This window comes from Staurois parvus, unplaced genomic scaffold (assembly GCF_062004578.1).
Source record: "Staurois parvus isolate SC_StPar_1 unplaced genomic scaffold, SC_StPar_1.0 ptg000392l, whole genome shotgun sequence".
Lineage (NCBI taxonomy): Eukaryota > Metazoa > Chordata > Amphibia > Anura > Ranidae > Staurois > Staurois parvus.
The window spans coordinates 6,674,173-6,739,217 of record NW_028318188.1 but is presented as its reverse complement, the minus strand read 5'-3'; the positions used below and the strand labels follow the sequence as shown (position 1 = coordinate 6,739,217).

Below are 65,045 nucleotides of genomic sequence, written 5' to 3'. Positions count from 1 at the left end.
GCCGGGCAACCTAAACAGAGTAACCAATAGCCGAAAATTGTAAACCATAACATCCTAAAAAAGGATGAACCTATTAGTGGGATGGTAACCTCAGAGAGAGTGGGGAGATCTCCCTCCCTGCAAGGAGGCCAACCCTTTTGTAAAATTGCAGAGATCAAGTTCTGCAGTGGACCGTTCTACTTGGAAGGTAGTGATTGACCACATGTAGGCCAAGATGCCCAGTATGCCCTGGGCAATAACAGCAATCAGAAAAACATTAACAACAAAATTATGAAGCAGCAGCAATAAAAAAGGGTAACAACATCAGAAAATGTCCCTGGAATGAGAGCAATATAGGAAATACTGTAGCTCAAAAGGGACACTGGCTTACAGACTTCACACCCTCCATACTGGGAGCAGGATGGGGGCTTAGTGGACGTCCAGCAGAACCTTCAGGTGTTGAGTGAAGAGGTAGGATCTCGGACCCTGCGATCCTCTTGTGGGAGCTCGTGGAGGCCTGTTGCCAGCGTTCCGGACATTACGGCAGGGGGACATCACTGTGGAGCCTCTAGTCTGGGAAAACAGTGGGAGATTCAATGTGTCAATAAAATGAGGCAAGTCATCTTTAGTGTGCAGCATGGTGGTTTTTCCATTTCGAGTGGCCGTGAGGAAACGTTTAACCCATGCAGGACATCCAACAGAGGGCGGACTGCGTGTCTCTGCATGAGGGTGTTAGCACCATCAAAGTAAATTTTTGGTTTATCACGGGCCGTTCTCATAATCGCCTCCTTCACCAAATATTTATGTAGCCTGCAGATGACATCTCATGGCCTGTCAGTATCCTGGGACACTGGTAGTAAGGCTCTGTGGACCCTATCAAGCTCAATGGTTGCTATTGCCGAATCGCTCAGGAGTTGCCAAAATATACCTTGAACCATGTGCAATAGGTCAGGGGCCTGGGTGGCTTCAGATAGCCCTGAAATGTGAATATTTTTCCTCCTGTTCCTGTTTTGATAGTCATCAAGTTGGTCTAGTAGGGAGTTTAACACATCCTCATGGCGTTTGGCATTCTCATGCACAGACGTAATAGTATACAGAGAGTCAGCTTGTCCTGTTTCCAGAACCTCCGCTCTGTTCTCCAGTTCCACTGTGTTTGCATGGAGCCCCTCAATTGCTTGTTTGAAAGAGTGTTCAACTGCAGATATAAGTTGTTGTATATCACCCCTGGTGGGGAGAGCCCTAATATGTTCCCTTATGTCCCAGTCCTGGTCCACCTCATCATTCTCTGATTGTGGAGAGAATTTGCCAGCTGAGCATGTGGAGAGTGAGGGGCTTTGGCACTGTACCTGAGGGGTGGCAAGCAGTATGGGAGAGCTACTGCTGCTAGCTGATGGAGAGCGCTGGGACTCCTCGTTGCCGGCCGCCATCATGGTGGGAGGTCCAGAGATATCAGTGAGTGGGATGAAGAAGGAATGCAGCCCCCTCAAGCAAGATGTACCACTGCCAGGCAGCTGGGAGGATGGACAGCACTTAGGAGGCATGCCCAAGTATAGTAGGTGAGGGTGGAGAGCGGTGCTGCTGCTAATCCAGGCCCAGGGGTAGTGGGAGCTGTGAAAAGAGCGTCTTCACACCATGCTGGCCAGGACACGCGGATAATTTCAGTAGGTTTTTTTTTTATTGTATTTGTTGTTACAGTTTATATATTTTTTTTTTTTTTGGTTTACAATTTTTTTTGCCAATATTTACTACAATTCTTTTTTTTTTATCAGCCCTGTTGGGGGGCTTTGGTGTGAAATAAGGGGTCTAGACAGACCCATGACAACTCCCCTTTGAGACACAGAAAGGGACGGAGGACAGAGATTCCCCAATCCCGTTCTCAGCAGCCTCAGCTGCACTAAAGATGAATGAACAGGAAACAGAAGCTCCTGTTCATTCATAAACTGAATGCTTCAGTTACGATGCTTCAGTTATGAATGGTAAGAGTCAATGATCAGTACCGATCACTGACTCTGCTCATTCAGAAAAGGAAGGGGACGGTAAATGATATGTTTACTGGCCCCTTCCTCTCCATCCTGCCAGATCCCCTGCAGCAGCCGGAAGGAGAGGTGGGAAGCTGGCAGCGCTGCGGAGGGGTGAGGGGCCCACATGAAGCAAACAAGGGAGGCCTGAGGAGCACATAGGGGAGCCCAGGAAAAAAGATAAATCTGATGGACAGTCAGTGGTAGGGGCAGTTACAAGCACTGATCTCCCTGTATGCCTTTCAATGAAGCAGCTGAAATCTGTAGCAGAGAGAGGAGGAGAAGCAGCTTTCAGCAGGTTCTTAGAAAGCCATACAGAGAGATCAGTGCTTGTAACTGCCCCCAGTGCCACACTGATCACCACCAACTGTTGAAATTCACACCACACTTTTCAGATAGTTATTTGTAAAAATTTTGATAACTATTTATCATTTTCCTTCCACTTCACGATTATGAGCCCCTTTGCGTTGGTCTATCACATAAAATCCCAATAATATACATTTACGTTTTTGGTTGTAACATGACAAAATGTGCAAAATTTCAAGGGGTATGAACATTTTTTCAAGGCACTGTATCTCCTGCAGCAGGCAACAGATCATCCATGGGCGCAGTGTGGTCAGAGCACATTGGGCACCCCCCCCCCTCGGAGCCCATGTGCAGTGACCACCTTGCTCCCATGGATGATACGCCACTGTCTTCAAGGCTTTCTGATATCGTATGTCTCTCTGCTATCACAGACTGTGCTGGCTGGATACCCCCAAAGCTTTAGCTAGTGGTCAGAATTGCCCTACCTACCACTACAGGAAAAGTGGACATTCTCCTATAACCTCGGCTGCTTGTATCTCTATAGGATCTGTTGATATTTCAACCTAAGATCATTTAAAGTCTTAGAATTGTTCCTTGTTTTCATACATAGAGGATTTCCCATGCATCATCCTGCAATCTTGAACTGTTTATCTATGACGCTAACAAAGTATAATTCCTCAATGACTTTGAAATATGCCTGGTATTTACAGTGCAAATCATAATAAAATAAACCCTGGACCAGGCTCATAAACAGGAATGGTGTTGGCTGCTCCTATAAGCATTAGAGGTCAAAAGATAAATTAAGTAAATGCTCTAAAGGAATATGTGACATTTATAGATGAACAAAGTTCCATACATAGGAAAGCACATGACAAAACAGTTCCGCGACTTACATTGTTTCTACTTTATTAAGTTTTGTAAACTTTGAACTGATTTTGCAAAGTTTACATAAAATATAAAAATGACACCAGCATTGCAGATTTAGCAGGAAAAAAATAAAAAATCATTAAGTCTGATGGCAGGACCAGATTACAAACGTGGCAGCTTTGACAGCTCTCGGTGAGCCACTCTATCTCAGTGTTGTTCAGCCTTTCTTTCAGTCACGGCACCCTTTAAAATCTGCACAATCTCAAGGCACCCCATTCTAAAATGTAAAAAACTAAACTACTAGTTTTACATAATGCAGCAACATTCACACACATAGGGCACCCAAATTTAGAGGTGATTTATTCTTTCAAAGCAAATACACCTTTGCACACTGACTAGTGTTCCAGTGTTTCTCCTCTCTGTCAGTTTCTGTCCCTCACTAAACCAATGTGACCCCAATGCTGGTGGAGCAGGGCAGGGGTAAACAAGGATGCCGTGGAGGTGCCCAACATCCTCCTTATCAACTGATGTCTTTGGTTGTTAAGATGCTGGCGGCTGGAAGGTTGTAATGGTGTACAATGAAAATGTAATGGAAGGTTGTAATGGCTTTGTGTAACTAAAAAGCAAGCCTGATCCACCTGCTGGCTTGTATACAATTTTTGGGCAATTTTTAGGCATTTTGCCAATGCATCCCTGAAGAAGCCTGAAGGCACCCTGGTGAAAAAGGCTGCTTTATCTTACCGTAGGTTCACACTTATGTGGATTTCAGTGCATTTTCTAGTTTGCAGAAATGCACTACAGTCCATTTAACATACAAAAAAATATGGAAGTAAACCTGCGTTACATGCTAATCAATGTGATGAAAAAGCTGCTGACATCAAAATGCAGGCAACACATAAAACAATAACCAAAAATGTAGCGCTGACTCATAATATAATTACACAAATTATGATGAACAAATAATAAAAAGTCCACAAAAAAGTCCAATGAAATGTGACTAGGTGCCAAAATGAAACAAAATCTTCAAAAAGTGATCTGCCATGAACGAGAAGACAAAAGAAAAAAAACCCTCCACCATCACCATACACAGCCTCTTACTGGAACGGATGACTACCAAACATGCGGTGAAAAACAGCATATGAGAAATAGCAATGGACGTATGGGATACATTATCTTCTCCCCCAAAAAAGGCAGTTCCACCACTATTGGCTCGATGTGAAAGATCCAGTATATGCCTCAAAGATAATAGGATGTATGGAGAGAACAAAAGCTCTTCATAGTGTACTTCATAGTGTAATAGTTTTAAAATAATTTGAAATTTAATTGAGGTAATGCACATACACACATAAGATAGAATCAGCACATGAAAGTGAAAAAGTTTCCAACCAACAAAATGGCCATGGTGCGTGATGCGATGACCTGGAGCTATGGCCTATGACATCATTACATCACGCACCGCAGCCATTTTGTTGGTTGGAAACTTTTTGAAGATTATATTTCATTTTGGCACCTAGTCACATTTCATTGGACTTTTTATTAATTTTTCATCATATTTGGTGTAATTATATTATGAATTAGCGCTACATTTTTTGTTAGTCCATTTAACCTGATTTTCTATGGATCTAGATCACATCTGTGCATTTTTTTTTTTTTAGAGGGTCAGGGGCTTTTTTCCGACAGCATTTTTTGTGCAGTAGACCTCAATGGAACTGTACCAAAAACCTAAGTGTTGCATTTTGAATGCATTTTGCTTTATTTTTTGCCAATAGGAAAGTGTTGACTTTGATGAGACTGGATGGATTCGACTTCAATGTGTCTTTGTTGCAACTTTGGATTGGTGCGACTTTCATGCAAATTTTTTTTAGCTAATATGAAAGTATGACAGTTCTGTTCATGTAGTGTGACTTTGATGGGACTTAACACTCACTGGCACTCAAGTAGCATCAAATTCTAATCCAAGCCACACGCATTACAGTTTCACCCATCGAAAGATACAAAGTTAATACCCCCCAAAAAAAGTAAAACGCATAAAAAAAATGCATGTTCAAAAATGCAAAACGCACTTTGAAATCGCACAATCTGCATAGATGTTAACCTAGCCTCATTGAACATCTGTAAGTAAACCTGCAGTAAATGAGCATTCTTTCACACTGATCCCTTTTTCTTCCGCTTTTACAAAAAGTGGAAGAAAAACGTGTGGCAAAAATGCACCTGACTGCAATTTTGGTGTGGTTAGAGACACACATCCTGTGAAAAAAATTGTAAAAAGGCATATGCGTTTTTGCCATGGATCAGTGTGCAAGTAGCCTTAAGGCATAGTCCACCTATCACAGCATGTTTCATGTTACAGCCATATTCATGGTGTCACATTCCCTCACCGTCTACTTCAAAACTGCCTCTTCCACCACACCTGAATTGTGGGATCTTCTCCCTGCAGGCTTTGGTTTAGTTTTGAGTTTGGTCAGTTTTAATACTTTGCAGACATGGGTGCATTTATTATATTAAGTGAAATATACCTTCAAAACAAGATCTCACTGACCTCTCTAGCTGCTTTAAGGGTTGTTCACAATACAACCAGCTTGTCGGGTTTTTTGCGTAAGATCAGTGCTGCCGGCTATAGCCTCCAGCAGTGATCATATTCTGGTGATGGGAATCCTCCCTCTATCAGAATACAATAGCACAGCAGGAGGGAAAGAAAATTGCATAATGTATGGCCAGCCTAGCTCTATCCAAAATGAAAAGGTTTTGCTTTTATTATTATTATACAGGATTTATATAGCGCCAACAGTTTGCTCAGCGCTTTACAATATAAAGGGAGACAGTACAGCAACAATACAGTTCAATACAAGAGGGTTAGGACGGCGTGTCTAGTTCCAGTTTACAGCCTAGTGTAGCTAAAATGAAAAAAACAAAACAAAAACTGATAAATCAGCACAAGTGACATAACTTACAATCAGTAGGATATGTCCCTTTTGCTGATTTCTCTTCTTTTTAGTAGAAATCTTCCTCTGTCCATAACCCCACGGAACACTCAAAAAGTACAGTGGTACCATGTGATTTTGTAGCTACAAACACACTGTTTCCAATCTGCCTTTGGAGTGCCCTTAGACATATTGACATTTTCATGTAGATTGTAAAGGCAGTGCAGGAAACGCACAAGGAACGCACATGGACCGCACCTTTCCTGCACCACATTCTGGCGTGACCCGGCCCTTAGGCTAGGGTCAGACTTGACTGTACTTGAGTAGGTGGTTGTGGGTGCAGGAATCGCAGCTGTTCCCACAGCCAAATCTCCAGGGCTGTTATTAATTCTTAATGGCATCCCCACACATCTCAACCGGGAGTACATTTGTGGGAAGTGCAGGTAAATCCTATGGTGCAAAAGCAATTTCCCTGCGCCTGGGTTTTTAGAAAAGGTGCAAGCTGCCTTATTTTGCATGAAACAAAAGAACAGCACCCCATTCAAATGAATGGATGGCCGTGTCCATGCAAAGCTGCCTGCACAGTTGTAAACCAAGGGTTAACCACTTACCTACCAAGCACTTATACCCCCTTCCTTACCTGGCCAATTTTCAGCTTTCAGCGCTGTTGCACTTTGAATGACAATTACACGGTCATTCAAGATTGGACCCATGTGACATATTTATCATGTTTTTCTCACAAATAGAGCTTTCTTTTGGTGGTAATTACTTGCCGCTGGGCGCTTTACTTTTTGCACTATAAACAAAAAAAAATGCAAGAAATTTAAAAAAAAACGTTTATTTGTTTCTATTATAAAATTTAGCAAACAGGTAATTTTTCTCCTTCACTGATGTGCGTTGAGGCAGCACTGATGGGCACTGAGTGGCGGCACTGATAGGCAGCACTGAAGGGTACTGATAGTCAGCACTAATAGGTGGCACTGCTGGGCACTGACGGGCTGCACTGACGAGCTGCACTGGTGGGCACAGGTGGATGTCACTGCTGGGCACAGGTGGGTGGCACTGATGGGCGGAGCTAGTGGGTGGCACTGCTGGGCACCGATCATCAGGGCTTTGATCATTAGTGCACTGATGATCGGTGCCGATCCCCGCTCTGACAACTGCCGGTTCTCTGCAGTACTTTCCTCACGATCTGACAGTGTGAGGAAAGTGCAGCCAAGAACCGGCAATTGCATTTCCCTGTGATCAGCGTGTCATTGGACATGGCTGATCACGTGGTAAAAAGCCGCTGTGGATGGCCTTCTACCACATCCCATGATCAGCTGTGTCCGTAGGACACAGCAATCATGGAGATTGCCGGGGGTGCGCAGGAGAGTGCATTCTGGAAGGACGTCATATGACATCCTCCCAGAACTAGAGGGCCGCAGTGCAGTCGTCACTCGGCTATCTGCAGTCGGCAACTGGTTAAACTAGACCTAAAAGCAGAACTTTTTTCATTTTGAATAGAGTAAGGGAGGGTTATAACCCGACAGGAGTTTGTTGCTCTTTGTGGAGATTTCCCTTCACTTCCTGTACCATAGCTAAACAGGAAGTGAGAGGAAATCCCTCCAAAATGGGGGAATCCTGGGGTGTCACCAGAACCAGTGTCCCCATTGGAAGATTTACCCTCTATTCCAGTTCTGGTGACAACTCACAATTTGGAGTCCCTTTCCACTTTGGTAAATCTCCCTAAGGGGGGACACAAACAGCAATAAAAACTAACAGATATCCCAAACCCTCTTCACTCTAAAGAGAAAAAAAGTTGTGCCTGTAACTGTAATGTAAACGTTTTACAACCGGCCCCGTCAGAGGGGTCACAGCGCTCAGTGATTGAAAACCCGCCTCAGCTCAAGGTCAAGGCGGGAGCCAGTCACGTGCTCCCTCTTCCGCCGGGAGAGATACATTGTATCAACACGCATCTTGCAGCCAATCAGCGGCCTCCCGCTCGCCCCGTGAAGGAGTTCTGCGGCCACATAACGTTCTCCGTACACAGCGCTGAGTGCAGGTGCCCCGTATGAGGATACAAATGTATGTCTATGGTCTTCCCGCACAACTGTCCGATATTCCAATGATTCCTCTAAGAAGTAAAACGACAGCCGCCCTGTCCTCTCTATGATGCCGACACCTGAGCTAGTCCCCGCGGCCCCGCCCCATGCGTTCACACACACCTGGCTCTGTCATTGGGGAGGGGTGATCGGGTGGTACACACCCTGATCGGATCGCCTGGGATCAGGTACTGAGTAGAGGGAGCGGAGCTCACAGGGGATCGGATCCTGTGTGATCATCCATGGAGTCTGGACACTTCCTACTGGGATCCACTCAGTGTGCTGGGAGCGGGTGAGAGGCTGATTCCTGCGGGCAGGAGAGGAGAGTCTGGGCACCACTCTGTGTGCTTTGTTCAGCTTTACTTCGGGACAGACCAGTGTATTCAGGAGGATGAAGAGAGCCAGAGAGTCCATGTGATCTTCCCTGATCAGATGGGGCATTCTACTCTAATAACCAAGACCTTCTGAGGAATCCTATACAGCCAGGATACTTCTATAGGGTCGGGTTATGGCCACGTTAGAGGAGACCTGGTCGTATGCTTCCGTAGGGTCGGGTTATGGCCACGTTAGAGGAGATCTGGTCGTATGCTTCCCTAGGGTCGGGTTATGGCCACGTTAGAGGAGATCTGGTCGTATGCTTCCGTAGGGTCGGGTTATGGCCACGTTAGAGGAGACCTGGTCGTATGCTTCCGTAGGGTCGGGTTATGGCCACGTTAGAGGAGACCTGGTCGTATGCTTCCGTAGGGTCGGGTTATGGCCACGTTAGAGGATATCTGGTCGTATGCTTCCGTAGGGTCGGGTTATGGCCACGTTAGAGGAGACCTGGTCGTATGCTTCCGTAGGGTCGGGTTATGGCCACGTTAGAGGAGACCTGGTCGTATGCTTCCGTAGGGTCGGGTTATGGCCACGTTAGAGGAGACCTGGTCGTATGCTTCCGTAGGGTCGGGTTATGGCCACGTTAGAGGAGACCTGGTCGTATGCTTCCGTAGGGTCGGGTTATGGCCACGTTAGAGGAGACCTGGTCGTATGCTTCCGTAGGGTCGGGTTATGGCCACGTTAGAGGAGACCTGGTCGTATGCTTCCGTAGGGTCGGGTTATGGCCACGTTAGAGGAGACCTGGTCGTATGCTTCCGTAGGGTCGGGTTATGGCCACGTTAGAGGAGACCTGGTCGTATGCTTCCGTAGGGTCGGGTTATGGCCACGTTAGAGGATATCTGGTCGTATGCTTCCGTAGGGTCGGGTTATGGCCACGTTAGAGGAGACCTGGTCGTATGCTTCCGTAGGGTCGGGTTATGGCCACGTTAGAGGAGACCTGGTCGTATGCTTCCGTAGGGTCGGGTTATGGCCACGTTAGAGGAGACCTGGTCGTATGCTTCTGTAGGGTCAGGCTGTGTCATATTGCTTAGAGAGGATAAAACCATATATCTTTATAAGATCAGGTTATGTCTTAGGTATTCTTCCCACTGGCCGCCAACGTAGGGGGCATTCTTCCCACTGGCCGCCAACGTAGGGGGCATTCTTCCCACTGGCCGCCAACGTAGGGGGCATTCTTCCCACTGGCCGCCAACGTAGGGGGCATTCTTCCCACTGGCCGCCAACGTAGGGGGCATTCTTCCCACTGGCCGCCAACGTAGGGGGCATTCTTCCCACTGGCCACCAATGTAAGGGGCATTCTTTGTAATGACGGCCACCATAATGTACTGTGGGCTGTAGTTCTCTTTTAAATACGAAGTTTAAACGGCAGTGGGTTGCCATGCAATCCACCGTATAGGAAAGCCACAACAGTGAATAGAACTTTATTACGCAGTGCACACTGCCTGGGACATCACATATATCTCTCCAGAGCGTCCTTTACAATCTGTGTCTTTGCTCAGCTGAGATTTGGTGCTGCTTTTGGCTCAGTTCACACTGTTTTACTGCAGTAACATTCACCGAAACTTGTGAAGGTGAATGGTTTGTGTGTTGTTGTGCAATTCACCCTTTATGGTACTCCAACACACCTTGCTAACGGACATGCACTGCAGGTCATCACAATGCAGAGCAAACCACTACTTAGAACAATGGCATTAATAAGCCCTAATGTTATTGGATGTGGCAGTTGTCAGTGATGATTCAAGAAGGAGCCGCTGTAGTTGATAGCTGCAGCTTGCAGACTGGGATTTCACTTGTCACGGCTGATAGAGGTTCCTGGCAAGGACACAGAAGTTGACACAATAAGAAAGCAGGAGGAGGAGTGAGTACATTTATTTATCTTAGTATTTAAAGAGGAACTACAGTCATTGTTAGAAAAATTAAGTCCGCAGCTACAAATGCTGTAACATCTGATTTTTTTAATAAACAGACACTTGCAGCCCACGAGTCCAGTGCTGTCTTCCCCAGAGTCAATTCTTCAGCAGTCTTCAGATCCATGGCACTTACATCTTGACAATGAGAGGCTGCCTGTGACTTCTGATGTTTCAACTGGCTCCCCACTGCGCATGCACAAGATGCGCTGTGCTTTCCTACTCGTTCTGTGGAATCCTGGAATATGTAGCATGTTCCAGGAGGTTGCGGTTGTGGAGGGGGAGCCGAACGTCTGCAGTTCTCATTCAGATGAGAAATGCAGAAGTTGGAGCGCATAAATATCAAAATAAAGTACCCTCTTACAGGAATAAACTTCCACTAGAGTAGGAGGGGTGGAACTTTCACTTTTAAATGAAGTTCTGCTTTAATTTATTATTACCCCTCAGGTCCCTCAGTGAGTAAAACATGCATTGTTGACTCTTAGTCCTCGGGTGACAACATTCACTCGCTGCACTGTATGTCGAGCATTGGCACCCTTGGACAGGAAATGTTACTACAGAACACCTCCCTCTCTCATTTTCATAATTGAGGTAGGGGGGAGAGTGTTCTGTAGTCCACACAGGTGAATTGGACAGAAAGTTAGGAATTGCCTGGAATTCTGTTGGGATCAACAAACCTTTTATTTTTTTAACATAATGAGCAGTTCTAACAAAGCACTTTCAACTGTGTATATATACCAGACTAAGTGGCGAGTAAGAGGAGTCCTTGGTAAGGGCTACATACACTTTCCAGATTGTTATCTTATGTACAACTAAGGAAACCTTCTATGTAGGCCATCATTGTTGACTTCTCTTTTTCACAAACCCTAATTGCATGACTGTTGTGCCGACTTATTAGCTTCAATGCTAATTGAGGTTGGCGTGCATTAATGTACATCTTCAATGACTTGGAATACAAAGAAACCATAGAATGTCAGACAGCTAGCATTTTCTTTAGGAAATTTGCAATGAAAGATCACATATTCTTTCATTGCGAACTTCCTAATGAATATGCTAGCTGCCTACCAGGTTCTTTGCTTTTTCAAGTTGAACATGTCCTCTGCTTTTGCTCCTTCAACTGGTTTAGTTACTTATGATCATTATTTTTATATTTTGATTTTATAGTCCTGTAATTCCTGCTGTTAAGTAATAAGAATGTTTGTTTATATAGCTCTTAAAAGTATGACAGTATTTTTTTTAAGGTTTTATTATAGCGGAGTTTCAGATGTTTTTATGTTTATTACAGTTCAGCAGCTACAAAAACTGTAGCTGCTGACTTTTAATAAACACACACCTGTCCCAGGGTCCAGCGATGTGCTCACCCGCACAGTCCCTTCTCTCCTTCTCTCCATGGTTCCGACATCTCAACTGCAGGCACCAGGCTGTGACAGCTTGTGGCTTCACAGCTGGGTGCTCACTGCGCATGCGCGAGTCGCACTGCACATCCTGACTGGCCCGGCAATCTTCTGGGACCTGTTAAGGTTCCCAGGAGACTGTGGGAGGAAGGAGGTGGCCACGGCGAACTGAGCCAGAAGTGGGAGCGGGTACCTGTCAGAACTCCAAAAGGTGTCAAATATGGCAGTGGAGAGGGGGAGGAGGCAAACGAGAGGAGCTTCCACTTTTGGGTGGAACTCTGCTTTAAAAGAGTATCAACAGTGCAAACAAAGAGGGAAGCCGGTACCATTGTCCCAATGTCATAGCAAATGGAAATCTTACAAAATCGCTGCTCAGGACTCTCTCCAGAATTATAACACAGACCCAAAGTTTTGAGGAAGGATATGACCCCAGATACTGTGCAGTAATGGTGAAGAGTTGCCCAATATAAAACATTATAACCGGTCGAGACCACCTATTAGTGTAGGAGAAAGAAACCCCAGAGGGTCCTGTTTCCCACAAGAGACTGAACAGTATGACTTTTTATTCTGGATGAATAATGTCTTTTCTAAGTACGTGAGGTATTCTTCCCTGAAGTTACTTGGCTTGTTATAATGCACATGTTACCATAATATGCAGCAGCGCTTGTTATTGTTTTTTAGTTTTGGATTGAGTGGAGAAGGATTAGAACACCTATTAGGTTTTTCTTGTTGTCTATGTTCCCATTAGGCAGATTCACCTTCTCTATTTTTCCTGTTTATCATTGAAAGTGAAAGTAAATGAAAATCCCTAATTATGGGTTGTCCCCAGAAATGTAATGGAGGGGAAATCTTTAGATGGGGACACTGGTTCTGGTCACCAGGGGGTCACCAATAAATTTCCTTAAAGCAGGAGTGTCAAACTGTGGCCCTCCAGCTGTTGCAGAACTACAAATCCCAGGAGGCATTGCAAGGCTGACAATTACAAGCATGATTTCCAAGGGCAGAGGCATGATGGAACTTGTAGTTCCTTGACAGCTGGAGGGCTGCATTTTGACACCTGTGCCTTAGAGGAGAAGCTCGACTTTGGGAACATGGTACATATCCCACCCGTCTGCATCTAGTGACAGCTAGTGGGGATCTTCTTCCCCCGCTAGCTGTCACTATTTAAAGGGAAAAAAAATGCGGCAGAGCTGGGCTCTGCCCACCTACGTTTTTTATTTATTTATTTATTTTTTTACAGAGTTCTGTGAATGGCAAACTACAAGTACCAGAAGCCTCTGCAGCTATTGGCTTGTAGTTCTCAGTGAATGGTGTGGTAGTTCATTCTCTTTTCCTGTCAGTGTGTCTCTGCTTGTCTGAATGAGGTACAAGCAGACAGATACACTGACAAGTCTTCAGGAGTCCTGCATAGCACCCACGGTTTGCTGATCATGGATGCAAGGCTTTACAGGCTCCAAAAAAAAAAAAAAATGCAAATTTTTTTACCTGTAAAAAGATGTGCATTTATAATTTTTTTTAAAAAAGGTGAACTTATCCTTTTTAATTTGCAGGGTATTATCTCTTGCTTCCTGTTTTGGCTATGGGACAGGAAGTGAAGGTAAATCCTCCCCAATGTGATAATGATGGCTAAAATTAAACTGACAGGGTTTATAACCCTCCCTTACTGTATCGAAAATGGCAAAAACCCAGAAAATTGTATTATACTTATTGTAATTTTCCTTTCCTGACGCCAATCCATGGCAGCATGCAAGTTATATAGCTCCGCCCCTATATCCACCCACAGGACCTGGATCTATAAAAGTCTGACTGAGAGCAACCTCTCCCATTCTCTGTACAACAAGATCAAACAAGGGAGGGTTCGTATGCTGCCATGGATTGGCGTCAGGAAAGGAAAATTACAGTAAGTATGATACAATTTTCCGTTTTCCTGACGCCAACATGGCAGCATACATGTGATAATTAGCTAAACAGGGAGGGCTAAACTGTGGGAGAAAAGAAAAAGGCAGCACTAATGCAGGCCATAGACGGTTCGTTTATCGGCTGATTTTTTTCATCCGAAAGAATAATCGGCACTGTTAGTGGGGCAATGACATCGGCTGATTTTCGTGGTTCCTCCTCATTTCGTTTGTCAGTCATGCTGGAAAATCCATGAAAAATGGCAGATTTTCGAAATCATTGGTGGCAACATCGGATTACAGAATGAACGATGTTTCGTTTTTCGGACGAAAAATTGGCCGATGTTTGAACCGTCTATGGCCTGCATTACTCCAGCACCATGATCCTGCTCAGGTGTGCAGAGAAAACATGCAGCATGGACTACAGCATCCAAGCACCAGCTCAGGTGCAGCACATGAGGTTCTGATGTCTCTGGTTATAGAACTCCTCAGTCCCAGAAGACCACCAGAGGAGGCTCCCCACCTTGTTGGTGCATTTAGCAACCTAAGATGCAGGACTGCGCCTGGGAGAGGCTGAACCCAGACAGACTACCACTCAGTCGGCAGGTAGGGACTTATCGCAACATCACAGTCTTGTGGTTGTAGATCTTGAGGACAAAAAGGAGAATGGGGGAGATTGCTCTCAGTCAGACTTTTATGGATATACACAAGTCCTGAGGTGGAGCTATATCACATGTATGTTGCCATGTTGGCGTCTGGAAAATGTTTTGCCTATAGTTCTTCTTTAATATATGGATGTTTTCCCAGGTGTGGTGCATGCAGCATTTTTAGGCTCCACCACAAGGCATATTAGTGCATTGACTCATGTTGGGCTGCGTTGAAACACACATCTATCAATCTCACACCAACACACTTAACATGTGCTGTTGCAAATAGATGGTGTGACAAAAACATTGACAATTGCTGCTTTTACCGGTTTATTTTTTAGCCTTTAATGCCCATAGCAACATAATCCACTTTTAAAAAGGAAAATCTGATTATTGTGTAACTCCTACTTTTTCTTTCCCTCATTCTCATTTGTTCATTGTCCTATGGTCTGTCGCAGCCCTCACCAACATCGCCTTTCTGTGTTTTCAGGATTGTAAAACCAAGGGAATATACATTTCATTTTTTTTAACTTGCCTAGTATTAGACTGCTTTGATTTCAGTCTGAAAGATGGGACTTTCTGCTTTAAAACTAAAGAGCACACATCTTGTTTAAGGGCTCATGTACATGGGGCATTTGGAAAACTCTTTTGAACAATGGAAACTGACTGCTAGAAAACGTAGTTTAAAAACCGCCAGTTTAGCCGCGTTTTTCATATCACATTTATGTGCGTTTTGCGTTTAGAAGCATTTTTAAGATAACCTCAGGAGACCTTCCCAAATGCCCAGAATGCACTGAAAAATAGTAAAAAAATGAACTGTTTCAGACATTTTGAGAGGAATAGAGCAGAAGCAGAGAGAGCAGTATGTATTGAGATTACCTGTCTTTTCTGGTTGTATTCACTATGGATCCCATCATGAGCATAATGCGGCATGTTCTACCATTTTTTCCTTCACAGGAAACGTAGAACTGACTGCGCTGGTGTACTGGGTCCGTTTGAATACATGGAAAACAGTTTGCATGCATTTCTGATGATGAAAAAAGACTCTGGACAGCATCTGGGCATGGAACAGTTAAAAACCGCTTCTAAATGCAAATGCTTATAAATGCGGTTAACCACGTTTACAAGCGTTTGGCATTTGAAATGCAGGTAAAATCTACACCTGAACGCAAGTTTGGTGCGTTCAAAAAAACGACTGTAAACTCAACAGCCTGTAAACAACTGTGTGTACAAGGACACATAGGAAAACGAGAGAGCATCCCTGGCAGACGGCCCACGCATCGGCAGTGTACTGTCCCTCAGCACCATCATTTCCAGTGCAAAGTTAAGAGCGCTGCATTGGCCTTGATGAGATCAGGACCTTAGACTGCCAAAACACTGCTGCCAGGGGCAAAGGCGTTTAGGAGTGCTGGGCAAACACCCTGTGTGTATGAGGCCTTATGCTTTGCATATTTTATGCCTAATTATGGCCCTGAGCCTAAAATTATTGAAGCTTGAGAGCAAACAGGATATCCAGGCAACTTTTTCAGATGGAGAATACAGGACTGATAACCTCTGTGCTTCCCTCAAAACAGGTTTATTTTAATGATGCCATGGTTTGTAGCTATAAGTAGGATGTTATAATGGTCATTTTAAAAATGGGCAATGCTCCCAGAATATGTACAGCTGGCCATACAGTGGATATAAAAAGTCTACACACCCCTGTCAAATGTCAGGTTTCTGTGATGTAAAAAAATGATGGCACGTGTGTAATGACTCCTATTTTACATGATTTTGAATGTGATTGCTTAATTCTGAACACAGCTACATCTCCAGTTATAAGAGGGTGTGTACACGTATGCTACCACGTTATTTTAGGTTTTTTTTTTTTACTTCCCTTCACCTAAAAGATTTCAATTTGTTGTTCAACTGAGTTGTACAGTTTATAGGTTACAGTAAAGGTGGAAAAAGTTCTGAAATGATTTATCTTGGATCAGTTGAAGGTTTAGTTTTTGCATGCAATTTTCGAAATGCTTGGAAAAAAAACCCTTTTTTTTCTGAGCTGATTCAGAACGCCATATTCCATAATATTGAAGAATATCTGCCCCAAGGCAAAGTAGTTCATATTATATATGTGAAAAGATCTTTCTCTAATAAAGTCATTTAATGTAGAACTCCTTTTTTTCCAACAGGTAATACTTCACTCTCCAGGAGCAGACTGGACACGTTATCCTTAAAAATGCAGCCTTTCTTCTCTTTCCCATTTGGATCCAACAGTGCTGCCTGGACTTCCAGGTTGATATTCTTCATGTTCATATTTGGAGTGATGCTCTTCTGTGCTGGCTTCCTCCTGTCTATCTTTGGTTTTCAGACCTGCCAGCTGGATAATCTCAACAATTGCAGTTTGACTTTTAAAGTACTAGGACCTGCCCTTGCCGTGATAGGACTGGCTTCTGTTGTGATGGCAAGATCTAAAGCCAGGCTTGAAGCCAGAAGAAGACAATTCGAAGGTGATCAGACTGATCCAGACAGCTTCTTTCTTTGTGGTGAAAGCCGCCAGTTTATACAGTTTTTATTATTTGGATTTTTGTTTGTTGCCTGTGGAATATTAGTTAGTGTCCTGGGTGTTTGGATTCCCGGATGTGGTGCTGTTTCCCCAAGCCAAAATGTTACTGGGACAGGAACATCTTATAGAAACTGTGGATTTCTTTCTCTGCAAATAATGGGACCTTTAATTGTTTTGATTGGGTTGTGTTTCTTTGTGGTGGCCCATATAAAAAAGAGGCAAAGTTTTTCTGATAATAATGATTCAATTTTAGATGAGGAACCACACTCGCCAACAGACGAACCTTTCCAAATAACTGTAGGTAAGTACTCAAAAATGTGTCAGCATGCAACTTTTACTGTTTAATTTCTCCTGTAGTGTTTGTAGTACAAAACTATATGACTAAATCTATATACTCTAAGTAGCCTTTGCTAGTACTGGTGGGGATCCAGTAGCTAGATCTTCCTGCTGGAGTTTCCAGAATACCTTTTTTTTGTAACAGATTCAGTCTTAAATGTATTGCACAACTAGCTTGTGTCCTGCGTCAAATCACATTGCCTATAGTGACCAATCACATTTTGTTTTCTTTATGATGATGCAGTACCATGAAATTTACAGTGCTGTGCACAAGTGAATAAATGCTGTGAATGAAGTTTGCTTTCAGAAATATAAGTGTTAATAATTTCTATTTATCTATTAACAAAATGGAAAGTAAATGAACAGAAGAAAAATCAATAAATATTTTGTATGACCACCCTTTGCCTTCAAAACTGCATCAATTCTTCAAAAAAAAAATCAGTCAGCAGGTGCTCTGGACTGATAATTCAAAATGTGAAATATTTGGCTGTAGCAAATAGGCAGTTTGTTCGTGAACGACTGGAGAGCGGTACAATGAGTGTCTGCAAGGCAACAGTGAAGCATTGTAGAGGTTTCTTGCACGTTTGGGGCTGCACTTCTGCAAATGGAGTTTGAGATTTGGTCAGGATCAATCGTGTCCTCCATGCTGGGAAATACAGGCAGATACTTATCCATCATGCCATACCATCAGAGAGGCATGTGATTGGCCCCAAAATTTTTCTGCAGTAGAACAATGACCCCAAACATGTAGCGAATATCATCTTCACTGGAAAGAACAACAAGGAATCCTAGAAGTGATGGTTTGGCCCCCACAGAGCCCTGATCTCAACATCATGGAGTCTGTCTGGGATTACATTAAAGACAGGTATTTGAGGCAGCTTACATCCACAGATGATCGGTGGTTAGTTCAAGTTCTTGTTTGGAACAACCTACCTGCCGAGTTCCTTCAAAAACTGTGTACATGTGTACCTTGCTGTTTTAAAGGCAAAGGGTGGCCATACTAAATATTGATATGATTTCGAATTGTTTTCTGTTCATTTACTTTCCATTTTGTTAAATGATAATTATAAACTAATAACACTTCTATTTCTGAAAGCATTCTCAATTTACATTTTTTCGCACCTGCCTAAGACCTTTACCCAGTACTATATATTTTTTTCCCCACATAAAGCTCCCCATATACAGTATATCTCCTGTAAAACACACATTTATAACCACCACTTTACATTGCAGGTTTCTGTACAACAGAACATGCCACTAGAAATCCACATTGCAGACTAACCTTTAGGGTTTAGGCTCTCTACCTGCATACCACTCATGCCATGTAATGAATGTTGTGTACTACAAGCGGGAACTCTATCTAGTTAGTTTTGTGGGCACAATAAAGCCAATTGGTTTACACTTTTATGGTGGTGAGGATGGGATCACTTTGTTGACAGAGCAGCCGAATTGGAGAAGTACAGACATAAATCACAGGGAGGGAACTGGAAGAAAAATTGTAGCTGCTCTTAAAACACCCAGAAGAAATTGATGTAAAATAATCCTAATTATTGAGAAACCTATTCAGAAAGTTTTGAAGGGTCAGTCTTGTTTACATGTTGTGGGTTCCAGGGCAAATTTTTTGGCTGCAAGGTCCAATTTACACTTCTTCTGAACAGGACGTTGAGGGAAATGTTCATTAATGTGAGTTACGTGCATTGATGTGTTACGGTGCCATTTGTTTTCAGTGGTACACTAATGTACCTCCCATGCACAGGCATTGCATCACACCACAATTCGTGGTAATGCATTGAAGCATGTCCACTTTTTTTTTTTTTTTTTCGTCATAGTGTGTTGCCAGCATTTTGTCAGGCTTCACACGCCAGTGCTGTGGAGGTTGTAGATTGTGGAAAGGAGAACCTGCTTAGTGGGTTACTGTAATAGAATCAGTGTGCAGCTAGAATTCAGATCTACATATTTGTTCCATGGGATTGACTCATCAACTAGTGAGATGAGGATGACTGTCATTGCAAACACACAACTGGTGGCAGGTCACATCTTTATTTATTCTGTGGCTGCCTTTAATATGCAAGGCCTAACTAAAATTGGCTTTATGCAGTGAAATAGGTTAATCTCCCTTTTTCAAATTTAGCACAGGAATGTGTGTGTGTCAAACGTATTGGGACACCTCTCCAAATCATTGGATTCAGGTGTTCCAATCACCTCCATGGCCACAGGTGTATAAAATCAAGCACCTAGGCATGCAGTCTGCTTCTACAAACATTTTGTGAAAGAATGGATCGCTCTCAGGAGCTCAGTGAATTAAAGAGTGGTACTATGATAGATTTCCACCTGTGCAATAAGCCCATCCATTAAATTTCCTTCCACTAAATATTCCACAGTCAACTGTTAGTGTTATTATAACAAAGTGGACGCAACTGGGAACAGCAGCAACTCAGCCAAAAAGTGGTAGGCCATGTAAAATGACAGAGTGGGGTCAGTGCATGCTGAAGTGCGCAGAAGTCGCCAACTGTCTGCAGAGTCAACAGCTAAAGACCTCCAAACTTCATGTAGCCTTCAGATTAGCACCATAGAGAGGATCCTGCAGTCATCCACCACTGTTGTCTTCTGTGGATGTCCATGCCTTTTTTTTTTTTTTTTTTTTTTTTTTTTTTTTTTAATGTTTTTGAGCTCACCAGTACATTCTTTCCTTAGAATGTACCAAACTGTTGATTTGGCCACTCCTAATGTTGCTGCTATCTCTCTGATGGATTTGTTTTGTTTTTGAAGCCTTACAATGGCCTGTTTCACTTGCATGGACAGCTCTTTTTAACGCATGATGCAGGTTAACAGCAATAGATTCCAAATGCCAATACCACATTTAGAATCAACTTCAGACCTTTTACATGCTTAATTGATAAAGAAATAACAAAGGAGTAGCCCACACCTGGCCATGAAATAGCTTTTAATTCAATTATCCAATTCCTTTTAATCCCTTGAAAAAGGGGGGATGGCTTCTCCTAAGAGCTGTAATTCCTAAACCCTTCCTCCAATTTGGCTGTACATACCCTCAAATTAAACCTGAGAGCGTGCACTTTCAACCCATATCCATTATATAACTATAGCTTGAATATGTTTTGGTAAATTCTTGGAAAAGTGTGTGTGTGTGTATATATATATATATATATATATATATATATATATATATATATATATATATATATATATATATGTATATATATGTGTGTATGTACATGTGTGCTTGTTTTAGTGTTTTTTTTTTTTTTTTTTTTTTTTATGTACAGTGTTCATGGAAGGGCAGCTTTTGCTTTAAACCAACCAAAGCCTTTTGGCCTGTCTTACGTGTTTTGGACACATCCTGGAAAGTGTTATTTTTCTCATATATTGTTTGTCAAACATGAGTTGTAAGTTAACTGATTCTGACATGAAGAAACTTGCATTTAATGTACACATTGTCCTAGGCGTACTTGAATGATATCCCTGTTCAAACAGACGCCTCCCATTTCCAACCGTGTTATGTATTTATACATTTGAAAATCACAAAGCACAATCTACTTCTTAAAGCTGGATCTCTATATCCTGGGTTTCCATGGTCTACTCTATGTACCCTTCAGAGGAATAGATGGCTGCATGTCCTTTGTCTGCAGATGGTCATTTGACACCCCTAATCGGCACCTATGTTCAGTCTTCCTCTACCTTCTACTACTTCTCTTTTACAATGATTCATTGGGCATAAACGGGCTTTGTGTGTTGTATCTAATACAAATGAAGGCCCTACAAGTACTGGGGCAAAAGACGTGCTCAGGAATGCTGTGTGAACCATTATACTGGCAGAAGCAGCACCTGAAATTTTTTTTTATTTTAACACCTAGACAGAGCTTCTGTCTGTTGATACAGTTTTGAAAAAAACTACTAGTCCAGGACTAAATCTGGGTCCCAATATACTTGTCCCACATGACAATCTACCTGTCCAAAAAAAAAAAAAAATTTTTTTAACCAAAGCCATATTTAAATCTGAGGTGCTCTTAGGAATGTCTGAGGCTTTATGGCGACTTAAACATTTTAAGTTTTTTTGACATTGCACTATATATCTCTCTCCCCCCACTGCCAGCTATGCTATCCATGGAGAGAAGAATGAACATGGCAGCAAGTAAAAGCACTACATTTTGCACGCACATGCTAGATTAGCACATTTAATTCTTTCATCACCCCTATTAACCCTTTGATCACCCCCGTCACCCAGCTAGTGCCATCAGTACAGTCATTAAACATATGATAGACCACATATGATAGTGGATCAGTAAAATGTCAGTGTAAGTTCATCAGATGTGCTGAAAATGCATACAGTCTCCAATATGTAAAAAACCAAAAGTAGTGACTTTCAGAAATGATAATAGCCAAATAATGCACTAACCAGATAGCGCATATTAAAGCGCATGGAGCATTTAAGACCTGCCCCTGGTGCTCAGCCACTGTATCACTGGAGCCAGGAGATGTCATCTATAGGGTGACCACTAGATGTCATCTATCCGGATGGAAGCTGAGTCCAGCCACTGTATTAGAGGATCAGGCGGATGTCATCTATAGGGCGACCACTAGATGTCATCCGTTCCAGGAGGAGCTGTGTCATGGATCCAGGGATGTCACTTGCAGATGTGTCCTTTGCTCAGCACAGCCCCAGGACTAACAACGGTTCAGCTGCTCATAAACGGCCAGACCAGAGGTACATGTACACAGGATATAAATAGCTTGGCACTTCCCTAAGGGTCGCCCTATAGATGACATCCGCCTGATCCTCTAATACAGTGGCTGGACTCCGCTTCCATCCGGATAGATGACATCTAGTGGTCACCCTATAGATGACATCTCCTGGCTCCAGTGATACAGTGGCTGAGCACCAGGGGCAGGTCTTAAATGCTCCATGCGCTTTAATATGCGCTATCTGGTTAGTGCATTATTTGGCTATTCTCATTTCTGAAAGTCACTACTTTTGGTTTTTTACATATTGGAGACTGTATGCATTTTCAGCACATCTGATGAACTTACACTGACATTTTACTGATCCACTATCATATGTGGTCTATCATATGTTTAATCGCTATTTGGGTTAGCGCTGCACTCTCATTCTTTATCAATTACTTTGGAGGTTCCCGAGGTGCCTTTTTGTGCAAGCAGCTACCGTACTTACACCTATACACTGCGCTCGATTTTATATATAGATTTTATATATAAGTTTATTTTATTCATCAGTACAGTCAGTATATAGAATTTTTCACTGATCACTGTATTACAGCCACTAGCGACATCAGATGGGTACGTTGGTGCCCCTCCTAGCCAAGGTCAGCTAGCGTTAGATTGCCTACACACTATCACACTCACGCTATAGATTGCTGATCACTGCCATTACTAGTATAGTATTTGTATGGATCAATATATTGATCACCAACAGAACTATGCTAGTGCCTGCTTTTGTATAGTGTCCCCAAAAACGCAGTGTTAGCAGGGTCAGCCCGGTTATGCTGCCCTCACTACTGTTTAGCCCCTCTGCTGTTTTTCAAGGAAGATTTGTATCAATTGATTGTGGGCCAAAGCAATTTATATGCACAACAATACATCACCATCCACCCAAGATCAGCTCTTTCTAGACTATTCACATGGAAGCCTGTCAGTTTCTGAATTTTAAAACTTTTTTTTGGGGCCTAACCCTCAACATGGGTATTACAAAAAAAGAATGAATTGCGGTCATATTGGTCCACAGACCCGATTCTTCATATGCTCATGTTCTCTGCTGTTACATATATATCCAACATGGACCAGCAACATACTGGTACTTCACTTATTATTATTATACAGTATTTATAAAGCACCAACAGTTCGCTCAGCACTGTACATTACAATGGGAGACAGAATATGCGACAGTTCAATAACAATACAATGCGATACACAAGGGTTCGAGGGCCCTGCTCCTTGGAGCTTACAATCTAGGAGGGAGGGGATAGTGGTACAGGAGGAAATAGCTGTGGGGGATGGAGTGGTAGGAAGAGTGGAGGAGGTTGGGAATTAGCAGGGGGTGGGGTAGGCTTCCCTGAAGAGGTGGGTTTTCAGGGTGCGCTAAAGGAGAGAAGAGTAGGTGATAGTCTGATGGATTGGGGTAGGGAGTTCCAGAATATGGGTGATGCCCTGGAGGCGGGCATGGGAGGAGGAGACTAGGGAACTAGAGAGAAGGAGGTCTTGTGAGGAGCGGAGTGTGCGTGCTGGGCGGTACTTGGATATTAGGTCGTTGATGTAGTTTGGGGCAGCATGATGGACAGCTTTGTAAGTCAGTGTTATGATTTTGAATTTGATCCGTTGGGCAATCGGAAGCCAGTGGAGGGACTGGCAGAGGGGGGTGGCAGAGATGGAGCGATTGGTAAGGTGGATGAGTCTGGCTGCCGTATTCAGGATCGACTGAAGCGGGGATAGCCTGTGGCGAGGCAGGCCAGTAAGGAGGGAGTTGCAGTAGTCGAGTTGTGATATGATGAGGGAGTGGATGAGCTGTTTAGTGGTTTTTCGGGGGTTAGGAATGTGCGGATTTTGGCGATGTTGCAGAGGTGGAGTCTGCATGAGTTTGTTAGTGATTGGACTTGGGGCTGAAAGGATAGATTGGAGTCCAGAATGACACCAAGTACTCTGGCCTGCGGGGTGGGCCTGATGATGGCATTGTTGGACGTGATGCAGAAGTCAGTAGGGGGGGGGAGGTGCGCGGGCTGGGGGGAAAACTAGGAGCTCGGTTTTGGAGAGGTTCAGTTTAAGGAAGTGGAGTGACATCCAATCTGATATGTCGTTCAGTAGGCTTGTGATTCGGGCGGAGACTGAGGGGGTGAGGCGAGGGGTCGAGAGATAGATTTGCGTGTCGTCGGCATAGAGGTGGTAGTTGAAGCCGTGAGAGTGTATGAGTTGGCCAAGGGAGGAGGTGTAGATGGAGAAGAGAAGGGACCCGAGGACAGAGCCTTGAGAGACCCCAACAGAGAGGGGGAGTGAGGGGGAGGTGGTAGCGTTGTAGGTAATGCTGAAGGAGCGTTGTGATAGGTAGGACAAGAGCCAGGAGAGAGCGGAATCTCTGAGGCTTATACCGGGATGATGCCTGCAGCTACAGGCATCATGCTGGTATTGTGGGTTGTTTTTTTTTTTTTTTTTTTTTTTTCAGCTGGCAGTCAGCTTTCATGTAAAAACAATTCTAGCCTCTAATTAGCCACTGGATCACTTTTACAAGCAGCGGGAAGGGACTTGCCCACCTCTCCTGCCTTTCAAGGTTTTCTTGGGCTTTCCTGTCCCACCGTGGAAACCAAAAATGCCTCCAATCATCTCTATGGTCTCAGAGACCAGAAGCTACAAGCATGTCATCATTTCCATTTTGCCGGATATAAACTGCGCCATTTTAAAATTGGGAAAGCATCTGATCACACCAGTTTTGGTGTGATCAGATATAAGGACAGAGGAGAGAGCTAGAGCCTAATGGACCCCAGATTTCTCAGAAAAGAATACCTGTCACTGCCTATTGCTATCACGGGATATTTTCATTCCCTGTGATAACAGTAAAAGTGATTAAAAAAAAAAAAAAAAAGGTACAGTGTAAAAATAATTTAAAAAAAGCAAAATAAATAATTAAAAAAAATTCACCCCTACCTTCATACCCGTGCTTACGTGCAAAGGCAAACACAAGCTGCGGTCCCATGGAATGAAATGCCAGGATAGTAGAAGCACCCCCTCAAAATGACCCCTTTTTGGAAAGTAGACAATCCAAGGTATTTGCTAAGGGGCATAGCGAGTATTTTGCACATCTCATTTGTTGCCGTAAGTTTTTGGAAAACTGAATAAAGAAAACGAAAATATATATTTTTTCTTTTTTTAATTCTTTTTCAAAACCCTGTGACAATACCTGCAAAATACTCACCTGCAAAATACTCACCATGCCTTTTATCAAATTCCTTGGGGTGCCTACTTTCCAAAAAGGGGTTATTTGGGGGGGGGGGGGGTGTTGTACTATCCTGGCATTTCTGGGCCTCCGTAACTGTGATGGTACTGAGGAAGTGATATGAGGAAATATGCCCTTTGAAAGCCTGGAGATGGTCATTGGATTTTGGAGGTGTGTATGTGGCCAGGCTGCCGAAAAAAGGGCTCTCACGTGTGCTATCCCCATACTCTGCTTGGGAGAGGTAGCAGAATGTGTTTTGTTGTGTTATGCCACATATAGCCATGGCATGCGTGAGCAATATATAATTTTGACTGACAACTTTGACAAAAAAAAATATTTTTTTTTTTTGCACAATTTGTGCAAATTCCTTGAGGTGTCTACTTTCTAAAAAAGGGTCATTTGGGGGGGGGAGGGGGGTTGTACTGCCCTGGAATTTTAGCACCTCAAGAAATGATAGGCAGTCAGAAAGTCAAAGCTGCGTAAATTCCAATATATACCATAGTTTTTTGACGCTAGAACGTTCACACAAACCCATTAATATACATATGGACATGTAGCAGAATACATTTTGGCCTAAATTTATGACTACTTTTGAGTTTACTATATATTTTTTATAACTGAAAGTGAAAGGGTTTTTTTTTTTTTTTCTCAATTTTAATTTTTTTTTTTAATTTTTAGATCACAAAAAGATAAATACATTGGTGATCAACTACCACCAAAATAAATCTCTTATTTGTGTGAAAAAAGGACATTTTGTTTGGGTGCAGCATTACATGACCACGCAATTACCAGTTGAAATAACGCAGTGCCGAATAGCAAAAAATGGCCTGGTCATTAAGGGGGGTAAATATTCCAGAGGGCAAGTGGTTAAAAACTTTTTTTTTTTTTTTTGCTTAATGTTTTTTTCTTTACATAGCGGACAAAAAGTCCCCTTTTGTGCCCTATGTCTCCTTTTCCCACAGTCCCCTATGTGATAATTTTTGGTGACAGGTTCTCTTTATTGACCCTAAAAGACCCTGCATGTCTCCCGTGAGTGTAATGCAGTGTACATGTCCCGGGCATTGGGCGATACAAATTCAACGTCCCTGAGATAATAGCTAATTTAAAGCGTTAGGGCTCATGTACACTGCAGCTGCTAAACTGACATTCAGGAGCTGTTCAGCATTTTTTTCAGCAGCCCCTGAACTCTCCCTAATGTTTTCCTGTGTCCATGTACACCTAGTCGCTTACAGGCAGTTGAGTTTACAATCGTGTTTTTTTTTTTTTGTTTTTTTTTAACGCATTTGCATTTAGGAGTAGATTTTATTGGCGTCTCAAACACTTGTAAGCGCAGGTAAATGCGGTTAACCACGTTTATAAGCGCTTGCGGTTTAGAAGTGTTTTTTTTTAACTGTTCCATGTCCGGATGCTGTCCAGAGCCTTTTTGTCATCAGAAATGCATGCAAAGCGTTCTCCATGTATTCAAATGGACCCGGTACACCAGCACAGTCAGTTCCAGGTTTGGCATGAAGGAAAAAATGGTAGAACGTGCTGCATTATGCTCATGATGGGATCCATAGTGAATACAACCAGAAAAGACAGGTAATCTCAGCACATACTGCTCTCTCTGCTTCTGCTCTCTATTCCTCTCAAAATGTCTGAAATAGTTATTTTTTTACTATTTTTTGCAGTGCATTCTGGGCATTTGGGAGGGTTTCCTGATGGTATCTTTTAAAAACGGTTATAAATGCAAACGCGGCTAAACTGACTGTTTTTAACCTACGTTTTCCAGCAGTCAGTTTCCATCATTCAGAAGAGTTTTTCAAACGCCCCGTGTACATGAGCCCTTAGGATTACTTTATCAGTTTATCTGCTACAAAAGGGGAAAGCTAGTTGCATGGTCCATAAGTGCTTAGCTCATATTATATGCTACTACTGGACTTTTTCTTTTTTTTTTTTTCTTAGATTAAAAAAAATAAATGTTTTCACATCATCTGTGCCTACCTGGTAAACAAACACAGCCTCCAAATGTGAAGTGGAAGGGGACAAAGAAAGCCAAAGGATGGTGTAAAAGAGGGGAGAGGGGTAAACTAGTGGCAAAATGTTATTTGTTCTAGTTAGTACATGAGTACACTAAAATATATACCTTTTTTTTTTTTTTTTTTTTTTTTTTTTTTTTTTTTAAATATTTCTCCTCTCGAATGCAGCCCATCCTGGTGCAGCAGCATGGCAAAGATTGCACTTATACTGTGTATAACCTGGGCATCTGTGAATCCATCATGAATAAACCCTTTTCCCACAGCCAGGACTTCTCTGCCCTGCCCAATAATTTTCCTCTGCAGGGCACCAAGAAAACTAAGTAGCAGCTCATCATCTCCTCTTTTTGTGGTGTGCTGCTCAAAAGCAGAAACCATTCCCGTCATCCTCTTACTCTGGTAGCATGTCCAAATGACAGTGATCCTCTCAATGGCCTGGGCTGGGACAGATTGATACTGATATCAATCAACAGCAAACGAGGATAAATAGAACTTATGAGAGGGTTCCTATCTATTCAGTAAAGTGTTCAGATTCTGTACTGCTTAGCTGTTGTCTTGCAGAAGTTGATGCTTTTGACCTGTGTGTCTACAGGATCCATTATGATAAGAATTCAAGTTATCAAAGCTATAGAGCAACAGGTTGTCACATACGCAACAAGCATACAATAGTGCACCGCACAGTTCATACTGTAGTTAGGACCCTTTATTTATTTATTTTTTTCATGTTGCTCCTCATAAAATGTATAGCTGAACAAGACTTTCCTTTTGAATCAAACATTGCTGCATGTTGTGAGCAGGGGTGGACTGACAACTCATGGGGCCCCCAGGCAATAGGAGATCATGGGGCCCATGTGTCCTTGCCCAAACTCAAAAAAGCCTATGAAAAAGGTACCAGGGGCATCTCATGGGGCCCCCTACTGACCCCGGGCCCTTGGGCAGTGCCCGAGTTTCCAATTGGTCAGTCTGCCCCTGGTTGAGAGCATAGAGGTATGCTGGTGGTCTTGCGGGGGTAATACATGTCCATTAAAGGCTAAGTTCACCTTTTAACAAACAAATACACATATTTTTGCAGGTAAAAAATGTGCACCACTTCTTCTTTTCTTCTTCTTTTCTTCTTTTCTTCTTCTTTTCTTCTTTTCTTTTTTTCTTCTTTTCTTCTTTTCTTCTTCTTTTCTTCTCTGCGATCAGTGTCAGACTCCTGCAACACTCTCCCTCCAGCTTTCTGCCTGTACCTTTGTACAGGTTTTCACTTTGAAAGCTGAAGGAAGTGTGAATGGACTACGAGCATGCTAATCATCAAGTCACAGATCCCTGAAATGTGATAGCAGCTGCAGGGAGACGAATCAGTGCCCACTGCCACAGGGAAGGATTGGGTGTATGCTGAACCTGTTACATATTGTACACTAAATGCTGCTGTAAAGTGTTCAAAAGGGGAACTTAACCTTTTAACCACTTGCCCTCCACAGGATTTATCTATTTAAATGAAATGTATGTCCTTTCTTTCCCACAAATAGAGCTTTCTTTTGGCGGTATTCAATCACCTCTGTAGTTCATTGTTTTTTGATCTAAAAACAAAAACAGACTGACCTATTTTGAAAAAAAAAATTTTTTGGACTTTTTGTCATAAAACATATCAAACTTATATTTCTTCATCAATTCAGGCCAAAATGTATTCTGCTACATGTCTGCTAAAAAAGAAAATCCCAATACATGTAAATTAATTGGTTTATGTGAAAGTTATAGCATCCACAAATGATAGTGTATACATATTGGATTTTTTTTTTTTTATATACCGGTACTAGTAATGGCGGCAATCGACAACTGGGACTGCGACGGGCATTCTGACACTGGGGGGAACTGTCATTGACACCCCAATGAAACTAATACAGTGATCCGTGCTAAAAAAAAAGCACTGACATTGTACTAATGACACTGAGCAGGAAGGGGTTAACATCTGGGGTGATCAAAGGGTTGCTGTTTAACTATGTGCTGTGTGTGTTTTACTAGGGAGACATGCTGCTTTGTATTTCTCTGCTGTGCTGGAAAATACAAAACAGCATGTCCTTGCTGGCAGGAGGGACACCTGTGTTTTACACGGCGATCGCCGGGGTGCCGGAAGGGAATCTCCGGCACTAAAGGGCGGCGGAAAAGTGGAGCTTAAATACATATTTTGTGGAAAATGCTGCTCTAGGCTTCTTTCAGCAATGACCACGTCTGAAAGCCTAGGTGAATGGACACATAGGGGTTTATTTACTAAAGCTGGAGAGTCCAAAATCAGACTCCCTTCTGCATAGAAACCAATCAGCTTCTAACCTCAGCTTCCAGGTTTCATTGCCAAAGCTTCATTGAACAAGCTGATTGGTTTCTATGCACAAGGGAGTCTGATTTTGGACTCTCCAGCTTTAGTAAATAAACCCCATAATCTCTGAAGGGGTTGATCAGTCAATTTGATCTGATTTAAACCTTGTTTGGAGATAACCAAGGACCTAGGCCTAGAGCAGTTTTTCTCCAGGAAAAGTAAGAACTTCATTAGAATTGATGATCACCACTTTTCTATGTTGTGCTTGTTCAGTGTTATGTAAGCTCAACAGAATTGTAGTTCGTATAAGCATACTTTTAATCTTTAATTGTTCTTGTTATGAATTTCTGGCTAATGTGTACATCCTTTCTCTAGCTGGAAAGTGGAGATGTCACAGATTTTGTAACTGTTTTTCACCTTTTTACTTTTCAGGAGATGCTGTTATAATATTCCCTCCACCCCCACCTCCCTATTTTGCCGATCCTTTATCATCTGGGTCTGGCCAAGGGACTCCTTTACCCAGGAGTGATAATCCACCTTCTTACAACAGTATTTTTGCCATAAGGTAAGATTGAGCTTACTGCTGTTTTTAATAAAGGGATGGAATTGTAAACCCATATTGAGGTTAAAAGTAACGGCCTAAAGAAAATTCTGAATAGCAGGCACCATTTAGTGAGATATTCTGTTTCCAGAGTGTAGACCATTCTATTTTTTAGCTCTCACTAGCGGTTCCTATTCTTAATAGTAATGTATATGATCTCTCTATCACCCCTTGGCCTTGGTGGCAAGATGACACGGTGGGTAAGCATTTCACCTCAGGGCTGTGTTCTTGGCATGTGCTGGGGGTTTGAAACACTTGGTGCCAGTCACTTTAATGGTGGATTGATAGGGCTCCAGATACCCCAGATAGAACAGTACAGACTTAGTGTTACTAAACACACACTGTTTAGATTATGTATCTCTACTCTTTCTGTATATGGATGATGGCACTGTAATTATTTTAATAAAACCCTCCTAGTACCTTTTTCCTAATAGATATACAGATGTCACATGACCCAGCTCTTTCCCAGCCTGTCTGCCTGAATCCCATATTGACTGAGTATGAACAGCATGCAATACAGCATTTATTTATAGTTTTTTATGATGTGGGTTTAATGACACTTTAAGACTCTGCTCACAACCGTATTGAACAGAAACCTTTAGCTGCAACCAGCATTCTGTATCTTGCAGAACCTTAGATGATGAGCAGATGGCTTTATTCTATCTCCCAGATGAGATACCAGTCTGCCTACGAGGTGACCGTTTCACACAGCTTTCCAGGACCCCTTCAATGGCAGAGTTTCTTCCCTGACACATCCAGGCAGAGCAAGCTTTAGATCAAAACTTAGGTCTAGTTAACTAAATGTAACAGACCTAAGAGGACAGCAGCACTGACACATCCTCCCAACGCTCGTGCCTGGGAAGGAGCTAACACCTTTCAAGGTCAACCCAAGTATTTATACCCTTCCCCAGCATGCAACACTGCCACCAAACCTCCTAGTGGTTGACCAGGGAGGGACATGAATATTAATAATCCAGCTTTATTGTCTCTTCTCATTCTGTTACCAGGGGTAGTCCCTGGTGGTAGGCAGAAGTAGACAACCCATAGTAATCTGCCACAATTTAGAAAGTGCCTGAATTCCTGGCATTCAGCTTTAAATACAACAGACGAAGTCCAAAAAGGTGCATTCCACCTCATGCACTTATCTTTACAATTTATATTTTTACTGAGTGCCGTGAGCATAGCTGTCGTTATACCTTTTGATGCTGAACCTGCTGGTCTCAGCTCCAGCAACAGCAGTTTTTTTTTACAGCTGCTTTCTCTGCTCCTCCCCCCCTTTCCTCCCGGACATGTGTCGATATACATTTTTATGATTAGCGCCACCAACTATTGTGAGTTGCTTGTCATTTTAAACATTGAGTTTGAACATTAGGAGTATGTACTTATTCTTAGGATTCAGTGTCAGGTATTCAGCAGTATGGAATGCAATCGCATCTGTTGCTACAGATATATAAGAACCTTTGTCAGTGGCCTTTGGACTTGTGTCAGTGGCATTAGTTTGACATTGAGACACTTCTGGGATCATCAGAATTCTCTAACAAGTGCATCTAGCCTATATTTGGCCTTGTTCTGACCATCTTCAAAGTGGGTAGACTGGAACAATGATGGTGCACTTTAACAATTGCTCCTTTTCCCAGCTGCATGACTCATGGCAGTCACATTTTAAAGACCATTAGATACGTTTTGAGGATATTACACAATTAATGTATAAGTGATTGTAATGTATTCTAAAAAAGTGATGTGACTTGTCCTGATCCAGCTGGTCACTGCATCTGATAACATTTGAATTGGAAAAAATGAATATGTCCTGTAATGGCCCTGCAGCTTCATATTACTTTTATTTTATCATAAGTAAATCCATAACAATTCTAACTGGAGAATATGGTACAGACAACATACTGTGTAAGTTTGCACTAAAGCTTTGACATCAGATCGAGTATAAGTGTCTGTGTTTTATGCAGTAGATACATTTAATATCACTAAAAATTCAGTATTCAGTTCTGTAGAGGTTTACAGATACAACTTTATTTCTTTTGTAGATCTCGTAATATTGGTCAAGGAAGCATTAGAGACCAAGAAAGTATATACACCATTTCACTGCCAAGCGAACCCCCTGAGGCTTATACTAACCCTTACTTTTCATCGGACCCTCCACCAAAATACGAAGAGAAGGATCCTGCTATACCTGATCCAGAAGCCACATCATTGCCTTCATCATCAGCAACTTTAAATGCCTCTGCGGAGTCCTCCCCTAATCCTGCTCCCCCACATCCTTGACATGAAAAAACCTTAGACCATGTTTTGTTTTTAAATGCATAGTATATTTTTTATAGTAAAGACAATTTCAATATTTTCTTTAAAATTGAGGTTTTATTCAGACATATCATTCTTGGATGCTTGTGTTGTAACCGGAGGTGGAATCCTAAGTATGAAACCAGACTTATGTGCCAAATATTGGCTGTGAACCTCTATAATCAGACCTATAAGCTTTACTTGGGCACCTGCCTGTTTCTAGTATGATGTGGACATTGGCAGTAAGATCTATGTACCTTTTTGTTTCCAGCTTTCCCCCCTTGAAACCAATATGAGGAGGACTAGCTGTTAAATGCTTTTTTTTTTTTTTTTTTGTATTGAGTCTATTAATGTGCTTTTTACACGTAAACTGTTCTAAGAACACTTCTGGTTGTTGACCAACATGTGTTCTGACTATTAAGGCTATGCAGTAGATTTATGTGTAACAGGGCTGTATCTTTTGGATGTGCTGTCAAACTGGTTTCCTGTTTCAAATTAGAGCACTTACTGAATGAGTCTGCCAAACTGTCCAATCCTACAGTGTAAAGTGCACCCCATCTGCTTGTGTATGTCAGTATTTCAGGATGGTAAAAATGTCAGCGTTTGTAAATAGTATTTATTACCTACTGTTATTTCAAATGTGCATTCTCCATTTCCAGGTTCTCTCTACCTGTCTTTTCTTGATGATTCTCTAAGCACAGGGGCGGACTGAGCACTCATGGAGCCCCCAGGCAATAGGGGATCATGGGGCCCCTGTGTCCTTGCCCAAACTCAAAAAAGCCTATGAAAAAGGTACCAGGGGCATCTCATGGGGCCCCCTACTGACCCCGGGCCCCTGGGCGGTGCCCGAGTTTCCAAATAGTCAGTCCGCCCTTGTCTAAGCATACAGTTGTGACCAAAATTATTCAACCCCCACTGAAATTGAGTGTTTTGGCCAGTTTGACATTGCTTTTGATCATTCAGTCATCTTGCTTACATTTACATTAAAGAGGCACTTGTAGGTCAGACAAATATAACATAACAGTTATAATGAAATAACCACAAATGTCTTTTCTGTGCTCACAGCATTATCAGTTTTATTCAACCCCCAAGTGACATTCAATCTTAGTACTTAGTACAGCATCCTTTTACAGTTATAACAGCTTTTAAACGTGAAGCATAGCTTGACACAAGTGTCTTGCAGCGATCTACGGGTATCTTCGCCCATTCTTCATGGGCAAAGGCCTCCAGTTCAGTCACATTCTTAGGCTTGCGCACTGCAACTGCTTTCTTTAAGTCCCACCAGAGGTTCTCAATCGGATTTAAGTCTGGTGACTGCGATGGCCACTCCAAAATGTTCCAGCCTTTCCTCTGCAACCATGCTCTAGTGGACTTGGAGGTATGCTTGGGATCATTGTCCTGTTGAAAGGTCCAACGTCTCCCAAGCCTCAGGTGTGTGACGGACTGCATCACGTTTCCATCCAATATCTCCTGGTACTGAAGAGAATTCATGGTACCTTGCACACGCTGAAGCTTCCCTGTACCTGCAGAAGCAAAACAGCCCCAAAGCATGATTGACCCTCCACCATGCTTCACAGTAGGCAAGGTGTTCTTTTCATCATAGGCCTTGTTCTTCCTCCTCCAAACATAGCGTTGATCCATGGGCCCAAACAGTTCTAATTTTGTTTCATCAGTCCACAGAACACTATCCCACAACTTTTGTGGTTTGTCCACATGGCTTTTGGCATACTGCAGTCGACTCTTCTTATTCTTTGGAGACAGCAAGGGGGTACGCCTGGGAGTTCTGGCACGGAGGCCTTCATTACGCAGTGTGCGTCTTATTGTCTGGGCTGAAACTTCTGTACCCACATCTGACAAATCTTTTCTCAGTTCCTCAGCAGTCACACGGGGACTTCTCTCCACTCTACGCTTCAGGTAGCGCACAGCAGTCGAAGTCAGCATCTTCTTTCTGCCACGACCAGGTAGCGTTTCAACAGTGCCCTTTGCCTTGAATTTGCGAATGATGCTTCCTAAGGTGTCTCTTGGTATGTTTAACATCTTTGCAATCTTCTTATAGCCATTGCCCTTCCTGTGAAGAGAAATCACCTCTTCTCTTGTCTTCCTGGACCATTCTCTTGCCTTCACCATGTTTGTAACCACACCAGTAAATGTCTAGAAGGAGCTGAGTATCACAGTCATTTTAAAGCTGCCTAATTGGTGCTTATTATGCTTGATTGCTGCTCGGTGACATCCACAGGTGTTTTCAATACCTGATGGAAAGCACCTGTATGAACCTCTGTTCTTCAGAGTGGTAGTCTTTAAGGGGTTGAATAATTGTGGCAATGAAGAAACCACATAAGAACCATTTACTACTGTATTACATAAACAATTGATGTCATTTTAGTTGCATTTGGGTAGTTACAACGTCCTTGTAGGATTTGATTCTGAATACAATTCCAAATGTACACTATAGTCCCTAAACCCCTTTACAGCATTGGGGGTTGAATAATTTTGGTCACAACTGTATATATGTTTTCAAATCTTATTTTGTGTGAGCTTTACATGCATACAGCTCTTGCAGTAGCTCAACAATAGAAATACTTCATGGTGGCTGTCAGTTTGTGCAGCTTTCAGGAACTAAATAATATGTGAAAGATTGTCCTGTTAACATTTATGGAGATCTAGAAGCTGACATTGCTTTACCACCTTCTGAAAAAAAAAAACAGTATTGCTGGTCTGCTGATTTCAGTGCATTCTGAGACTCTGATCTAATAAAGCAGTGATCTCCAAACTGTGGCATGGGGGCCAAAAGTGGCCCTTTGCTTGCCTTTATCTGGCCCTTCAGGGCACTGTTCTTCCCACTGATACAAAGCACTATTCCTCTCACAGACTCCATTGATGAGGCACCATTCCTTACAGTGGTGTATTTAGGTTTTGTGCTGGCCTAGGCAACACAAAGATCATCTGTTCCCACGGACACCGACCAACACATTGACCAACAACACCCCTGCCCCTCACCCAGGAGGGCCTTCCACTACCCCTCTGGCGGTAGACAGACACTCATCTTCACAGCTCCGGATATCCCTGGGAACGAGAGCTGGGCTCTACATACACCATCAAGTAGCCCGCAGCCTCTCAGATCCCACCTGGTCCCCATAGTGCGTGTCCTTTTTTTTTTCATCCCTTCTTCTGGGGGAGTTGCTGCTCCCCTAAAAAATGCTGCCCTAGTCAAGTGCCTTGTTTGCCTTTTGGTAAATATGCCCCTGATTCCTTACCCTGACACCAACAGTGGGGCACAATTCCTTGCACTGACATCATTGATGTGGCAGTAGTTCCCCCACTGATGAGGCACCATTCCTTCCACTGACACCAAGGGTGGGGCACCTTTCCTCCTACTGCTACCAATGATAAGGCACTATTCTTCCAACTGACATCAACAATGGGGCCCTATTCTTCCTACTAAAACAAAGGATGGGGCAATATTCCTCCACCTACTGCTAGGTTGCTCTGTAATTTGTTTTAAATCCCATTGACCACCAAGCCAGAGGTACTGTCTACTCCCACTGATACTGGGACATTTTCTACTCCCAATGGCCACAGTGTGGCCCTCTAAAGTCTGAAGGACAGTAAACTGGCCCTTTGTTTAGAACGTTTGGTGCCCCCTGGCATAAATCAAGTGATTGCTTCATGATTGTTGCAGTTAAGGGCCTCAGGAGAAAAAAAAAACACATTGAATCACTATAACAGTCAAGCAGGTAGCATTTCTAGCACAGGTGTCCATAAATGTTATGAGGCATGGTACTGATTTGAGTATTAGGGCATGGGAGCAGTAATGAGTTTTTCATGCAGCTGGAGGTACTTGGGAATATCTAGCTTGCTTGGAAATCTACCTGGCAGTGGATCCAATGTTTTCAGTCTAATGTGATCATGAGTAAAAGATTCAATGGTACTGTGATTGTGCTGCTGTCAATAATTCGGTAAGGAATGCATTGGGTCTAAACACAAATGAGGACAGGATTATATGCCTCACTCACTTTCTACCTTTTTATGCCCTGTGCTAGTACCCCATGACATGACAAATTAAATAAAGGTTTGTACTTAATCACACAAATCAGATAAAAGGAAACCTTTTATCTAAGTAAAATGTAGAAGCACAAGTAATCCATCAGTACCATTTTGAGATGGAAAGCTGTAATTTAAAGTAAAGGCAGAAAGTTTGTTTTACCTTCATGCATTTTATGCATCAAGCAGCCAGAGCCTGTGAACCCAGAAGGAAGACCGGGTGAAGACAGAAGCCCTGTCAGTGGTGACAGCATGCCACTGGAGGGCTTTGTTTCAAGGTAAGTCTTTCATAATGTGCTAGTATGCGATGCATACTAACACATTGTTATTACCTTGCAGAAATAATTTTTTTTTTCTTTTTGTTTTCCTAAAGTTTACTACTGCTTTAACAGCAGCATGACAGTCATACTCTACTCATAGTAGTACGTCACCTTGGGTGGACCAGACGTTTAGCTCAGAACAGAACAGTGGTTGTCACACCCATGCCAGGTTCATGGGAAGTAATTAAAGTTTTTAAGTCTAGTCAAAAAGTTTTGCGTTGAACTGGGAAGGGATAGAGGTGTTGTCAGGTTCTCAGCGCTGCCCGTGTTGATGATTGGGAGGTCTTACTTCACATCCTCTTCTGTTGACCACTACAATAAGTGTGGGGATTTGCCCAGTGGGTCCAGCTAAATTTAATTTAACAGCTTGAGTTTCTAACCTTCTCCATTTTAAAATAAGTGATTTTATTGTGCTCCCCTTGGAGCAATTTCTTCTTTTGGTGACATCACATCCTGGGAGAACAAGTGAGTGACCTCCTCCCCACATTGGTGCTGCACACAAAAATAAAAACATAAGCCAAAGCCAAGCCAAAAAAAACAAACAAAAAAATGAAAGGTTTGGTTAGAATTTTCTTAAGATCACTAATGCTATTAAAATCTGCCTTAATACACTTAAAGTATAATTAAAGGCAAAACTTTGCTTTTCATTTTTGATAGGGGTATTGGCCTTCCTTACTCTATCTGTGTCCATGTATTCATTCAAAATAAACACAAGAGGGTGTGATCAAAGTGCAGCATTGATGTACCTATTCATGGACATAATTGAACTGCTGGATGGAGAATGATACTCAACTTGTCTCTGCAGAATTCCCCGTAAGTGTTCGACTGAGTTCAGGTCTGGAGCCATACTGCAACAATTGCCTTAGATGTGTGTATTGGATCATTGGCATGTTGGAAAAGTGCACGACGCCCAAGGGCATGGAGTGATGGTAGTGTCTGCTCTTTCAATATAGAGCAGTACATCTGTGAATGCATGATACCTTCAAGCTCCCCGACACCAGCAGCAGTCATGCATCCCTACAGAAGGACACTGCTACTACCATGTTTCACTGTAGGCATCATGCATTTTTCTTTGTACTCCTCACCTTTGCAACGCCATACAGTTTTGCAGTCATCAATTCCAAAAACATTTATCTTGGTCTCATCACTGCACAGTACAGAGTCTCAGTAGTCTTCTTTTTCAGCATGGGCCCTGGAAAATATGTGGGATTTTTTGTGCATGGGCTTTAGGAGAGACTTCCTTCGTGGACTACACCCATGCATGCCATTGCTCTGCAGTGTATGCCATCTTGTATCACAGGAAACAATCACCCCAGTTTGGTTTTCTACTTCTTTAGCTAACTGCAGTAAACTTTCATGGCTATTTTCTTCAACCCTGCTCATCAGAAGACTCTCCTGTCAAGGTATTCACTTCCGTGGATGGCCTGGATGTATCTGTGAGATGGTTGTAGTTCCATCTTTGTACATTTTTGTATCACTTTTGCTATAGTATTCTTACTGATAAGTAAAGGTTTGCCGATGTTCTTGTAGCCTTCACCTTTGTTGTGTAAAAAAAAATATTTTCTTCCTCAGACCTTGGGAGGGGTATTCTTTGTTAAGTAATGCTCTTTTATAATCAGTTGTCTTCTGGACACCTTTTTAATTAACCTCTTGGTGCTGGCCAAATGCAAATGTGCGGCCTCCCGGCGTCTGGGCCTAGAAGCTGAGCGGTCACACATTTGCGTTCTATTAAAAAAAAACGTGCTGAGAGCGCACGCCCTGCACGCTCCCAACACACATGTCCTGTACTCACGGAAAGGTCCCGATCTCCTCTTTCGATCGGGACCTTTCCTGATCATGTGACCGCCATGATGGAATATTTAGAAGCAAGGAAATTTCACGGATGGACTTATTGCACAGGTGGCAACCTATCAGTATGACGCTTGACTTCAGTGAGAGCGACCCACTCTTTCACAAATGCTTGTAGAAGCAGTCTGCATTCCTAGGTGCTTGGTTTTGTACACCTGTGGCCATGGAGGTGATTGGAACACCTGAATCCAAGTATTTGGAAGGGTGCCTCAATACTTTTGGAAATATAGTGTGTCTGTGTATATATATATATATATATATATATATGTGTGTGTGTGTGTATATATATACACACACACACACAGTATGCCATCATTTGTAGACTCTATAACTTTCACCCAGACTAAATAATATACACTCACCAGCCACATGCGTAGTAGGTACGCATGTTCAATTTTTGATAGCACAAATTGCTAATGAGCCAATCATATGGCAGCAACTCAGTGCATTTAGGCATCTAGATGTGGTGAAGACGACTTGCTGAAGTTCAAATCATGCATCAGAATGTGGAAGAAAGGGGATTTAAGTGAATTTGAATGTGGCGTGGTTCTCGGTGCCAGACAGGCTGGTCTGAGTATTTCAAAAACTGCTGATCTACTGGGATTTTCATGCACAACCATCTCTAGAGTTTACAGAGAATGGTCCGAAAAAGAAAAAATATCCAGTGAGCAGCAGCTGTGTGGATGAAAATGCCTTGTTGATCTCAGAGGTCAGAGGACAATGGGCAGACTGGTTCGAGATGATAGAAAGGCAACAGTAAGTCAAATAACCACTCGTTACAACCAAGGTATGCAGAATACCATCTCTAAATGCACAATATGTCAAACCTTAAAGCAGATGGGATACAGCATCAGAAGACCACAACGAGTACTACTCCTGTCCACTAACAGAAAACGGAGGCTAAAATTAGCACAGACTCAATAAAATTGGACAATAGAAGATTGGAAAAACATTGCCTGATCTGATGAGTCTCAATTTCAGCTGCGACATTCAGATGGTAGGGTCAGAATTTGCTCTAAACAACATGAAAGCATGGATGCTATCATGTCAACATGGACCAAAATCTCCAAGGAATGTATCCAACACCTTGTTGAATCTATGCCATGAAGAATTAAGGCAGTCCTAGCAAGGTGTACCTGATAAAGTGGCTGGTGAGTGTACATTGATTTGGGTTATTTTTACTAAATAAATGTATAAGACTACATTTTGGCCTACATGAAGAAAGATTATTTGTTTGCAAAATTTTATAACAGAAATTAAGAAAAACATGTTTTTTCAAAATTTTTGGTATTTTTTCATTTATATAGCAAAAAATAAAAAAACAGTGGTGATTAAATGAAACACAAATGATGCAGCGCTACTACCATAAAAAGTCTTCACACATAAATGAATAAGTGAAACACTGCAAAATTAGTGATACAAATAACAAACACACAATATTAAATAGTGCCAAAAAACTCAGAAATAATCACATGACAAGTGTCAATACGAGGTCCTAAAAGGACCAAATAACATAAATGGTGCCCCAAGTAATCCAATGGGATCCAATAGTGCTCCAAATCAAACAAGTAAGTCACAACAGGACTAAATGTGCTAAAAAACCTCCCACCAGAACTAAAAAGCAGTTCCCACCATATAACACAAAACACACGTGCATCCCAATAAATGCATAAACTAAGAACTGATCATGCAAACAAACATGAATAAATATATAAAGTCCCGTGAGGTGTAAAACACCTGACAATATACAAAAAACCATATATAATGTCCACAGCAATTCTTGAAGAAGAAAAAAAAAAAAAAAGTGCTGATAAATGTGCAGAGATATCCAAAAATGGCTGAATTGCCCGCTCACCTCCCTCTCGCGACCCGCACAGGGTCAAAAGTCCTTCAGGATCACTAACACATGGACCCTTAATAGTAGGTAGTCCTCCACAGCTCTCCACACTGACCTCCCCTCATGTACAGATTCCAGCACAGGCTCACAGGGCAGCAGATCTCCTCTTCAGGCACATAAGGTGGCTGCAGCCACTTGATCCCTCAGAAAATATAAGTGAATGCTTGCATAGTGTAAAACTATTTATTCACCAAACAAAGTATCACATATCGAATATGCTCACATTTAAAATCATCTTGTACATCACATGTAAATCAAACTTCAGATCAGATGTACTTGCATGGGTGTCCAATGTAAATAAAGAAGGCGTCCGACCGGAAGTGCGTCACCGCCAACGCGTATCGTCACACTTAACACGTGACTTCATCAGGGAAAAGTTTGATAGTAGCGCTGCATCATTTGTGTTTCATTTATATTTTTTGTCTATGGGTATATGACTGTATGTAGCAGCTTTGCCTTTGTTGGTAGGTATTAGTTTTTAGGTAGGAGCGCAGGAGTTTGTCACACAGTGGTGATTAAATACCACCTAAAGAAAGCTCTTTTTGTGTGAAAGAAATAATATAAATTTTATTTGCGTACAGTGTTGCATGACCAAGCAATTGCCAGGTAAAGTAGTAGTGATGAACAGCAAAAAATGCCCTGGCCATGAAGGGGGTAACACCTGAAGGTTAAGTGGTTAAATACAATATTATTTATTTATTTATTTCAGATACTTATATAGCGCCATCAATTTACGCAGCGCTTTACATATATATTGTACACTCAAGGAGTGTACAATCTAAGGTCCCTAACTCGCATTCATACATACACATACTAGGGCCAATTTAGACAGGAGCCAATTCACCTACCAGCATGTCTTTGGCGTGTGGGAGGAAACCGGTGTACCCAGAGCAAACCCACACAGGCACAGAGAGAACATGCAAACTCCAGGCAGGTGGTGCCGTGGTTGGGAACGCCCCTAGTACTGCCAGGCGGAAGTGCTAACCATATAGCCACTGTGCTGCCCCAATACATGCAATACATAGAGGACTTAGTAGTCTGTGCATCAAAATGTTATGTTTGCTTTAAAATATCATAGCTGGTGTTCTGAAAACATTGAATAGTTAATGAATATGTGACAAGGAATGCTGTGGGGCTTTGATTGTTTTTTTTTTAGGTTTTTTTCTTTTCTGGAAATACAATGTTTTCGAGTTGACCATTAAGTAACTTTTCTGTATGAATACATTCCTTGCTTGTCACAATATACAGTAATATGGAAGAGACCTAGTAGGGCCATCCTAATTTTTTTAAACACAATTATGAGTTTGAAAGTCAGAATTCTGAGATCAAAAGTCATATGAAAGAGCCCTCAGAATTCTGACTCTTACAAAAAAATTAGGATGCCCCCGGAGCTTTCCCATACAGTAACAATATAATTTTGTAAAAAAAAAAGTGTTACATTTTATTATTAAAAATCAGACCCTGAGCTTACATCAAGTGGATTTTCCTATGCTGAGATGATGTCATAATGCTGCAGGCTTTAAGTTACATTTCTTCAGTCCCCTCTACTCCAGTCATCAATACATATGTGGTAAATACACAAGGTGGTAACTTGCAGCAGGGGCTGAGCTGTGTCAGACATGAATGAACACAGGCATCAGGATTTACATGATTGATGTGAAAGGGGCCTTACATATTGCTTATCGTGAATGTACTTAACATCTCTAAATATACCAGATGTTAGGACCATTTTTAGTCTCCATGCACAAGGGGCATTTTAATAACGCTGGTAACGTTAGCTGTGTAAAGTTTCGTTAAAACGTGAGTTTTTCAGCGTTTTTGCATTAACGTTTAGCCATTTTTTTTGTGTCTGTGTTTTTTAACCAAAAAAAATCCAAAAGCGCTGGTTTGCTGCGTTTTTCAGCATTAGAGTCCTTTTACAGCTAAAAAAAACTCCTCTAGAAACCCACTAGTTCTGGGCTTTATTTCCAGCAAAAAAAACTCCCCTGCCAAAAAACGTTGATTACAGTCTATGTGTGTATGGACACATAGGATAACATGCTGGGGGGTTTACTGGCTGTAGAAAAAAATGCCAAAAGCCAAAAACAGCAGCTGTAAAAACGTCCAGTGTGCATGAGGACTAATGCTTCAAGAATTCTTCTTTGCACAGTGCCCTGTTGTTGGCTGAAGCTAAAATAGTGCAACTTACAGGGCAAACTGCATAGTTGTTAGTCAAACAGGATCAATTCTATTTGTGGGTTATAGCAGCCTTACATATAATGACGGGTGTTTGTTCTGCACACAGACACTGAAGTCTTGTATAAAGTCTTTTGTCCTTTGAAGTGTGTTATGATCCTTTAAAACTGAATGATGAATCATGAGTAATAGTGTGCCTGTATGCTCTGCAGTAGTTTCTCCACTCCCATCATCATTGTCCACCCACTATTGGTTTAATTAGGGCTTTTGATTGAACCACAGGTGGGATGATTAGAAGCTGCTTTAACATGTTTATAGCGCGGCATCATCATTATTATATTTTTTTGTTACAAATGTGCTACACTGAAACATGCTTCATCCGCCATGTCACGGTTACACTTGCATTGTGTGCAGCACAGAATATAATCCCAAAAACACACTGTGACAGCCACCGTGATCATTTTATTTTACCTTTATTTTGAATGTTTTGTGCATTTTGAAAAAGATATTTAATATCCTTTGTTTCATTACTTGTACAGTCTAACATCTTCATTTTGTAAATATTTTACACAGTGTGCTTTCATGTTAATTTGTTTGCAAATCATGTTGGACTTTATAATAAGAAAGTCCAGCACTATCACTGCATTTATTTACTACTCCTGCATATTGAAAATGTAGATGGCATTGTCTCTACTAAGGCGAGGGGGTGCCCCATTGATTCAGCTGTGCCTGTGTGACCTGACAACTTTATAGGTTACAACCAGGGGTGGACTGACCATTTGGGAACTCGGGCACTGCCTGAGGGCCCGGGGTCAGTAGGGGGCCCCATGAGATGCCCCTGGTACCTTTTATAGGCTTTTTTGGGTGTGGTTGGAGTGTGGGCAAGGACACGGACCCCATGATCCCTTATTGCCCGGGGGCCCCGTGAGTTGTCAGTCCGCCCCTGGTTACAACATAGGTTATTCACATCTTAGTAGCGAAGGGACAATCCAACAGGGCTTCTGTACAACCTCCCTGCCCATACATGGATCAAAGTTTGGCCAGACCCTGCTGAACCAGCCACATTTTGATTCAGGTATGGTCAGCTTAACTTTTCTGCCTACTATATTGATCCTAATGTATGAATGGTGACCTGAATTAGGTAGAGTAATAAAGTCGGAGATAAGTTAGCAATTTTTTTCTGCGTACTTGCTCAGAGATGTAGCCAGTTTTAAAGTTATAGGATAAGCGTTCATAGCCAAGCACCCAGCTTGTTTAGGAGGGGTTGGAAAGCCTCCGTGTTTATTTCATGATGGACCTATTCATACCTGTGAATCCCATAACATGTGCTGTAAAGCCCCCTGAAGTGTGCATCGTAGAAGTTTTCGTAATGCTTTGTTACATATTAATCATCCCTACAAACCAGCTTACAGAGGGTATACCTACACTGCTGAAATGAGGCAGAATGACAAAGGTGATTGACATTCTTGTATCTTCAGTTTAAACAGTTAGACATTTCATACACTGCTAGTGAAGGATAGATGATTAGGCACTTGAGAGTTCAGGCACAGTTTAGAAGTTTCAGAAAGTGGAGACAAAACTGTAGAGAAAGAAACTAGCCTTAAATTGGGGAGACAATGACCTTTTATTGATAGGGCACTTACTGTTTCCTCCTAACCACCCTGCATATAGCTGTAGATCCTGCCAGTAAAGTCCACCTAATGCTGCTTCCTGTGATGGTGTGGCAACAACGCTTCACTGCTTCTGAATTCAGAGCAGAGTTGCCACTCTCACGCAGTCTGTGCCTGCATTTTCTACAGTGGGATGAGACAATGTTGCAATCAGCATTGTCACTGCTGATTCACAATTTGTAGGTTGTCAGTCAGCATCTGGCTACACCTAGTCCCGCCCACTGCTTTCTGGATTGGCGATATTGCTTTTTCTACCCTCCCACTGTAGGCTGCAGTGTCTGGAAGGTGGAGCGTGTGAGACCAAAATGAAGGATGATTTGTCTAAAGCAGGGAAGGTATAGGATGTTTTTTCTTTGCTTTATGAGGATCTTGCATTGCACAGTAACTGAATTTGGTAAGCCTCTAGTTGTATTTTAAGACCAAAGCAGGCAAATGAAGTCATCACTGGAAAAGGAACAGAATGAAAATCTTCCAATGGGGACACTTGTTACAGTGACAACTATCTAAAGCCAGCCATATATGGATGGAAATTTGTCCAGTTCAGCAGGGACTGACCGAATTTAGATCCATGTATGATGACAGTTGTACAGAAGTCAATCTACCGATCGACCTCTGTACAACCAGCCTGTCGGATAAATGCTGTCCGATCAATGCCACCAGCTACAGCCGGCAGGACTGATCAATGTATTCTTTTTTTTTTTTAATTCAAATATTTATTAAATTTTCATATTTATAATTAAATATAAAGAGAAAAAAAAAAAAAAAGAGGAACATGAAAGAAGGACATAATGCATTTCATATACATTCTCATATAATATTCTTACTCTTATTCTCTTTCTATTACCTCCTTTTTCTTCTTTTCCCTTCCCTCTACCCTTATGCCCTACCCCTTCCCTCCCCCCTCCCACTCTGCATTTTTCTCTTACTTCCATCTATATAAAATTAAGAATCTTCTCCTAGCATTACTTCATATATATTCCTATGGTGTACAAAGTCTTCCCATTTTTCCCATCTCCTGTTATATATCTCCATCTTATCTTCCTGGGTATAGTATAGTTTCTCCATCCTACTAATCTGATTTACTCTTTCTACCCAATCCTTCTCTTTCGGAACCTCCAAGCTATGCCAGAATTTAGGTATCAAACCCTTCGCTGCGTTCACAAAGTACCATATACCCGAGTTTTTATATTTATTCACTGGTAAATCTGTTTTATGTAATAAACACACTTGTGGGTCTAATCCTATCTTTATTCCTGAGATTTTCTCAATTAAGTTGACCGTTGTCTCCCAAAAATTTTGTATCCTTGGGCACTCCCACCAGATGTGAAACCATGTACCAATCTTTCCACAACCACGCCAACACTCTTGTGTTTTCTCTATACCTATTTTGTGCTCCAGAATTGGTGTAATGTGCCATCTTACTAAACTTTTATAGTTTACCTCCACCTCTCTCATGCTAGTGTTCTCGTGTGTGAGTCTATATATCTTCCTCTGTTTATCCTCATCTATCTCCACTCCTAAATCCCTTTCCCATTTTGCTATATAGCTTGGTTTTAATTCCGTAACTAATTCGGTAAGAATTTTATAAATTTTTGCCGTGCCCCGTTTTCCATCTCCCCGTGATTCCAGTAACCTCTCAAACATGTTCCACTCCTTTCTCCCTCTTATGGGTTTCGGAAGACTCTCAACAAAGTGATTTAATTGATGATATTTCCACTCATCAATCTTAATAAAAAGTTCCCCTCCACTCTTTTTTAAATCTTTCAATGTTTTCAACTTCTTTCCGTCCATAATATCCCTTAGTTGAATGTCTTCCTTTTTAATCCATTTTCCCATACTCCCCTCAATACCTGGTGGAAAGTATTCCATATTCCTTAGTGACATTAATTGTGAATTAAAATCCCAGTGCATATACTTGTGTAGATTATCCCAAACCCTTAAAACGTTCAATGTAAACACACTCGTGGTTTCTTTTAACCCTCTATATTGTGTTGGTGCCCATATGTTTCTACTCAGGTCAACTCCGCTCAGATCATTTTCTATCTTCACCCATCTTTTCCCCCTTTTATTGTGTGTCCAATCATAAATTCTTGTTAAAATTACAGCATTATAGTATCTCCTAAAGTCTGGCACTCCCAGTCCCCCTCTCTCTTTTCGTCTACTTATCAAATCATACGATATTCTAGATTTTTTATTTTTCCATATAAATTTTGTTATCATCTTTTTAATTTCTTTAAAAAATGCTTCTGGGAGTTTTATTGGGATCATTTGATATTTATACAAAACTTTGGGTACAATTATCATTTTTATCAGATTTATTCGTCCTAACCAGGAGGGGATTCCTCCTCCCAATTTCTTCAGTTCCTCCTTAATCTCGTTTAAAAGGGAAATATAATTTAATTTGTACAATTTTGAATATGAAGCAGTAAGTTTGACTCCTAAATATTTTATCTCTCTATCTCTCCATGTAAAAGGGAATTCTTTTTTTATCTTTTCTTTCTCACTATTCGGGAGATTTATATTCAAGATCTCAGTTTTTGTCGGGTTGATTTTTAGATTTGATATTTCTCCATATTCCTTTAAACTTTTCATTAAATTCGGGAGTGTTATCCTAGGATTACCCACGTAGAACAACAGATCGTCTGCAAAAGCTGCCACCTTATGTTCCGTTTCCCCTATTTGTATTCCCTTTATATCTGTATTCCTCCTAATTGTTTCTAGTAAGGGTTCCAATGTTAACACATACAACAAAGGGGACAGTGGACATCCCTGTCTAGTCCCATTTGACATCCTTATAGGTGCCGATTTTTCACCATTGACCAAAATAACCGCGGATGGCATTTTATACAATTTTCCTATCCATTCCCTCATTCTACTACCTACCCCCATGATCTCTAGGGTGTCCATCATAAAGCTCCAGTTTACTCTATCAAAAGCTTTTTCAGCATCGATCGAGAGAATCACTGCCGGGGTTTTCCCTTTCTTAGCTTTCTGGATCAACAACAGAGTTCTAATTCCGTTATCTCTACCCTCCCTCCCTGATACAAAGCCAACCTGATCTCCCTGGATCCATTCTGGCATCAAGTCCTTGATCCTATTTGCTAAGACCTTCGCATATAACTTTGTATCTACATTTAGGAGTGCAATTGGCCTATAGCTTGAACATTGAGTAGGATCCTTCCCTTCCTTGTGTATAAGTGTTACATGAGCTTGTAGGGATTCCTGTCTAATCTCCATTTCTCCCCCCAGGGCATTCATATATTCCTTCAACTTTGGTATTAATAGTTCACTATATTTTTTATAATACCTCACGGTGTATCCGTCTGGGCCAGGACTTTTCCCCACCTTAGTGTCTTTTAGTGCTATTTTTATTTCCTCCTGTGTGATTTCTAATTCCAGGGATTTCAATAGATCTTTATCTATCTTTGGTAGTCCTGCATTTTTTAAATATGCCTTTCTTTTTTCTCTGTTCTCATTTTCACTATTATTTACTAAGTTTTGAGACTTAATATTATACAACTTATTGTAATACTCCTCAAACACCTTCCCAATCTCTTTAGTAGAGTGAGCCGTTTCTCCCTTGGGGTTTCTTATTTTTTCTATGTAATTTCTATTTTTCTTTTTTCTCAGGGCCTTCATTATATATTTTCCTGGACGATCTCCCCATCTGTACCTCTCCGCTGCAACTTTATTAAGTACTCTCCTCATCTCTTCTTCCATTAATATCTCCAATTCTTTCTTCTTTCCTATTATCTTCTGTCTTATCTCACATGTTATTCTATTTTTATGGATCTGTTCCAGGTCATTTATATCTTTTAAGATCCCTGTCATTTTCTTACTCCTTTCTCTTTTCTTTTTTGCCCCTACCGCAATCAATATACCCCTAATATATACCTTATGGGACTCCCAGACAGTGGCCATTGAAACATCTCCTGTTTCGTTCTCCTGAAAATATCTTTCTATTTCCCGTCTGATCTGCTGATCAGTCTCTTGATCTAATAGAAGGGCCTCGTTTAATCTCCATCCCACCCCCCTTGTCAGTTGTCTCCCCCATCTCACCTTCATTATAACTGGGGCATGGTCTGAGAGAGTCATTGTCTCTATTTCTACTTTGGCCACCCTCTCGATAAGTTGATGTTCTACCATTATATAGTCCAGTCTAGAATAAATCTCGTGTGCATTAGAGAAGAAAGTATAGTCCTTTTCCTTTCCATGCATAATCCTCCATATATCCACTAGTTGACCTTCATATATCTCCTTCTTCAAAGCCTTCATAGACCTACCTCCCTCTCGTTGCACACGAGATGTTGTATCCATCTGTGGATCTAGACATAAATTCAAGTCTCCCGCCATTATCAATCTTCCCTTTTTAAAGTCCCTCAATTTTCTTAATATCCCTTTCAGGTATACCTCTGGTCTCTTATTTGGGGAATAAATATTCGCCACTGTACACTCCATTTCCTGTAATCTGCCCCTCAGAAACAAGAATCTCCCCTCAGGATCTGTCTCTCTCTCTTCCACCTCCCACCTTACATTTTTAGCGAACCCAATTGCCACCCCTTTGGCTCTCTTAATTGGGGAGTCTGCATAGAACCATGTTGGATAATTTCTAGTATTTAATTCAATATTTGACTTAATCTCAAAATGCGTCTCCTGTAGAAAAACTACCGAGGCTTCTCTGTGTTGTAACTCCTTAAATAGCTTAAATCTCTTCCCAGGACTATTCAACCCTTTTACATTATATGTTATAAATTTTATATCTTCCATAATTCTTGAGTACATCTCATCCCTATGCAGAGTATTTTTAAAACCTTCCCCCTATACCATCTTTCACCTCCCCCCCCCCCACCGCCCTCCCTCTTCACCTCCCCCCTCCCCAGCGCCTCACTCCTCCCTCCCCCCTCGAACCCCCCCCTCCCATCAGGCCTATTTTTTACCATCTAATCCTTTGTGAGCTTACTGTCACATTTGGATCTTGGCCCTGAGGTTGAACTCTAACCTTGTACGGTTCACCGTCCCTCCAATTCCCTCAATGTTCCCCTTTCCATCCCTTCTTTATTCTTTCTTCTAATTTGCTGCCATTGCTCTTTTACCTCTGCGTTTTCCCCTCCCTCAACCTCCCAACCTGGAACCTCTACTCTTTGGATGTTAAGTTTGTCAAAAAAATCTCTCAAATCTTCAGGAAATCTCAGGTATGCAGTAACTCCATTCTTCCAACCGATTAGACACATTGAGCCACTCCATCTATACTGTATGTTTTGTTTTTTCATCTGTTCTATTAAAGGTCTCAGTGATCTCTTTCTCCATAATGTCTCAGGTGTCAAGTCTGCAAAGATTTGTATATTTTTTCCTTCATACTCAATATTATATCTTCCTTTTATCTTCTTCCATATTTCTTCTCTCTCTCCAATTTTATTAAATTGAACCACTACATCTCTCGGTCTCTCTTCCACCCGGTCTCGTTGGGCCTTTCCTGATCTATATATATTGTCCAATATGCATGTCTCTGTTCTAGGTCTACCCATAATGGAGTTTAAGATTTTTTGTATCGTCTCTCTTAATTCTTTATCTTGTATAAGCTCCGGAATTCCTTTTATCCTGAGATTATTTTTCCTGTGTATGTTACCTTGTATCTCCAGTTTATATCCCAGTTTTTTCTGTTCTTGCCTAATCTTTAATATCTGGTTATTCAGTTCAGAAAGAGTTTGAGCATGTTTATTGATTTTTTCTTCTGTATCTTCTACTCTAGTCAAGAGATGTCCCAGATCTTTCCGAATAATTCCCATTTCCTGTTTAATTGATTTTTCCAAATTTTTAAACATTTCTGCCATTTCCTTTTTATTTGGGATTTGTAGTTCTCCTTCATTTTCCTTTAACTCTATTTCTCCTGATATTTGTTGATTATTATCCATTTCCACTGGAGATCTGGCGCTTTTATCCATACTGTTCTCCATTATACTTTTTTCACCTGCCCCCTGAGTTCTTTCTGGGGTCACATTACCTTGAGATGTAAATTTTCTAATTGTTCCTGATTGGGCGTGTTTAGGGGGCATTCCCTTTACTATTTTTGCTCTTCATATTTTTAAATGTATCCGAGTTCTCCTTTTAAACTTTAAGATATGTACTGATAATAAGTCCTTTAGGTAAGTTCTACTTTCTTTAACCTATTTGGTGGTTCCCCCTTTTTCTCTATATGTATTTCTTCTGCCACACCAAGAAGTTATCCATAAACACATTTGATATATAGTCCAGATAGTCTCACTCACCCTCCTTCCATCTGCTTCATTTCAGTGAGGCTGTCAGCATTCTGGTGTGGCTCTGCTCCTTTTCCCTTCAGCTACGGGGGGGGGGGGGGGGGGGGAGAGGGGTTAGAAGAGGGGGGGGGGAGGTGAGGGGGGGGGGAGGTGAGGGGGGGGTTCTCCGAGGCTCTTTTCTTCTCTCTCTCTCTGTTTCTCTCGTGGGTACCGACGATCATGTATATCTCTCTGCCAGAGCGGCTTCGGTTTCAAAGGAAGCCAGCCGTTTCTCTCTCCCTCCTCTCCTGTTGAGTCGGAAAGCCGGGGTCTCCCTCTGCCTCAGGAAGCCGGCCGGCTTCTCCGTCTCCCAGTACTGCCCTTCGGCGGGTCACGTGGCCACCTCCCGTCACCCGCAGTCCCAGCAGTCACAGGCGAGAGATTCCCAGCCGTCTCACCGTCCAGGACTCCCGCAGCTCCGTCTCCTCCGCTTCACTCTCAGGACCCCCCTCTTCCGTAAGATCTCAGTCGGGGACTTTAGCAGCTTCCATGGGGAACATCAAGGGAAGGAGGGCGGTTATCCTGCGGAGAGCGCTCACATCGCCCTCTCTCACACCGCCAAGATTAGGCTCCTCCTCACATCCGTGTCAAGCCTGATCAATGTATTCTGATGGCGGTGTCCCTGCTGTCAGAATACAATAGCTGAGCAGGAGTGAGTCCCCCATCCACCTTGAAGGTGTGGATTGGGGAATTGGGTCAGTTTTTTTTGTTCAACCCACTGTTTGAACAAAAAAAAATGAACTGCTTAAGAAAGGATTTCTCTTTTTTTTTTGGAGAGATCTTCCTTCTCTTCCTGTTGTTTTGCAAAAAAGGAAGTGAACAAAAATATCTTCAATGGAATACAAACAGCAAAAAAAAAAACTTGACAGAAGTATTTATCATTTCTTACTCCATCCAAAACTAAAAAAAAAAGTTTTTGCTAGAGATATACTGTACATTAAGGCTAAATTGGGCAAAATTAAAGCAGTATTAAACCCTCGGCATTTTTGTTTAACCTCGTTGAGCACAATAAAATAAACATTCCCCAGTAAACAATTTGTTAAAATTCTTACCCCGCACTTGCAGTTTACAACTTTCAATCCTGCTGTCTCAGTACTGCTTCCCTGAACTTTCCGTTTTCACAGGAAAGAGTTAAATATGGATAGAGCAGTCTGGAACAGGGAGGGGGATGCAGAGGGAGGGGCAGGGAAGTGCCTTGCCATCCTAGGTTATGGAGCTGTGTGTTTCTATTGATGCGCACAGTGGCAGGTCCGTCTTAATAGCATCATAGACCCCTGAGCAAAGTACTTGACTGGGGCCCCTTCCAGCCTGCCCCAACTTACGTACATACTCTCAAGAATTAAAGTATAAATAGTTGATAGGATTAAACATACATTGATTAGTACTTTCAATAAAATTGATAATAAGAAAACATTGCATAAATCAAAGACTAATCAACACAAAGGGGACAGTACAACAGGGGGATCATCCTGGGAGATGGGGGATCGCATACTGGGATCAGGAAGGCACAAAACAGGTTCTGGGATGCTGCCTGCTCCACCTTGGGACAGTTTAGTGAAAAACATGTCTGTCCTAGCAAGTCCAGGACAGTTGGCAAGTATGATGTGATGCTGGATTATCATGGGGCCCCTTTGCACCTGGGGCCCCTTCTTCCCCCCTTCCTCCTCTCATGCAGGTGTGCTTCTCAGCCTTCTGACCTTACTGTGTACACACAGCCATGGTCCATCCATCCACTCATCCCTATTCTCATGTACCTTCTAGGCATTTTAACACACCTACAAGTGTACCATCTTGTCCTTATCCATACCTCAAGGTTTGTGATTATTATACTGAAATACACTCTGCATAATTGATCCAAGAATGTGCTATAATCAATATCTCTAAACACCTGTCATCTATACCGGTATTCATTTATACTAGCTACCGGGGCGGACTGACAATTCATGGGGCCCCCGGGCAATAGGGGATCATGGGGCCCCTGTGTCCTTGCCCACACTCAAAAAAAGCCTATAAAATGTACCAGGGGCATTTCATGGGGCCCCCTACTGACCCCGGGCCCTCGGGCAGTGCCCGAGTTCTCGAATGGTCAGTCCGCCCCTGCTAGCTACCATGTGTCCAGATGTTATTACCATCATCATCATTATCATCAGATGTGCATTATCATCATATCTTTTGCATCTAGCTGATTTACTACCCTTTACATCACCCACACACATTAGGTGCTGCTAATTAAGACACAATGTCAGTTCCTGGTCTGTCCCTCCTTCACAGAAATCGGTTCCTATGCTAAACAATCTGTCCCTAACTAGGGGGGGTTCTGTTCCTGACCTGACCACTCGTGGAATGCGCACCAACTAAAGGGTGACAGTGCTATTTATTAGCCAATCGGACAGCTGCTCCCCAAAGACACCAACGTAGGTGTCACAGGAACATGAGTCCCCTATTGTCCTCCGCTCCCTCTTCACGGCAGCTGCTGAACAGCGCCACCCTTTGCAGAGATGCCAAACTAAACCTGCCTACAGGGTGCAGGCAGAGGATCCCCACAAGGTCGGTGAGGTTGTGAGGGGAGGGTGCTGCATAGTAACATGTTACCTATCCTGTAAACTGGAACATTAGCAAAGATTAAAAGATAAAGAAAGATGCTTACTCAGTAAGTGAATAAATCAGCTTCTGAAAGTTTAATATCATTTTAAGAACTAACTTTAAACCCCAACTCTGGGCACAATAACCGTATTAATGTTATAGCAGTTATGCTGTCTAATTCCTTTGCACCAAGCACAACCAGCATTATGCAGGCTTTCTTCTAAATCCATCAAATCTGCTTGTATACATGCTGAATCAATACAGTTCCCACTTTACTTCTGGGCCACTCTGATGAAAGAACTGCAGGTCCCATTGACCCCAGCACTGTGGTTCTGTACCCCCTCCTGTTCTGTTTTGTAAATGCCTGAAGGAGAGAGGAGTGAAGACAACACTGGTCATATTGCATTTGATGCAAAGGAATATACAGTATAACTATAACTATAGCCATGGTAAATTTATTCTGCCGCTGGGTTTAAAAATAGATTTTACAGATATTAGAGGCCATTTCAACTGCTTAAAAATATTGTGTCTGAAGATGCAAAACAATATTAGTTTTAGATGCGTGACCATAATTTCATATGACCCAACAGAATGGACTGGATTTGTACACAAATGATCATGGCTCTTTTGGCAAGATTATAGTTCATGAATTTCATTGTTCATTAAACAACAACCATATTCATCTTTGTTGTGTAAAACATAAACGTAGATTGCATTATGCTCTGGATGTTCAGGATAACAAATAGACTTTTCATAAATGATTAAACATTGTTTAAATGCTGCAATATTTTATGGCAATTAGAGATGTCATATTATTTATACCAGAAGAAAGTTGAGCAAAGATTTAATGAGGTCTGGGCTCAGGATGAATGTGGCCTTCAGCGAAACTCCTTAACCCTGGCATTTTGAGAATTTTACAAGTTGAAGACATCATTATGTGAATTTGCTTTATATTGTACATGAAAAATGCCACTCTCTACCAGTATAGTATTGGTATGAGGTAATAGTATTTTCATTTTACCATTCTAGTCCTAGAATTTGTCTTTGTACTAATGTAAAACATTACATCTTCCATATGCCACCTAAAACAGTTTTATTAGTTTTGGTTGAACATCTTTGGAGTCACTTACTACAGTATGTTATAATTATTTACAATACAGTTGTCAACCAAGAGCTTGTGGTAAAACTCATTTGCTTTGTTAGGATTTACGAGTCACTGGTTGGATTAATAATTTAATGAAATATGCTTGCACTAAGTATATTCTAGTTAATTAATATAAAAAAATCACCACAGCCACATCCGATTCCTCTACACCAATTCAATACAAGTGTGGTGCATTCCCCAAACACTGAACCAATAATCCAAACAAAAACTGAAAAAATAGGGGTTAATAAGTATAACAAATTATTTTAAGATTACAAGAATGTATTAAAACATTTTATGACCATCCACCAATATAACAGACAGATCTGGCATTAAAAAGCCAGCAAAGGGAATTGCTACAATGGACTCCGCCTGACTCCTGCCCGCCCACTCTTAGTCCCTTAATGAAACATACCATAAGAGTCTGAGACTCCTTAAAATACTTTAGCAACTTACTTTCTTCCCAACTTCCCTTACACCCTATCATAGAGAGTTCCCTCTTTCCACCAGGGTTGGAATTCCACTCTTCCTTTTTTTGGTGGACCACACATAAATTCACCACAATCCATTCCCTTTTGGAACAGAGGTCTGTCATATCCTGGGTGGCCCTCCAGAACTGATTTAAGGCCCCCCCCCACTCATTTGGGGTTTGCCTTCCCAGAGACCCTTGGCTGGTCCTTCTACACTGCAAACGTCAGGGTATTGCTAAACACCAGATCAAGCTCCTCCACTTTGTCCTATTAGCCTCCAAACTAACTATTGCTGGGTCAAGGAAAAAACAATCCACCCGCTTCTCTGTAGTCGAATCCTGAATAGATGGCATTTTGTGAATGAACAGCTGACCAGCATTCTCACCAATACCCAAGAAAAAATCCTCAAAATCTGAGACCTGTTGATCATTTATCACCAACCAAATATCAATATCTAATGTGAGACAGTGTCCCAGGCCACAAGTGGATGAGGACACCCCCCTCTTCATTGTGCTTCCACCTCTTTCCATCCCTCCCTTCCCTCTCTACACTCTTCTAAACTCTCTCTTTCCTCTTGATCTCCTCTCATGTTTGCATGATGTCTGCTGCAGTGCCGACACATTGTTACACAAGCCATGTATTGTATGTACCTACTCTCTCATATCTGCACAACCCCCGACACTGGGAATGTGACAGTTTTCTCCCTTGGAGAAATTTTGTACAAAGTTATAAAAGTATTTGTACTTGATATTGTACTGTTTTTCATTTGGGACTCCATTACACGAGTCTACCTGAGATGTGTGTTACATTGAGTACATTGTTTGGACTCTTTTTATTCATTTTGTAAAACAAACATATCAAAAGTGAAAAAGCCACCAAAGGGGTCTCCCACAAAATCATACCACAGCCTGATATTACCTTGCTATGAGCTACCTGCCCTGATCCCTTATAAATATTCTTACTATGTATCTATTTTCTCAAAGCAGGCTTTTTTTTATATTTCAGTTCATGTAGGTTTATACTGTGTTGTCTTGGTTAGTCTTCAAATACACATTTCCTTGTCCTTTATATTTAAGCTTCACTGCTCAGACCTTTATACCTGCCTACCAAAGTCTACTTTTTAAGTGCAAATCATGTGAGTCTTGTGTTTGTTGTACCTCCAGATCTTTTAGCTTGGCAAGCTGCTAAGTATTTCTTTTTAGGCTGCAACAAGAGGCAACCAGCAAATAAGAATGGAACAGAGGAACCCTCCAGTTGATGATTTCTCCCTCAATGTATTTTCCGTTACCCCATTCACAAACAACCAGCTGGATGTTCAAGTCTCGGAAAGTGATAAAGCTGGAGCCACCTTACTTTTCTCTGGAATCTTTGTGGGACTTGTTGGAATCACATTTACTGCAATGGGATGGATCCAGCGTGATGGCAAGAATAGGTTTGAGTGGACCCAGTTGCTGGGACCCATTCTATTATCAGTAGGGGTGACCTTTGCACTGATATCCGTATGCAAGTTTAAACTGCTGTCATGTAAGCCATGTAAGAGAAATGAGGATACGGCACTAGAGGCAGATCAACATTCAGCTGGACAGTCCTTTGTTTTCACTGGAATAAACCAACCAATAACTTTCCATGGTGCTACTGTGGTACAGTACATTCCTCCTCCATATACTGCTCAAGATGCCAATGAATCGACACCTCCCACGTCCCCAGCTGCCACTGGTAACAATGGATCTAATGCTCCTATTGTGATGCCACCCCCAGTATTTCCCCCTGAATATTGCAATGTTTATGCAAGGGACAATCCAGCATTTGTGGAAGAAAATACAAACCTGCAGCTTACAGACAGGTATGTGCCTATTTTTCACTCTGTGCTAAATTTTCTTAAAGTGATTGTAAACCTCAGACAAGACATATGAGCACAACATATTTCTTTAAAGTGTGTACTTGTTACAATTCTAAGCACTAAGAGTCATTTCTGTTTGCTGCTTTGTTCCTCTGCTATCAGCATGAATCACTTCTGAAAGTTTTCCTGACACCAACAGAAAAATGGTGACAGGGGAGGGATCTCCAGCAGATTGAAAGCCTCAGCTCTATTCCTGTGTGTGTGTGTGTGTGTGTGTGTGTGTGGGGGGGGGGGGGGGGGGGGTCTCTTCCTTCCAATCAGCTCTCAGAACTCTCCTCACTGAACTCTGCAGAGTAGGCCCAGACTGGGATAAAAAATAGGCCCACGCATTTTGGACTGAGCAGCCCCAAGCCCGGGGAACCTTTCCTCGGAGCGAAACGCCATGGCCCGTTTGCAAGAGCGATCTTTGCGACCCTGGTAGTTCCGCCACTAGTGTCAGTAGGTTTTTATTTTTATTTAATTTTTTACAATTTTATATATATATTTTTTTTATTATTTTTTGTAGGAGAGAAAGAAGAATGAAAAAAGAGAGAGAGAAAGAAAGGAGGGAAGGAGGGAAAGAAGGAAGGAAGGAGGGAAAGAAGGAAGGAAGGAGGGAAAGAAGGAAGTATGGAAAGAAGGAAGTATGGAAAGAAGGAAGAAAGGAAAGAGGGAACAAAGGAAAGAGGGAACAAAGGAAAGAGGGAACAAAGGAGGAAGGAGGGAAAGGAGGAAGGAGGGAAGGAGGAGGGAAAGGAGGAAGGAGGAAAACAGGAGACACAGGAGAAAGAGAAAAAGAAAGAAAGAAAGAAAGAAAGAAAAAAAGAAAGAAAAAAAGAAAGAAAGAAAGAAAAAAAGAAAGAAAAAAGAAAAAAAGAAAAAAAGAAAGAAAGAAAGAAAAAAAGAAAGAAAAAAGAAAAAAAGAAAGAAAGAAAGAAAGAAAGAAAGAAAGAAAAAAAGAAAGAAAGAAAGAAAGAAGGAGGGAAAGAAGGAAGAAGGGAAACAGGAGACAGAGAAAGAGAAAGAAAGAGAGAAGTATAGAGAGAAAGAATGAAAGAAAGAAAGAAAGAGAAAGAAAGAAAGAAAGAAAGAAAGAAAGAAAGAGAGAAAAAGAAAGAAAGAAAGAAGGGGCAGAGAAGATACAAGGCTGGCGGGGAGTGTGGGTGGGGCAGACACAGGAGGAGAGGGCGGGAGGAGGAGAGGCAGAACCAGCTTTCTCTCTCCTCTCCGGTCTGTGGTGGGCGGTGAACTATTAGCACTGGGCACAGTCTATCCTGATAGATCGCCCACAGCAGCCGCAGGGATTGAGAAACCTGGCGGCAGCACTGCAGGAGATGAGGGGGGGCCCGCCACGGGGGAACATACAGGAACCCAGGGCATGCAGGCGATGATAGGAGGGGCGGCCGGGTGGCACATAGAGGAACCGAGAAATGCACAGTCCAGTTCCTCTATGTGCCACCCGTTCGCCCCTCCTATCCAGGCAGCCCCAGCCCACTAGGCAAATGCCCGGTGTGCCCTATGGCCAGTCCGGGCCTGTAATTTCAGCTCCCCGCCCACTTTATTCTTAATTCTAGACAAGCTTTATAAATTATGGACTTTGGACAGATCTTGAGAAGAGAAGACTGCAGGTAGTCAGGTACAACTTATGTTGGAGGATTTGTTTCTTCTCTGTGTATCACCTGAGGCAATCACATCACTGGATATATGTAGGGGTTTACAATCACTTTAAAGCTGAAGTTTAGGTATGTCTCTTTTTTGCTCAGTTACATTGATCCAGCTTGGACCACTGTAAGTATGTATTTTCATACCTGGGTGATCCCTGTGGATGCTGAAAGTCATTGTAGTAAGCACCGCCACTACAGTGTGAGCCACTAGCTTCCAGATCCTGACCCTAGCAGCAAACTTACTGCAAAGGGTTGCTTGCTCATCAGGGACCCCATACAGAGAACATTTTACATGTTTTTAAAGAATACAAAGCACAGTGCATTCACTGAGAAAATTGCATGGTGTTCTGGCTCCCATATACTGAACTGGGCTCTGGGCCCTGAAGCTAGCAGCTATCGCTGTAGTAGCCAGGCTACTACAGTGATTTCCAGCTTCCACATGTATCCAAACTGCAACCAATGTTATAATGTAACCAATTTAATTAGAAGAAAAAGGCCATGCATAAACTGCAGCTTTAATGTTATTAATTTTATGTTATTACAGGTCTGAAATGGGTTTAGACTATTGGGATAGTGTAAAAATAGGCTTGCATGAGACAGGTGCATTTTTGTTCAAGTTCAGCACTCTCCTACTGTATGTTACTAGGCAAATCTCGCTTTGGATCCTTCTGTAATCAGAGGAGAGGTGATTGTTTAGTCTGCTTGTTCAAAGTCTCACAGGCTGGGAGTATGATTGCTTCCTCCTGTCTCTGGAAAAAGCTTCAATGGCTCCTGCTTCTGTTTCAGCCAATGAGAAGAGGGAGTCTCGGGATAGCTGAAACTCCAGTGCACATCACTGGATCAAGAGGAGGCTTAGGTGAGTATTAGGGGGGCTGGGGGGGATGCTGCACGGAGAAGGTTTTTTACCTTCATACAACATAGATTGCATGTAGGTAAAAAACCTTGAGCCTTTAGAACCAATTTAATGTTTGACCAAGAAACCAAGAAAAACAATGACTGTGTCCTTTCCAGAGTCCTGCCCCAGCTTCCCTTTATGATTACCCTTTATGTGAAGGAGAATTTATAAATCCCTTACTAAAGAAGTGATTTTTTTTGTATACTAGGTCATGAGATTAATCCATCTAAAATGTTTAAATGTTGAATGAGGTGAAACTATATGAACTTCTTTTATCTGCTTGTGAGATCTCTGCATGCCTGTAAAATGAAGTCTTCTTGTTTGATTGTTTTGTTTTAAAGAAAAGGTTGAGTGATAACTAGGGGCAGGAAAAGGATGAAAATGTAGGATAGGCAGGATGATTCATCCCACTATCATCAGCATGGGGTTATCCTTTATTAGCTATCCATTTTAACACTGAATGACTTTATATTTATTTATTGCAAATATTTATATAGTGCTGTCAATTTATGCAGTGCTTTACATATATTCATTCATACATACATACACATATTAGGGCCAATTTAGACATGAGCCAATTAACCTACCAGCATATCTTTGGAGTGTGGGAGGAAACCCAAATGGGCACAGGGAGAACATGCAAACTCCAGGCAAGTGGTGCCATGGTTGGGATTTGAACCAACGACCCTAGTACTGCCAGGCGGAAGTGCTAACCATTTAGCCACTGTGCTGCCCCTGTATAACCTGGGTACCAGGTTGTCAGTGAAGATGGACCCCTTTGAAAAATAGTTTCTGGAACTCAAGTGTAATCCCTCTTTCCCATCCCTTTCTACCACTCAGCAATGTTTCCACTGTGCTCCCATACTTTCACAATTAAAAGTAAGCCTTCAGAACACCTTTTTTACTTTACATGTGACCCTCCGCATTGCCTCTTCCAGGTGTGTAGATTAGTGATCCACTGCTGCAGTCTCAGCCCGCTGCCAGCCAGTCTTTTTTCCATGTCATGTCACATGCCATGTCTTCTAAAACCTGTGAAAACCCTGCTACTGGATAGCCAATGGGATGTGTTCACATCACCAGGGCAGGGATGTGGGGAACAGAAACCAGACCCTCCCACTCTGCAGGCCAGAAAAAGAGACTTGGGACCGGTTTTGTCGCATAACCACGGATTCAGGTAAGTATTTGGGACTGTTAGACTTTCTTTTATTAAATCTAGCAATTAGAAGGGTTTTAGTTAATAAGTAGTAGTATGGGGGTGGGATTTTCAGCCATGAAAGATTTATGGCTTTAGATTATTATTATTATACAGGATTTATATAGCGCCAACAGTTTGCTCAGAACTGTACATTATAATGGGAGACAGTACACAAGGCAGTACAGTAACAATACAATTCAACACACGAGGGGTTCGGGGGTCCTGCTCCTTGGAGCTTACAATCTAGGAGGGAGGGGATAGTGGTACAGGAGGAAATAGCTGTGGGGGATGGAGTGGTAGGAAGAGTGGAGGAGATCGGCAATTAGCTGAGGGCAGGGTAGGCTTCCCTGAAGAGATGGGTTTTCACGCCTAAAGGTGAGGAGAGTAGGTGATAGTCTATTGGATTGGGGTAGGGAGTTCCAGAGGATGGGGGAAGCCCTGGAGAAGTCCTGGAGACGGGCATGGGAGGAGGAGACAAAGGAGCTAGAGAGTAGGAGGTCTTGTGAGGAGTGGAGAGTACGCTTTGGGTGGTATTTGGATACCAGATCGGTGATGTAGTTTGGGGCAGTATTATGAACAGCTTTGTATGTCAGTGTTAGCATTTTGAAATTTATCCGTTGGGCAATTGGAAGCCAGTGGAGGGATTGGCAGAGGGGGGTGGCGGATACGGAGCGGTTAGTAAGGTGGATGAGTCTGGCCGCAGTATTCAGGATAGAATGAATCGGGGATAGCCTGCGGTGAGGTAAGCCAATGAGGGAGTTACAGTAGTCAAGTCGTAATGTAACAAGGGAGTGAATAAGTTGCTTAGTGGTTTCCAGGGTTAGGAACGGACATATTTTGGAGATGTTGCGGAGGTGAAGTCTACATGAGTTTGTCAGCGATTGGACCTAGGGCTGGAAGGACAGATTGGAGTCTAGGATGAAGATAAAAAGATGCTAGCAAGGTTATTTTAACAGAACATACTAGATTCAACTACAAAAAATAATTAAACATTCTAAACTTTATTTCTCCAATTTTACAGACCTCAGTGCTGCAGAGGGCAGAATGAACAGCTCCAGAGTGTAAATGCACACAGCAGCCCACCACCTTCATATGAAGAAATATTTCCTGAATTCAACTAATTCATTCATACAGAAGTCTCACCTACCATTGTTAAGTGGGGATTGATTGAAGTCAAATTCTAATCACAAGCCTGGATTCTTGGATGGTGTAATATATTTTCTGGCCCTGGAAAGTATAATATTGTAGACATGGAGGGCAATTAATCAGAAAAGCAGTATCAGTCATCTATTTGGCCTGTATAGGTGCTCTCAGATGGAAAAAAACGTTATTCCTTGACTATCCTTTTTCTATAGCCCCTACTACGATGTTCAGCAGCACCTTACAGAGAGCACTGGTTGAAGCTTCCACCACCATGTATTCTTTGGATCTGCACTTGGAATGTGACAGACAGACAATTTCCTTCTGTTCTCAATCACACAGCACAGCAAGCTATCTATTACCAGTAAGACACTTCTTTGTGACATGATTTTTAATAGTACGTTCCAGTTGCTCTCAGGTATCCTCTTGATCAAACAGTGGTTGATGAAGTAAATGCATGACTTGTGAACAAGCTACTGGGTTCCAGGAAAAAGAAACAGTACAGTTTTTGTAAGCTTTTTACCTTTGTATGAATCAAGTGCAGCTCATCCAGATCTATTTAATGTCCTAAAAGTAGAGGATCAACAGTTATTACCTGGGATCCCAATTCTTGCTCTTGTTTGGACAATGTATATTCCTTTCACCCTCATTGCACCATAAATAATTATGGAATGTTTCTACTCACATGTCTTATATTCGTGTATAGTGAATATGTGAGCAAATGTAATGAAACTTTGGTTAGCCCTTTACTCGAGGATCCAGAGAAGTTGTAACTTCTCTCCCCAAATACTTCATTTTAGTGTGTATGTATATAACAGCATATGACAATCAAATGACATGAAAAATCTTATTATGCCATATAGGTTGGTTTAGTACTTTCCTAAAGCCACATGCTAATTTCATACCTTCTCTGTATTTGTATTCCAAGAATGGGATTGTCTGTCATTGAAATGTTACAGTTTCACCCCAAACACCTTGGTGGATTATATTTACACAGACAATTGCATTATTGGTTATACCGGGGGACAGCAACCAGAAGATTGTCATAGTTACATAATTACATAGTTAGTCTGGCTGAAAAAAGACAAAAGTTCATCCAGTTCAACCATTAAAAAAAAAAAAAAAAAAGTTAGAATCCTATACCCACAGTTGATTCAGAGGAAGGCAAAAAAACCCAGCAAAGCACGATCCAAATTGCTCCTGCAGGGCAAACAAATTCCTTCCTGATCCCCTGAGAGGCAATCGGATATTCCCTGGATCAACTTTACCTATAAATGTTAGTATCCAGTTATATTCTGTGTATCTAAGAAAGAATCCAGGCCTTTTTTAAAAGCAATCCACTGAGCTGGCCAGAACCAACTCTTGAGGGAGTCTATTCCACATTTTCACAGCTTTCACTGTGAAGAAACCTTTCTGTGTTTGGAGAATACATTTCTTTTCCTCCAGACATCTACCAGTAGATTGTGGTCAGGTGACTGATAGATCACAGTCTGGGCTTGCTGACCCACCATCCCAGAGCATCAATTAGAGCGATACCAACTGCACTTCACCTCTTATCCCAGCTAGTGATATCCAGAGTGGTTCCAGCAGCAGGAAAGACAAGATCTTCAGATCAGTGTGAAGCAATACACTGGGCATAATAGTATAGGGCTGCTTTCACACTGATGCACTGCGATTTACCTACACCGTGGATGCAGTACAGTGTACCTGTAGCTTTCCTGTGTTTGCTGTGCTTAGCCATAGCCTTCTACTATATCCTGCTAGTTTGGTGCACTTTCTGAAGGTACACCAAAATTCCTGAACGCAGGAGCTCTGCCGAACTTTCAGAAAGTGCATCACACCTGCAGGATATTATAGAAGTCTATGGCAAAGCATAGATAACCCAGGAAAGTTGCAGATGCACTGTGCTTTTCCTGCGGTGCAGGTAAACTGCAGCACATCAGTGTGAAAGTTGCCTGATAGGGGGCTCAGAACAATAAAGGGTTCATTTAAATTTGCAGTTTGGGGGTTGGTAAAAACCCATAGCATGAAAGGTCAGATAATCCTGTTGTGTGTCTCAGTCACATAACCTACAGACCATCTTGCTTGTGTATTTGCCAGTTCCTTGGTTGCCATATTGATCTTTTATACACAGTACATGGTAGTGCTGTGGGTAGCACAATAATGACATTGCCTAATATCACACCAAATCTCATATAACTATGTAGCTATGAGGTTGTAGGCAAATGAGTGCCTAGGCACCACTATATTTCAGGAGGGATTTAAGCCAAAGGTAAATCTTTCAGGATAGTGCTCAGGCATTATTAACTTTAATGTTAAATATATTTTATTGTCAATTTCAAGCAGAAAGGAGTACAAGAAATACTTTCAAATGTCAATGCGATATGAGCTATGAGAAAGTGAACCTGAATACATAGATAAACAGAACCCAGATATCCATGTCACATTAATAAAAATTCAAAGGCAGGGATGCACAGATACCAGATTTTTAAGAACAAGTATCAATACTTTTTATCAGTATTCATCAATACCAATTACCGATATCTATTTTTTCGTGCAGTGCGGTGCGATTTGAGCCCAGACAAAATGAATTAACTTAAATCTCACTGCAAAGAATCGCATGTGATTTGAACAGGAATGTGCTGTAATTTCTGTCTGAATTTTATGTGGCTTCCTGCGCTGCTTCCTGAGTGAACCCGAGTTTGGTCAGGTGCGATTTGAAGTCGCAATCTATAGATTAGATTGGGACTATTGAGAAAGCAATGTGTTTTGCCTTTTGTATTGTCTTTCCTGGGGGAGGCAGGAGGAGATATGTGGCAGAGAAGGAGAGAGAGCATGCCAGCAGTGTTTGTGTTCCAGCGGTTGCCTCAGATTCCTTATGGCGGTGCTTCTTCCGGTCAGGGACAGATTTCCCAATAGGCAGTGCAGGCATGTGCCTACATTCACCCTTTCTTGAGGGATGCCCGTCTGGTGAAGAGAGAGAAAGATATGATGTAAAGAAGAACTCTGAGGACTCTTATGTAAGGGCAGCTCTGGGGACTCTTGTGTAAAGGGGGGCTCTGGTGACCAAAGACTCTCTTACATCACATTTCCCTTTTACATCCCAGTCTGCAGTGTTCCCCCTTACATTAAAGTCTGCAGCATTCCCTTTTACACATATAAAAATATGTTGTCAATAAAAGGGGGGCTTCAGAATTCTCTGCCCATAGGCTCCTGAGATGTAAATCAGGCCCTGCTTCCAGTTCATCTCCGATTCAGCACAGAAGATTGAAGTCCATCCTGGTCCCAAGGAGCCCTTTGTGAATCAGTGGAGCTGTTGTTACTGGCCGGCGGTGTCTGTCTTTCAGCAGCATCCCTCTGGCAGTGCTTTCCGTGATCCATCCCTCAACACAGCTG

The 65,045-nt window shown here is 42.0% G+C and overlaps 2 protein-coding genes across 3 annotated transcripts; both read left to right on the top strand.

Annotated features, from left to right (window-relative positions):
- The first annotated feature begins 8,315 nt into the window (after nucleotides 1-8,315).
- TMEM171 (transmembrane protein 171) lies at nucleotides 8,316-33,050 on the top strand. Of its 2 annotated transcripts, none has more exons than XM_089686182.1 (4): nucleotides 8,316-8,467; nucleotides 16,565-17,239; nucleotides 29,975-30,107; nucleotides 32,183-33,050. In XM_089686182.1, exons 2-4 carry the CDS (start codon nucleotides 16,612-16,614, stop codon nucleotides 32,418-32,420), a joined length of 999 nt encoding a protein of 332 aa, XP_089542308.1. In that variant the 5' UTR covers nucleotides 8,316-8,467; nucleotides 16,565-16,611; the 3' UTR covers nucleotides 32,421-33,050. The 2 variants fall into 2 exon arrangements, with proteins under 2 accessions (XP_089542308.1, XP_089542310.1); XM_089686184.1 differs by lacking the exon at nucleotides 8,316-8,467 and adding an exon at nucleotides 9,407-10,408.
- A 21,474-nt stretch (nucleotides 33,051-54,524) lies between these two features.
- Nucleotides 54,525-62,298, top strand: TMEM174 (transmembrane protein 174). Its single transcript, XM_089686187.1, has 3 exons — nucleotides 54,525-56,765; nucleotides 60,253-60,488; nucleotides 61,531-62,298. The coding sequence occupies exons 1-3, from the start codon at nucleotides 56,109-56,111 to the stop codon at nucleotides 61,628-61,630; spliced, it is 993 nt and encodes a 330-aa protein (XP_089542313.1). The 5' UTR covers nucleotides 54,525-56,108; the 3' UTR covers nucleotides 61,631-62,298.
- Nucleotides 62,299-65,045: the final 2,747 nt, after the last annotated feature.

Excerpts from the sequence above, each read along its gene's own strand:
- TMEM171 (XM_089686182.1), top strand. The coding sequence starts at position 16,612 with ATGCAGCCTTTCTTCTCTTTCCCATTTGGATCCAACAGTGCTGCCTGG. Across the intron at positions 17,240-29,974 it reads ACCTTTCCAAATAACTGTAG|GAGATGCTGTTATAATATTC; the intron begins GTAAGTACTCAA and ends TTTACTTTTCAG. Across the intron at positions 30,108-32,182 it reads AACAGTATTTTTGCCATAAG|ATCTCGTAATATTGGTCAAG; the intron begins GTAAGATTGAGC and ends TTTCTTTTGTAG.
- TMEM174 (XM_089686187.1), top strand. The coding sequence starts at position 56,109 with ATGGAACAGAGGAACCCTCCAGTTGATGATTTCTCCCTCAATGTATTT. Across the intron at positions 56,766-60,252 it reads TAAATTTTCTTAAAGTGATT|GTGTGTAGATTAGTGATCCA; the intron begins GTAAACCTCAGA and ends TGCCTCTTCCAG. Across the intron at positions 60,489-61,530 it reads TCGCATAACCACGGATTCAG|ACCTCAGTGCTGCAGAGGGC; the intron begins GTAAGTATTTGG and ends CCAATTTTACAG.